The following is a 71,700-nucleotide window of genomic DNA, read 5'->3' on the forward strand; positions in this document are numbered from 1 at the left end:
GGGCTGAAGATCAATTGAATTATTCACTTAAAATCAAATTCTCAGTTTGCTTGATAGCATTTCTATCTTTTTCATCTCGCTTGCACAGAACTGTGACAAAGTAAAACTGGCATGAGGTATCTTATCAGATATTCTAAGATCTAATTAAAGCAAAATGATTTGCCGACAATATAATTGCTCAGGTCCAGAGCCCATAAACTCTTCCTCACATCTCACTGGATATTCATCACCGCCAGGGGATTTATCCATTTATCTACTAATAGATACCTCATTTTGGATGGAGAAAGGTGTGCTCACCTCAAAAACAGAGAAGGAGGGACGAGGCAGCTGCAAAGATCAGTGACTTTACTGAACACTAAAGACCTTAAGTGGAAAATGGTAAAAAGGAAGGAAACAAGCACAGTATGGCACTTGAGCACAGCAGTGTTACTGCCACAGTTACTGCCACAGTGAGGCAGTAGTCTGTTAAATTATAATCCAAGAATGAGATCTCCTTACAGGAAGCATTCACTGCATAACTCATCTAGGAAGAAATAGCATTGAGAAATAGTACAGTGCTAACATTTGCCGTTGAAGGATTAAAAAACCCTGAAAAAACAGTAATTATGGTTCAGCGGTCTCAAGAGTGCCCTCCGTTATTAATGCTGCACAAATCAATGTTTATGACCATTGTAAAAATCTGAAAACTAGAGAGCCCCCAAAGCCTGTTCTTTGCACAGCGTGTTCATCAGCTTTAGCTTTTCTATTTTAACCTGAAACCTGGTGAGTCTGTTAACTCATCATGTTTATTCCACAGGGGAGGAAAACTTAAACATCAGTATTGCTATCTTGGTTTGTTTATATTACCACAATATAGAATTGCAAATAAAAAAAAGAAGAAGAAGAAAGAAGCTATGGGATAATTTCTGTAACTTATTCTAAATTGTGTGGATTTCCATGTTACCACTATAAAAGGAAGTGCACCTATACAATAAAAAATAATATATATAAATAAAATAATACAGTATTTTTATGTTAATACTTTTATAGTAAATATGTTCCAAGATCAAAACAACAAAAGTCCTGATCACACAAAACATATTCAAACTCATATTCAACTTCATTCAAACCTTAATAGCACCATAATAACACTTAAATAACACTTTATTGGCATGTAAATGGTGGAAATGTGCTTAGAAAAACAAAAAATTGAAAGTTGTTATTTAAAGCTGAAATTATTGATACTTTTAGTGACACTTGCTTCAGTTTTTAGATGTTTTATATATTCCCAAATCATTTCTTTTTGTTAAGCCTGATGACTTCTTGATATCAGTATGATAAAACTGTTTTTTCTTTCCTTTTTTCCCCCTGTCATATACTTAAGTCAGCTGCCCCCAAAAAATATGTGGATAAATTCTTCATACTTAAAAAATATCACTATTCACTAAAAACGCTAATACAAACACAATGTTAGGCTATTTGAAGAAAAGGCAACTGAGAATGTAATGGGATACACACAGTTACTGAGGAAATGGTAAAGAAAGCATGGATTATTCATGTCTATTCCCACAGTGCAAACAGCTCCTTTTTGATGGATTTTGCCCGGGGCGCTCCTCCCTGCTCAATACCAACAGTCCCGCGCAGCTCTGCCTGATGCTGCACCGTGAAGCCGGCATGATGAGCTCCCCCAGAATCACAGACAGGGCCAGCGGCTCTCATCTCCTCTCTGCAGTCAGACATAATGATGGTGTGTGGTCTGAGGTGAGCCTAAATTTAAACTAGAGTTTCAGAAGGGGGGTAGTAGAGCAGACAGGTAGGGAGTGTAGCGGGAGAAAAGTGCTGATGGCGTTCAAGTGTAAGGGCCTGTCATACAAATCAGTTGGCAGTTGGAGGGGCAACGGGGTGACAAAAGGGATGCAAAAACATTGTCACCTTCTGAGCCGTGCAGTAATGCACTGAACTCTCGTTTTTTTCTTTTTGCCGTTTTGGTATGTTAACACTGACTTTGAATGGGTGAACTCACCTGGATCAGCTCCAAGCAGTAGGTGGAAAAGCTGTAGGGGTGTTAATGATGGAAGGAATGAAACTGCCATCTTCCATCATCACTGCAGAAATATAGATATATTTAAAATTAGATGCATGCTTCTATAATTCTATAGTTGTTTAACTCTCATTTGTGACATAACTGAACACTTTTTTATGGTAAGATTTATTTTCAACAAAAAATGATATTCTCACAGAGGCGTTTTTGAATTGTGGAAAAAACAAAACATTAATTTAACTACAGTTTACATAGACATGGACAGGAATATGTAACAAATTCAAATTATATAAGAAAATTAATAATTTGACTTTAATAAATACAATATTTTAGTTACTGCATGAAGACATAACTGTGTTTAAAGGGAGCTCCTCTGACTCCTGCCTTGAGTGATCTGCTCAGTCTGCAGTACTGAAATAGATTTTCCTCTACATGAGCTCTGAACTGAGGGTGAACCTGCGTTTTTATAAAGCTCCATTTCTAAAGAGGCCTATCTGCAGACAGCATGAATCTTTGCCAAATTTCTCTTGGCAGAGGATTTAACAGGCATTCAATATAAAGCAACACAATGCGGGTCAAGCCTCAGCAACAAATGTTGCCTGAAACCATCAACACCCCAGACAGTGACAGCGAAGACTGTCTGGTTCACTGATGAGAAACTGAGTAATGCTGAGATTTCACACTTTTAACACATCCCATGCCGTCATCGAGCATTCAGCAGGTGAAGATGGAGAGCAAATGGACTAGTAGAATGGTCAACTAACCATTCAAAACACCTTAGCAACAGTTAGAATCTATCACGCGGTGGTAATGATCGCCAACCCGTGACTTTGCTGTCCTCCAATGAGCTTGCTTCGCCGCAAAGGGGAGGGGGCAGCCATAGGCAAATAAAGGAGGGACTTGAACAAAGGAAAAGGGGTGTCAGGAACTGCTGGAACATCAGTATTCTCTCCACATTCACTGCTATCACTTCACACTCAATAAGAGCACTATTTAGTCTCATGTGTAATTATAACTGTCACTTGACAGTCAGAAACTATGCTCCATAAAAGAGAAGACCCATGCTTGACAATTGCAGTTATGTCTTTTTCTAAGCAGGTTGATTTAAAAATAATTTAAAAAAAATTTAATTATGGGAAATTTTGGTAGAAAATTGTATAAAGAACCTAATGTTTCAAATTTTTATGGCTTTTACATGAATAAGTGCAATTTTACAACCCTAAAATGAATAATTTTCCTCAGTGGCAGAGAGACTTCAGGACACATGAGTCTGATTGCAGTCAGTGCATTTCCTAAAGACAAATTTAAACACCTTAGATCTCTGTTTTTCAATGAGAGTCAGTGTTTGTGGGTAAAAGTGAAAAATAGCTCTACGCAACACATCATATATAAATACCTGAGCATGAAGTAGTATGGGCATTAGCTGGCCAGTGCTCTGCAAACAGGTGGGAGCTTTAGCACCTGTACATTTGCTATAATCTCAGTAAACCACTCAGTTAAAGATTGTGTCCATCACGATGTATCAGTCCTGTACCTACCGTATTTTTCGGACTTTAAGGCACACTTCAAATGCTTTAATTTTCTCAAAAATCAACAGTGCGCCTTATGTATTGATTCTGGTTGTGCTTACTGACCTTGAACCGATTTTATGTGCTACACGGCGCTCAACAATCTGTCAAAATGTGTTAGTATGACTTTGGTAAGCTACGGAGCCGCACCACTTGATGGATTGTCGGAGCATTACGGTTACCGTAGTCACGAGCCTTGCGGAGTGATATGTACTGTGCTTCAACATAATATTATTCTGTGTGTATAAGGGCCCCAAAATGGCACCTGTTAAGAGACATGCTTACGAAGTGGATTTCAAACTCAAAGCTATCAGTCAGGTTTTGTTTCACTTAATCTCGCCTTGTAATGCGGTGTGCCTTATAGTCCAAGACTATGTACTTTGCAACAGGTAGGTTTCCCAAAATTGCAACACACAGCATTTACAGCCACCAGATAAATGTTTAATTGGTCACTAATCCAAATATGAATTCAGCCAGTCACATGGCAGCAATTACACACAGTTAGGAATGTAGACATGGTCAAGACGACACATCAGAATGGGAAAGAAATGGGATTTAAGTGACTTTGAGCATGGAATGGTCTGAATATCTCAGAAACTGCTGATCTGCTGGAGTTTTTCTACACAACCATCTTCAGAGTTTAAAGAGAATAGGCTGTAAAAACTGCTGTAATCAAACCTATACTGAAAAAGGACAATCTTGACAAGACACAAATGAACAACTACAGGCCGATCTCAAATCTCCCGTTTTTAAGTAAGATCATTGAAAAAGCAGTTTCTCAACAGCTCAGTTACTTCTTAAAACAGAATAATTGCTACGATGCCTTCCAGTCAGGTTTTAGACAGAATCACAGCACTGAAACCGCTCTGACCAAAGTGTTCAATGACATATGTCTGAATACAGACAGTGGAAAAATGTCAGTCTTAGTTTTACTGGATCTCAGTGCAGCATTTGATACAGTTGACCACAACATATTACTCAAACGACTGGAGAACTGGACAGGTCTTTCAGGAACTGTACTAAACTGGTTCAAAACATACGTAGAAAACAGGAAATACTTTGTATCAATAGGTAACTTCACATCTGAGCAGACAAGTATCACATGTGGAGTTCCCCAAGGTTCCATCTTGGGACCCCTTCTGTTTAACATCTACATGCTCCCACTGGCACAGATTATAAACAACAACAAAATAAACTATCACAGCTATGCAGATGACACACAAATATATATCACAATGTCACCAGGAGACCGAGGCCCTGTACAGGCTCTTGGTAAATGCATTGAGGAAATCAATGACTGGTTGTGCCACAATTTTCTCCAGCTAAACAAAAACAAAACTGAGGTAATAGTCTTTGGCGCCAAAGAAAAACGATTACAGGTCACCAGAGAACTTCAATCTATACATCTAAAAACCACAAACCAGGCGAGAAATTTGGGTGTAGTGATGGATGCAGACCTAAACTTAGAAAAACACATTAAGACAATAACAAAGTCAGCTTACTATCACCTCAAGAATATATCAAGGATAAAAGATCTGATGTCTCAACAGGACCTGGAAAAACTAGTCCATGCATTCATCTTTAGTAGGCTTGATTACTGTAACAGCATCTTTACAGGTCTACCTAAAAAATCAGTCAGACAACTACAGCTCATTCAGAACTCTGCTGCTCGAGTCCTCACTAAGACCAAAAAAGTGGACCACATCAGTCCAGCTCTGAGGTCCTTACACTGGCTGCCTGTCCGTCAGAGGATAGACTTTAAAGTTCTGATGCTGGCCTATAAAGCTCTGAATGGTTTAGGACCAAAATACATCAATGACCTCCTGACCCAGTATGAACCATCCAGATCCCTCAGGTCATCTGGATCCGGTCTTTTATCAGTTCCCAGAGTCAGAACCAGACACGGAGAAGCTGCATTCAGCTTTTATGCTCCTTATATCTGGAACAAACTCCCAGAAAGCCTCAGATCAGCTGAAACACTCAGTTTATTTAAATCCAGGTTGAAGACTCACCTATTCTCAGCTGCATTTGAATAAAGCACCAAATCCACACTTTAAGCTTAAATTTCAAAACTTACATTTAACTACTGATTTTATCTGTTTTGATTTTATATACTGTTGTTTGTTTGTTTGTTTGTTAATTAGTTAGTTAGTTTATTTGCTTGTTTTAATCAATTTTAAATCATGCTTTTTATTTGTTCTTGTTTCTAATGTCTCTGTAAAGCACTTTGAATCACCTTGTTGTTGAATTGTGCTATACAAATAAACTTGCCTTGCCTTGCCTTGCCAAAAAAAGAAAAATATCCAGTGAGAAGCAGTTCTATGGGGCACAATACCTTGCTGATGTCAGACATCAAAGGGGAATGGCCAGAAGGCTTCGAGCTGATAGGAAGGCAACAGTTACTCAAATAATAAGTATGTACCGGTTGCCACTCCTTTTAGCTAAGAACAGGACACAGTTCACACAGACTCACTAAAGTTGAGCAGAAGATGATGTCTGGTCTGTTGAGTCTTGGTTTCTTGTGTAACACACAAAATTTGGTGTAAACGATATAAAAGCACTAAACCATTCTGCCGGGTATCAAGGTGGTGTTGTATGGTGTAACTGTTTCTTGCCACACTTTGGGTTTCTTAGTACTAACTATGATCTTAAATGCCACAGCCTACCTGAGTAAGAATGCCAGAGAATGTATAAATGCCACACATTTAAATTTAAATGGTGTTTACTAACAAGTCAGTTTAGTCTGACCCAGACAGATTGCAATCTGTGTTCTTAGCTCTTTGTACTCTAGTGTACAATCTAAAGCCAAGCCCACACGACATTACCCAATAGCTTTATCCCATTTGGTGGAGTTGTGCTCTTTGGCTTCTCATGCTCCCTGTAGGCCTGCAGCTCCATAGTGGGCCTCTCTCAGGATGGTGTGCGGGATGGGAGGGTGGAACAGGTCACATCCTGAGTCCTCCACCTACAGGATTCATTCACTTCACTTTTTCCATAAATGAACAGAAGCTAACATATTCCGTATGCTAAGGAGACAGAATTTACTGCCACTGTTCTGTTATACATTTTTTTAAAGAAGTGATTTTTTCCCCCCAGACAGAAAATTATGCAACTGACCTTTGTGACCTTGAAATGACCCTGTTATCTTTCATAAGACGTTGTTAAACACGTCCACAGAAACTAGAAATGCAGCTCAAAATGCCTTGCTAATTGCACAAACAGCTCTCCATTCTCACAAACAGGCTTGCTCCTTCTCTCTTCAGAGGCCTAATCCCTCTTAGCACGGATATAAGAAACGTGCCACCTGCCTCCAGTCATACCAGCTCGTGGCCTGACTGCCCTTGTGACACCACGCTGGCCATAATCTCATGAACAAATGCATAGCCTAGGATGCCACTGCTGGATCTAGACTTGGTGCTGCATACATATTTCCGTCCTCCCTTAGCAAATTCAAGCCTTTCATTGTCTACAGAAAAAATGGTCACCTAAGTGTTTGTTTAACTGTCATAGCTAGTATTAAACCTTTTCCTCAAATAATTTATTTCCAGCACAAGTGCCAATCAAGAAGAGGTTACTGCATATGATTTGGCCTTTGCCTGTGATTTAGAGGTGATATAACACTACCAGTTTGAAGTCATACATCTAAACCTTTAAGCAGAATATATGTAAATGCATCTACCGCCTTGGCTCTCAACTGTGAGAATAATATACTGCTATACTGTATATGTAGCACGTAGCCTAAGGAGCTTCAAACTGGGCTAAATTGTCTCGGCAGTCCAAAAGATGTATACTCTGAATGTAGAGCTGGGCGATATGAGATTTTTTCATATCACGATATGTTTTTTTCATTTCAGGCGATAACGATATCTATCACGATATAAGCCAAATAACTATATTTGTAAGATTTAAATGTGCCCTTGCTCACAAGTAAAATGTGAAATAATCAGCAGCTTGTTTTTAAATATTTATTTCCCATAATAAGTTCAACAGGGTAGATGTACTTAAGGAACATGAGACTTTTTCAGATAAATAAAGGCAAATATTGCAAACTACACAAAAGGCAGCCGCTAAAGCGTTTAAGTTTCAAAATAGAACAAATGAAACAGACTAAATTGTCAATTCCACTTAGAAACAAAATATTAATTCTAAAAATAAATCTTAGTTTGTTTTACAGAAGAACAGACAAAACTGACTAACTTTTGTCAATATCAAATAAACTGAGAACTAAAAGGAAATTCTCAATCTCTCCTTGTTGTATAGCTTAGCTTTTCAAAACAGTTTTAACAGTTACTTTAGTCTGACAAAAGCCGAATGACGAATTAGCGCTTCCAGTCAGAGACTGAGGCTACGTCCACACGTACACGGGTATTTTTGAAAACGGAGATTTTCCGTTTTTGTTTTAAAAAATAATCCCGTTCACACGTAAAGGCAGAAATGAAGGAAAACGCTGCTATGAACATGCCAAAGCAGCAGGTGGCGCTAGATTCCTAACCGTGCAGAAATGTTGGCCAATCAGAAGTCTAGAAGCCTCGGTGGGAAAAAGTAAACAAAGCTGCGGCATAGAAGCAGAACCGAGTCGTATGTGTGGAGGGACAGTAACTGTGTGTATATGTAAGCATTTAAACACTGCAGAGAGTAGAATTAACAGTAACAGTATTGTAGAAATTCATTTCACCGAAACAATAACGCGGCGCACAGTGTGACCAGTTTATTGTATTTCCAGACTTGCTTTCGGCACAATTTACAGTGCACGCTACTCTGTTTTTTGTCAGACTTGAAATAGCCGAAATACCTTCACACTACGGAACTTCTATGGCTCTTCCGTTCGACAATCTCTCCGGCATTGGAACCATCATCGGTTTTCTCTTCGGTCACGCTCGGTTGATTTTTCTAGTCGGCACACTCATTTCCTCCATTATGCGCTGGCTCCATTACCCGCTGGCTGCTTCCCAAACAAACACACGTGCGGCTTGGCACTTGTGCTGTACTTAGCAAGTCACGCGACGTGACTGCGGCTGTGATTGGTTCAGCTCTGCGCTACTGAATTTGGATCGGCTGACCTTTTTTTTTTTTTTTTTTTTTTTTTAAGAGGACAAGAGCGGCGAGGTCTATCGCGATAGCTTAATTTCTCTATCGAGTAAAAGTTATATCGCGATACATATCGTTATCGTTCTATCGCCCAGCTCTATCTGAATGCTATTCAAAAGTGAAAGAGTTAAAATGAGCTTTGTGTTGTGCTTAAAAGAGCACAGTGAAGTCGTCGTCTGCAAACTGCCTATATAATATTTTCAGGATCAAATCAGACCAGACCGGGACTGAAGTATACTGAAAGAGCCGTGTAGTATAATGTCTAGATGATTTTTCGCATTAAAGTTGACTTTAATCTGTTGTTTTAGTATCCCATTCAGTATACGATGGTCTGTTTAAACAAGGATGGAGATGTCAGGCTGCATTAGCATCCAGACAGCCGCTGCACCCAGAGGACTCTGCAGTGCTGAGAAACTCAGTCATTAAATTTGCAGTCGTTCTGCAGAGCTTCACTGTCTGCTTATTGGATGGGGGGCGGTCATGGATGATCCACCTCGCAGATAAAAACTAGACTGTTTCTTTTTTTAAATTTCTGAATTAAAAACAGAACTTGCCATATTTTAACTACAACATGTTGTAATTGAGATTCATTATTTACAATTTTAACTAAAAACAACTGTGCTAAAAATAGATAAGTGGCTTTAGTCCCTGTGCATTTATTTTTGCCATGCCTGAGATAAAGTATGACATAATATTGATGCGTTCAACATTTAAAAACAGGTTTCAAAGACAATTACTCTAAGAGTATAAAACAAACTATGTTCTGCTCCTCCATTTGTTATACAAAAGCATATAACGGCTAATGTACTGAAGGTACTGAAGGTTTTATGGATTCGTTTGCACTGTAAGGCACAAAATGATGAACACATGAAGGAAGTAAAGCAATAAATCATAAGATTTATTGAATGATGAAACGAATGAAAAATAAATTGCACTTTAGTAACCCCTTCAAGTTCGCCGCTGTGCCAGCCATAATTGTGACTAACAGTTATCACAAATGCAGCTCTGCCTTCATCTGTTTGATTGCTGTCGTGATTTCTGCCACGCTTGCTTGGCAGATTTTCTCGGTTATGGCAGCTAAACATTGACTTTTATTATTTACCGCTCTTTGTTCATCTGTTGTAAACAAAGGATTGTTGTTGTTTCTCATTTCAAGTGCCCTTCCCCCAGCTACCTTTTGTTTCTGAAAGCCTTGGTTTGTTGTTAGAAGCCTTGAATTGGAGCCTGCCAGGCCTGCCCCCTCTCCTGCCTCAAAGCTGGTTGTAGATGAAAAATTTATGACTGCTATGCCTATTTCATTTGAAGTGCTGCTGCTGTTCTTCTGATGCTGCCCCCACTGATGGTGACTGCATCTGCAGTTTTCATTCGACCGTTCCCCCTCACAGTGGGAGTGCAAATCAGGGAGAGAGGCTGGGACGGTGTCCATGGCTTTACTTCACTGGTATTCACTAATCAAGGATTTTTTTTTCTCCTTGCTGCTCGCGAGTAATTACAGGACATTGATTAGCTGCTTTTAGAAGCCACCCACACAACTCTCTTAGAACTATATCTGCATTATATTGTAGCTCTTACATTAAAACGTTTCACTCTTTCTATTGTTAATCTCAAGAAACACCTGTATAATTGCATCTGATATGGACACTGTGGGACTGCAAAGTAAACTATTTTTGACTGGCTACCCTTTTATGAAACACGCTCAGCTGATAAGTGCATTGAATGTACTTCAATTTTAACCTTAAATTCTTTGAAAAGTCAGAAAAATATGATGTTTATTTGCAATAATGTAATAGCAATATACATAATATGTAATAGCAGAAATTTATTACTGTAAATAATAACATTTTAAATGAAGCTCTTTTGTATCAATTTGTTTCCCCTGGATATTAATAATATTATTATTACTACTATTACTAAAATGATAATAATGATGTTCATGATCTGCTTCAGTGCCTTTAACTAAAGAAATTAAACAAATAAAAAAAAACTGGAATATTCATAAAATTAAAAAAAAAAAATCATTATTCACTCCCAGATGTTGCACACGCTGTTCAAATATGTTTATCATGTAAGGTTTCAGATGTGACGCTCACACCATTTGAAATAGCCGGGATGCAAATGATTAGCGTGGGAAGATTTAATCACTATGCATTGTGTTAATGACAACCTCTATGCCCGGGATGAACACGTGGGCGTCTTTTACCAAAACCTCTGCATCCAAAAAAATATGTTTTTACACATCCCTTTGAACCGTCGAAATGTAAATGTAAAACAGTATGCTAAGGAGTGAATGAGTAACACCTAGAACACTGAATAGGAAATTATCTTTCACAATTCTGTTCATGTTAGTAAAACAACAGATATAATGTGTTAGAGGCAGTTAGGAAAGGGTATGTCCTCAGTAGGATGAGAAGATAGTTTGTTTTTAAAGTTGAACAGAAAATTCTGCAGAAAAATTCTGTCGTTCAGAGACCTTGGTAAAGTCTTGATCATGCATGAAGTCACACTGGTTCCTAAGCAACAGGTAATTTCACAACACACGTGCAGCAGCAGCTTTTCATAGCAGGGCTTCGAGCCCATTTAAAGTCACATCAGATGGTAACCTTGAGCCGAACAATACTGCTCAAAGCTGTGGTCAAAGCTTGGGGGGAAATGTCACACTTGTTATGGGAATAATTACTCCAGCACAATGAAGCAGCATTCATCTTCAGCAGCAATGTCTTCTTTATTGCCATATGAATCAACATTCCCCTGCATAACCTGTGGTTTCCAGGCACAGTCTCAGGTTACTGAGTTTAAACAGATAAGACGAAAACCAACCCGTCACAAAAGCTCCTTCCGAGAAGACCCCATTAGCTTTTAGAGTTAAGAGAATATCAGCCAAAACAGCAGATCAGATCAGAATTGAGAAAGACGATGTCATCATATGTAAAGCTTATTCTGCTTGTCTAGTCAGAGTTTCCCAAATACATACAGAAGGGTGTGGCTCTCATACATGCATTTATATTTTTTGTTCCATCCAATGTGTCCTACACTGTTCTAATGTTATACAGACTACTGCATGAAATCCACACGTGTCCTCTTGTTTGAACATGTGCTAAAAACTGCAGTACCGACATGCATAAATAAGTGAACACACACACCAACACAATTCTCAGTATTGATTATCTACAGCTGTAATCCAGTAGTCTCAGGCTTGATAATACCTGCTATAAAAGAAGTAATGATGACTCAGATCATTCTTTTAAATTTCATTCATGCTGCAAGAAAGTAAAAGAATCATTTGATGCTAGGGAGACATCTCACTTTTATTTTGTTGGTCGACTCAGAAATACATTAAATACCGCAAATTAGAAGAATTCAGCTAGATCAAATGTTTCTGGAAAAAGGCCAGATGGTTCCCATTTCCATTTGCACTTATCTCAGAGACAAGCCAACAGCCTATTTTATGCGCTAGAAATTTTAACAATAAATCAAAATAGAGTATACGTCTGTAAACTGAAACACCACACACACACTCGTTTTCATATCTTAGTGAGGACTTCTAATTGACATAATGCTTTGCCTAGCCGCTTACCCTAACTATCGAAAAAGAATGACTGTTCTGTTGGTTTTTGTCTTTTGCCCTTCTCCCCTGTCCCTCTTCTCAGCTGTTTCTCTTTCCCTCTTTCTTTCTCCCCTTCTTTCCCCCAGTCAAGTCTGTCCCGTATTCAGTAAGTGAAAATAAAATAAACAATAAAAGGTGAATCAAATGGACCATTACGGCAAGGCTGGGATGGTCAGTTTGGTAAAGTAAATCCGTTGGGCATCTTTCTTTGCCTTTAGACAACAATTCTGATGGCAAAAGAGCCAAACGGGACAGGCAAAAAAAAAAAAAAAGAAAAAAAAAGAAAAAGAAAGAGAATGACTAATTCTAACCATGACCGAACTGTAACCCTGATACTAAAACTGCATTTTGAGCCTCAAAAATGCCTTCAAACTCATGGGGGTGGGCATTTTGTCCCCATAAGTAACTATTGGTCCCCACAAGTATGGTGACATGCCAATTTTCTGTCCTCACAAAGAGGTCTAAACATGTACGCATACACACTTTCTAGAAATGTGTCACAACAAGGACAAATACTCTGGTTTTGGCTTTTGTGCATTTCTCAGGTTTTAGGTGTCCTCCAAGGTAGCATGACTATCTCAGCTGTTTACCTAACTGCACATATGCAAGAAATATTTCACAACACTTTATCTGAACTGATAATTGTAAAAATCTGCAATCCATGCAAAAGTAGACTTTTTAAAACACAAACAAGCCAATCGATCAGGTACCAAGGATCAGAACAGAAAAGACCTCATTCAGACTTTGCTCCCAAGAAACACCTGATATCTCATAGTTACAAAAAGTAAAAAGGTGAGGTTACGTAAGACTGAAGGTATCTTTATGGTAATATCTGTTAAATGACTGCATGAAAATGCTGCATGCATTGTGCATGAACTGTAGCCTTACCATCTCCTCGGATTTACTTTTTTGAGCTTTAACAGAAATAAAGGCTCTCCTGCTGTCAGACAACAACACACCACCAGCTTAGTCTCACAGGACTGGAGACAAGTCAATAATTCAGCACAGGGACTAAAATTTTATAAGGAGGCAGAAAGATAGTGGACTGAAATAAGGGCGGAAAGGCAGAAAAGAGTAGATACAGGGGAATCTGGGGGCTAAATCCTGTTTGCTTGCTCCTGACCCAGAGCAATAACATGTCAGAAGAAGCTTTCAGGGATTCTACCTGTCAATCAACGTGGCCCCTCAGTGCAGGCGAACGGTCATTACGGAGAACTGGAACGGAGCTATTTTCCTTTTATTTTCCATGGCTAGGGTTTCACCAGAGAAATCTGTCTAATGTGAGATAAGGCATCTGATTGCTACAGCTACACCCAGCCAACACTTGTGTGAACAATAGAGCCATGGTGCATTGATCAGTGTCTGGAGCCCAGATGCAAATCACTGCGGAGAATATTTGAATGGGCGTAGTTAGCAGCCACTGACAGCATGAGCAATGATGTGTGATATTAAACTGGCCAGTAGCGTGTGTATAAATGACAACCACCATAACAAATTATAAAAGAGAATTTTGAATGTTTTTGCCACATCTAAAGGAGATTGGAACAAGATAAAGCATCATTCTCACAAAAAGAGGACATAATCTGATGAATTAAAGACACTATAATACTATAAGATGCTTACTTAAAAACACGAGTAAAGGCAAAGCTATAAAGTATGACTTGTCTTACATTTTATGAGTCACTCCCAGAATTAAAAAAAAAAAAAAATTACAACCTAGGACCACTGAATTGCTGTTGTGTCAAAGTAAGAACAAAGCTGTGTCTCTGCAGCACATGAGGCACTTTTACATTAAAGCAAACAGCCAAAGGCATACAATGTATAAATCCTGCTGCCTGCTAAATGAAAGGAGTCTTGCAGCGCTGTGCAGCTCTGTTCTCCAGAGTCGGAAATTCCCAGCAGGTTTGAAGTACATCTTTTGTCAGGAGTACAGGGCCCAGTTTGAAAAATAATGACGCTTTGTGGCGTTCCCTTTCCTGTTGTTCATGTGAAACGCGGCTAAATGGCAAAGTAAATGTTAATGGAGTGAAAAGAAAACCTCTCGAATTCTAAAATATAAATAACAGTACTTTAATTGCACCTAACTACACAAAAATGCTCCAGTCTTTCAGGATAATTTCATGTAGTGTTATAAGTTACAAAAACAAATTGAGAAATGAGTGTACCTTCAGGGTCTGTTAAGCAAACTGGCCCTGAAGTGCCGCTATCCTTCCCCCACATGTACCTCGCCTCCCATCTACTCACCGGGGCACGTACATGCAAATGACAATCTGTTGCCATGCTAATTAAGGTCTAGGTCACGTGAAAGAGAGCTGCGTGACTCCGCGAGCTCAAGAAGGGGTCTTACTATCGTCCAATCACACTTCAAGCATCCCACTGAGGAAGGTAAGGACTGTGATGTTATTAAAAGTGGTTTATAAAACCTGTTCGAAGAGGGATTTTAGAAGCTAGTATTGAAAATGGTGACAAACCAGAAGAGGTGTGATGTATTCTACCCTGCTCGTATGGGACCCACTGGGGTTTCCTTAATGGCCTATAGCCAAAACTCTCCGGGAAACATGATTCAGTTCCCCGTGACAGTCATGCAGGGAATCAATACCATGATGTCACCATGAGAGGAGGTGAATAGCAAAACCAATGGTGATAATACATCAGGGAAATCAGAATCACAAATGGAGTAACATAATACCACAACCCCACCAAGAACAAAAACCCCACCCCACACACTGCTGAAAAAAGATGGCAGAATTCTTCTTTCTTCAAATATAGCAAATACTGAACAGCACATTTAGCATACGAACACTGTAGCAGAATGTTGCAAAACTGCTGCTTTAACAATAAACTGTCTTTAAGAAGCGCCACCTTTTCCCGCCTCATCCATTTAGTCACAGATGGTTTTCAGATCTCAAAGAACTGCAGCAGTGCTCAAGCATTCACATCAAACAGCATTGTGAATAATGAATTACACAAGCTCTTTTCTTGTGTCAGACTGTGTTTACCAAACCCTTATTTATGAATGTTAGGATTCCTCCTTCTGTGACATGTGGAGAGGAATCTTTCTCAAAAGGAGTCCGGCCTGTCTGATCTTTGCAGGGGACACATGCTGTGTGATGGCGCTGCAGTCTGAAGTGGATTTACCGGCAGCTTCTGACAACAGCCAGATTCTCGGTCGTCTAACCATTTGTTCTAAAGTAACATTAACAAATCATCACCCTGACCTCTCCTAAGCCTTGAAAAACAACCACAGCTGCCAGCTGACAGCACAGAGGTCACAATTGTACTGTTTGAAATATTATCTGCTATTAAATCAAACTGCAGTGCAGCGATTTAAGTGCAGCATCCTGCTTTTCTCTTTTTGACCTTTATATATTTTTCCTCAAATAACAATCACTCCACATCAGAATCTTTCCACTGACAGAAGGCTGGATGGAAAGCAAAACTGATAAGAACTAACTTACATCAGTGAAAGGAAACTAGACATTATTACTTTTATAACCCAGTGAAAGCAACGTGATCCTCAGTATTGATTCTCTGAAGCTGTAATCCAGTAGTCTCAGGCTCAATAATAATTGCTATTGAAGGAATGATGATGACTCCCTGATTAAATTTCATTCATGCTGCAAGAAAAAAATAAATAAATCATATGATGCTGCGGAGATAAGATATTAACATCTCACAATTATTTTGCTGCTTGACTTGACAGTTGTATCCACGTTTTTTTTAAATTAGAATGTATCTCCTGTATAATATCAGTGAATTAACAAATAAAGGAATCATATACAAAAAGGCAAAATATGTCCTAAAAATTGTTATAGCATTTCTGTGACCCAGTAAAACTCATGAAACTAAAACGTATTCCATTATGCTATTTTGTTGCATCATACTTTGCATGTTTTAGTAATCCCGTGCATCCTTTATAATTTCAGTATACTGGTCCCATTAATGCAAATTCACAAAATCCATTCTCAGGATGGTTTTTGTGATGGAAACGAGCAGCACGTTAACCTGTGTGGCCAAAATGGATCGGTGTTCATGCAGTCACCTTCTAAAGCGCAAAAGCCAATATATGACCTGAGAAATACCCAAACATTGCATCAAATTCTTTGTCCTCTTTGTGCATGGGAGGATATTCCCCACATCTGCCGATAGCCGAGACAAGCTCTGGATTCAGCCTCATTCCAGCAGAGACATGTGAAAGTCAAGCCTCTCTGAACACACCGAGATGCGTCTGCAGACTATGAATACATTATTCATCAGAAAAATCTAACGCTTTTCAGGCCAGGAGGCTTCCTCTCTTATGAAAAGTGGTCAGAGGCAGTCCCTGTGGGACAAATGATGTTGTGCTGAAAGGCATTGCAACACATCCAGACATTAGATCCACAAGCTCAATTTTAGTTGTGAAAACACATGAAATACTGTGAATTAAAAAATCCAGCTGGTTCAAATGTTTCTAAAAGAAACGAAAAAGGCCAGATGGTTCCCATTTCCATTTGTATTTAAGTCAGAGGCAAGCCAACAGCCCAGTTTATGCGCTACAAAATTCATCTAAACAACAAATCAAAACAGAGTATACATCTGTAAACTGAAACACGCACACACTCACCCACACTGTGTGTGGAGAGACTCGATCCTTCTCTGCCTCGATTAATTCTTTTGGGTGAATTTGGCAAACGTCTCATTTTGATAGCAATTATGCTGGGCAGGCTGGGGTGATTTTTCTATTTTTCATTTCACTAACAAACCGCTGAGATGTGAGAAATGCAAATACTCTATCAGCTCGAGACTGTGCTGCCTTTGTAGATAATCCATATTTGTTGTATGTCTCCTGTAGCTAAAAATTGTGACACGGTCGCCAGTTTTGTTTTTGTTGTATGGGACATTCTGTTTTCTCAAGAAAGCTTGATTGACCTTTCGCCGAAATAAAATGAAAATTTAAAAAAAGAGCGTCTGATTCCAGGAAAAAAGGTTATGAAAATATGATAAGACTGAACTCTTCCACCCAGCAGTTTTAATGGTCATAAGTTAAGATTGCAACATCTGAAATACAATAAGACGCCAATAATCCACTGCTCACAGGACCCACAGAAGCACATCAGCAAAGCCTGTAAATTAATGCTTACAGAGACCACCCAACAACAACCCACACACACACACAGAATGACAAAACAGAGGCCAGGGCAAGGACATCATCTATCACACTGACATGCATAACACCCCAACTAAAACAGACATCAACCCCCACCCCCACCCCTCCCACCCCCCCTCTCTCTCTCTCTCACTCACACACACACCCACACACACACACACACACACAATCCCAGCCATACAGTACATACACACATAGTAATGGTGTACTTAATATACTGGTAAGTCAATTTAAGTGGATACATGCACAACTGTGATCTCATAATGGTATTTAAACATCTACTGTAAGCTGTCATTTAAGATAAACAGATTGTAAAACTGAAATCAAATTCTTGAGCGTTTGCCAAGGTGTTCTCCAAATGGTTATATAAAGAAGATTATTACGCGGTCGCTCAGACACGACCCTGCGTCCCTCCCATAAATTCACGGTGCTTGTCAGGCAATCGCAGCAGGAGCGTGACAGACCGAGCGCTGCAAACCGGCATCTGTGGCAAAGTGATCATGACCACTTTAATAACAATCAAGAAGATTTGTACTTGTCACGGGATGCTTAGCTAAAGCGTCACATTCGCAGCGCTCATAAAAGTGGAAATAAATCTTTCACCTTCCAGACTACCATAATCACAGCGATATATCATAACAGAAAAAAACCTCTATGATTAAAGTTGCCTTTTTTTTTCTTTCCTAATGATGGTTGAAGGTACATTACCTGGCAATAAGCTCATCTACAGTAAAACGGGACTATTAAAATCTATTACGTGGCTAAAAAGTGTTGTGGATCTTTTTCGAAAAACTAAAAAAGAAAACCGAATCTCACTGATCGCCACTGTCAAAGCTTAACTCAAAGTACAACTATATTTTATTAAATTATTAATGCAACATGGATATTCTTGATTGTTGTTTTGCTTTGTTTGGTCATAATTATAGCATTATCAAAGCAGAATTTTCTGACAATGTGACAATTTGTTTTCTTTGTTTCAGCCTTTTTTAACCACCAATGCTCACCTCAATTGCTCTTAGTCCCCGAGTCTCTTTAGCTCATAATAATAAAATAACTGTGGGCTAAGGCTCGGCTTCTACCCGGGCCTGGCTGCAGGGTATGAGCTCAGTAACCAAGGAAGGGTGCACTGGATCCTTAATTTATTATTCTGCATAGGGGTATCTGAATCGCTATACGTCTGACCCCTCACACAGGAACCAATTTTCCATTATAGCAGGGGCGGCTCTACTGTGGTGGCATGGGGTGGCATGTGCCACCCTAAAATAATCTCTTGCCATCCTGTAGTGCCACCCTAGTTTTGCATATGAAAATGTTCTTTATTAAAGTAAGTTAGCATTAACCCTTTAAAACCGGTCAGATCGAGCACGCTCCATTTTGCGTAACTATTTTTAAATCCTGGTAGCACTGCAACCACGTGAGCTAGCGCAATAATTTTTTTTGCATATGAAACCGGAGGAGTTGTACTTACATCTTATGCCATCAGCTTGTCCTAGGTCACAGTTTCCTTCCACATATAGTTTTGCAAAAACTGCATAAAAAGCACTTGCAGCAACAAAAACATAATATTCCAGAAACACGCTTTGCCGATCCGATCAGCTGTTCATAACACTTCCTACGTTGAAATAGACGTCAGTGCGAACTACGCCTGTCCACCATCACCTGGCCGAAACCGAAAGTGACATCATTTTCGCAGAAAATGTAGTTTTTTTTAACCTTAGGGGGCCTTATAAGCCTGTACTGGTGTTTTTAAAAGTCATGTTTGACTTGATGCTTTTCTGAATAGTTTCTGGGATGCTTAGAACTCAAATTGCACTGCTGAAAATAGTTTATTTTGATGCACATGCTGTTTTTTTTGCAAATTTGCATTATAATATTTATTTTTGTTTTTCCACCAGTAGATAAAAATTGGTGTATCTCAAAAATAAAACTATGAAGGCACTCAAAATAAATTTCCTGTTGTTAGAAACTATTTTATGCAACTTTTTTGTATTTACAGTTTTGAGGGACAAACCTCTTAAATTTCTCTAACTAGAAATATATGTAAAAAATCAAAAACAATTTTAAATTTTTTGTAGTTTATTGCTCTTTTTTGCAATTTATGTAGTTATTATAGACTTAATGCATACATATTATCAAAATTTGGGCTATAATGGTTATACTGATGTATAGCAACTTGAAATGCTCCAAAAATGGCACTACAGCATGTAAAAATATAAAGATAACTCTGGCGGACTTGGTTCAATGGTACACAGCAAATCCAGCATGTCCAAATTAACACTGTCGGATTTGATTTCAACACTATTAAAGTGTCTATATGGGTCCACACCAGAGAGTGTTAATTTAACTCTTTTTGGAGAGTTGGTACGTTAACTCTGATTTAGTGTTAAACACCAAATCTGTCTGGAGTTGATAATTTAACACTTGGTGTTAAGAGTTTATATATTAACTCTCAAAGAGTATTTTAGTTTAACTACGTAAGAGTTATCTTCTAATTCATTCTAAAAAGCGGGAATTTTACTGTTCTGAACTTCTAGAAATTTCTTTTGGAAATAAACATTTACTAAAAAGATGCAATGGTTTTTGAAAAACATTTATTCTGACTTGTGCACCACAATTTCAAAACATTTTCTGAAAGATGTAACAGTATACATGTTCTCACTTTCATTAGAATTTTGTTTATCAAAAGGTCTGACATAAATAACAGCATTCTCAACACTTATTTCTTCAGTACAATATGCATGTCCTTCATTCATCCCTTTGTGGAACTTCAACGCACTTCTGCTCTCCCCCATATTCCATCTTCACAAGCATATCCTGTGCAGAGATTGAATAAAAATTAGTTGACACTAATTAATGGCACAAATAATCCAGTAAACAATTGCAGCACAGTAAAAAAAAAAAAAAAGGAATCCTCTTTGAGCCATTACTTGTGTAAAGTATTTTCCCAAAAGACAAAGACACAGGCAACAGGTAATACTGAACTAAATGTAAAACCTCAACCTTTTTCATTTTTACCTAAACCGTGTGCACAAAACTCTGGAGGGATCTATGCTAACGTAGAATCCAGTCAGGACGTCAGCTACTGCTGTTTGCTCGCTTTTTTTTTTATGGGCGATCGTTTTCAGGCTTCAAGTAGCACCATTATACCAACATTTCACATTCTAGACATTGTTTTAGGTGTATTTGACCAAAAGTTTGACTGAAAATTCACATGCAAGCTTTTTTCAAGGCTGTGGTACAATACCTTTCAGCTAGCTAAAACAGAATATTATGCTATCACCGAGCAACATGGCTAATGCCTTTCACACAGCTTTGTCTCAACTCCAAAGAGCCACAGAAGTAAAAGCTCATAATAATAATTGAAACAATCTTTGAAAAAATGACTTACCAAGCATGGCAAACAACTCAAATATGTAGAGCAAAATGTTCTGAAACGGCTTCACTTCAGCTTCGATTGGAGCCTATGGTGCTGGGGGCGGAGTCTGTGAATTTACTCTATTGGTGTCATAGCCCCTCTAGGAGTTCAGAGTTAAGAGGTCAAGAGTTAATGTTTCCATTGTAACACCTCCAGATATGACAGAGAAACACTCATTTTTAACACTCGATTTTAACTACTATCATTTTACACCTCAGAGTTACATTAAAAGAATGTGACTCTGCTTAGAGTAAAATTAACTCTACTTTTGCAAGAAGACTATTAACACCAAAACATTTAACACTTTTGAATTTGCTGTGTAGGCCTTAAAGGGTTAATAATCCAGATTTCCATGCTACCCTAAGAAAATTTCTCTAGATCCACCCCTGCATGAGAGACCCTACCAAGGACAAGTTGCCACCAACAACATAGCTCTTGGGAATGCACAAACCCCTCCACCATAAGAAGGTGGCAATTTGAGAAATGGGAAATATTCCCTGTTTAACCAAAGGCCAAGTCTTCAGGTGATGACCAGTGGGTTTCCAGATTACTCCCAGATTAATAAGGACTTTCTATTATATTATTATATAATATTATATAATATGCTGTATTATCATTATAGCAGAATCCTCAAAAAAATTACCATTGGGGTTTATAATTAAAATTCTTATCCTAAAAAGAAGGTGAAGTTGGTATGGCAACATACATGCGTGGCTATGTACATTAGGTGAATGGGTGATGCTTTGAAGTCCAGTTGTTAGTATAATACATCCTAGGAATTATTCTAAAGTTAGCAAGCTAGGCTAACTATTGTCCAATGCCATACAAAAGCTAGGCAGCCTAGCTTAACAGCTTGAGGAGTGGAATATGAATTTCACAATGACTCCTCCAAACTATAAATCCTCTCAAACATTAAATATACAATATTTGAGGAATTACTTAAGATAAAAAGACGTGTATCTTCATTTGTATGCATCGGTGAAAACAGATGTGAGAAGAATTCAAAAATCAGAGTCACCCTAAATAATGCATTTTACTAATTCTAAACTGAGTAAATGACTTCAGTCTTTTGATCATCATATTAAACTTCATTGTGTATACATCAGTGTGAACATGAGTCTGACTAACTGAATCTGTATGTAGCCTATGTGGCTAAATTCAAGTATTTTGATGTAAATCCAAGTTGTTTGAACCAAGCCAAATAAAAGGGATGTGAGGACAGAGTGGGAGGGGACGTGTTGAAATATGCTTACGCCGACTTAATTTTTCAGAAATTTACAATTGGCCAACCCAATTCAGCTACATTGCAGCTGTCAACAGAGATAAGCAGTTCTTTCATGTCTCCTCAAATGTACATTTCTTTTCCCGCCTTGAACATGCACAAATCCAATTATGTCCTAATTGACTGTTACAAGGCTCATTGATTATGACAGAGGCAGTGAGGCAGACTGAGCGGAAGAAAAATATCCCCAGTAATTAGCCTCATGTACCCGCGAGGTTTCACTAGCCATGATTTAACACAGAGGCAATATTACTCAGTTTACTCAATATGAATTGATTTTGCCAACAATAACATTTTCATATTTATGGCACACATACAGTATTGCGGAGTAACCCTGAGCCAACATGTATTTTTTCATATGTTGCTAGGACAACAGGAAGTAGGTGCAGTGATTTGGTGAAACTGATTTTGTACAATTCTAACAAGCGTCCATATTTGTTATGACCACCTTTATTTTTCAACACAGCCTGAACTCTCGGCAAGGCAAGCTTTCTTGCCATTTCTTTGAGTAGTCTTTAGGAATAGTCTGATGGTACTTTTTCTGCATCTGTAATTCCAAGTTTGACAAGATCTCAACACAACTGACTGAAATGTGGCCCCAAATCTTGACAAAGCCTCCACCATGTTTTACAGATGGCTGTTGACACTCATTGTTGTCTCTCCTGACATCCTCTGTACATACTGACAATGAAATGAACAGAAAATTTCAAATGTGGATTTTTTTTCATGCAGTAAGATTTTCAGTCCAGTTCTTGTGTAGTTTGGCATACTGGCTCCTTGGCAGCTATCTTTCAGGGACTAGTACATGGATCAACTGAAGGGCTCAGGTCTTTGCTGGGTTTTTTTTTTAACCTTTTTTTTTTTTTTACAAACACAACTTTTATATCATATTTATTTGCTCTAGATAGTTTTTTAGGCTTGCCTCTTCACCAGTTGTCCTCCACTTGTCCAGTTTCCTCAAATGTTTTAAGAACACACTGGATAGCATGCTGAGATACGCCAACTAATAGCTATCTGGGAGGTCACATTGTTGGTGCAAAAATCATATTTTATGCCTGTCAAACTGTGTTTTTAATTTATTTACTGCATTTTTCATAGATTAGATTAACTAAAGAAATTAGAACATTGTGTTCTTGTGACATGCTGCAAGTAACAAAGTGGCCAAATGTTTATTATGTATAGACACAATACCAGTTCATCCCTTGAACCAATATGCCGTTTTATACTTGAACAGTCAGTGTTAAGTGTCTTAACAAACAAAGAAAAACAAATTACTCTGAAAATGATCAGGTACAAATACTGGACTAAAAATGAGTGAAAAAGCTGTTGATGTACAAAGAAAAGAGGCCTTAGAAAGCCTGGACAACTTTTACTTTGAAACTTAAATTGTGAAAAACTCCAGCTCCTTGGAAGCAAAATATGAAGAAATGTAGGGTGGCTCAAGACTTTTGCACATCACTGTAATAAAGAAGAGAAAACCCCCCCAGATATTTTTAAGGAAGATTAAGTTGTATTGAGTTACTTTCAACTGAGCTATTTCAAATTGAAACTAAACTGTTTTGGAAGGCCTCAAACAACCTCCAGCGCACAGCACTTACTTCAATGGAGTAAAACATACCAGCCGAATTCAGATTGACTTCTTATTATTTACTGTTTTTGAATGAGAACAGGATGACTGCTTACTCATTACTTCAGCTACAGGTTTTTTTCAGAAGAAACCTGAAGTCAGCAAGTTAATAATTATGATACCAAGCTCATCCTCATGATGTGATTACTGTGCTTCCTCAAGAGCTTGCTCAACAGTATTAGGAGGATGTATTCACTTGTATGGAAAGGCCAGAGGAAGGTCATCTGTGACGTGTATGTAGAAGAGCAACTCTGGGCTCTTAAAGTTGCACTTGAGATTTCTACTCCAGTATCACAAAACTAGACAAGGGAAGAATAGCATTTGTTTTACCCTAAGAGACTGCAGACATGAATTTTACTGCTCCCTGGTGTGAAAAAATAGCAAGTGAGGTATGTTGTGAGTGTTATCAAAATCCCGAGGTTAGTGTAGGCATAACTCCTCTTCTCCAGGAATAACAATGAACTCTCCTCCATGAAAAGGAGTTAATAATGACCTTCACAAAGCACCTAACTTAATAAACTCACTATACACCAGCTGCTCTTAGTAGATCACTCTGTCTCCAGGGAAAGAACTAAGTTGATAATTTTGCCCAGGAGTTCATCCCCATCTATGATGCTTTTACCTGGGTGAAAAACAAACAGAGCCTTAATTAGTAGAGAAAAAACATCAATAAAAAAAATTGAATCGTACACTGTCGGCTGACTCGTCTTGAATCTGAAGGACGTCTCTTCCCAGGTTGCACAGCTTGGGCAAAAACTAAATAAATCAGGTGAAATTCACAGTCATGGGATGACACAGTGGATGGGAATGGACCTCCCGTGCATTGTGACAGATGTTTCCCCAGTCTGACACATCTATGACAGGAACAATTCCCTCTTTGACCTGATATGTCAACAGTGCAAAAATCCCCAGCAGGATGTCAACAAAGGTCAGTAAGTAGGCTAAAAGCACCAATAAGGCTAAATAATGGCAGTTAACTAATAATGTATCACTTTAAATATTGATTCCAATCTATAGGCACGCCCATGTGACAAACGTTTTAGCACCAATTGCCTGTAACTGTAGTAATGGAAATATGCATCTATACCTACACACTAAAACTTGAACTTGGCCACATTAATCATTTCTTTATATTTCACAACAGTTTTTTTCTCTCTTTGCATGGAGCAGCACTTTTATGATGCTTTCATCACAACAAGATAGAGAGTACAAAGTCCCCACTTTACACTGCAAGAGCTGTTCAGAAAAAAACTAGTTGCACTTGAGAGTTATGTTTCTGTAATTAGTGAACTTCTCCAAGGGGTGTATGAAGCCTCAGTCCCTTCTCTAAAGACAGCACCAGGTCAGCAAAAGGTAAGGTACTAATTACAGGCTCCATAGTTTCGGTGAACTTTGTGAGCTAGTCCAGAGTGGTGTTTTACTGAAGCTGCCTATAGGTCAAGGTGATGCACAAAACCAACCTTGTTTAAATGTGCCTGATTTCGTGCTCTTGGCAATATTGGAAATGGGTAGATTTTAAGCAATTGATGATTTTCCATGCTTATCTGGTGCTGCAGCACACCCACATGTGGTTCTTTAAGTAGCTAGCTATTTAAAGATAATGAAATTAAGTTGCCACTGCAGATGGTGTAAAATACACTCACGTTATTGCTCTTCTAATCACCCTAGAAGGTGCAGGTTTAACTGCACAAAACACAAGCAAGGTTAGATTAGTCCATTGCACATGCGGGACAGTGGCACAGGTGGTTGAGTTACCTGCTGTCGCTCTCAAGCTGAAAGTGCCTTTGTTTGCAAGATCAAACTCCACTTCAAAGGCATGAAATTTCTCAGTGATGTTTGCAGGAAACCGAATCTAACCCGATCCCTGCAGCTGTCTTTCACATAAAACACGACAGTCATGTTCATCTGTGGGGATCTGATTTGCAACTACATTTTGGTTTGAACTGCGAAAAATGAAAAACATAAAAGGTGTGTGGAGTGTTTGATTATAAAGAGTTATGAAAATCACCTTCTCCACATGTAGCAGGTAATTTAAGATGCAATAAAGGTGGCGTCACCACAAAAATATATATGTATATAAAATTTTGGTGCAGTGAGTGATTGTGCTAACATCTTTTCAATGTCTGCTTTCCCAGATCTAACTAGTTTGTGAATGCCTGCCTTGTCTGTCTTTATGATGTCGGTGTTTACATTGTTAAGAAGGGATTAGTTAATCAGTATTTCAATTGTGTTTATTTTAAACACTCATGCTTAACATAGTTTCTTCCAAAAGGCTTTAGAGCTGACTTCCTAAACCTGATACAAGTGAACTGTCTGCCTCAATCAAACTGCCTCTCTGTGATGTAACTGTTCAAAGCATTCTTTGTTCACTGACCCCTTTATTTGTCGGGCTAGTTTTTCTTTGGGAGCACATTTGATTTGGTGGCTTACTAAGCTTGAGAAACCATGTTTTCTTAAGGGTGTTAGGGGGGAAAATTTTGTTGAGTTTTAAGGTTGTGTGCCTTTAATCTTGGAATAATGAGACATGGAAGCAATGTTGCAGAACTGACTTAGTCTCAGCCAGCTGCAGCTGAATGCTGGAAGAGATTTCTGCAGACATGCTGCACAGAATACATACAGTAGGATCTTTTGTGTATGTGGGGCAACATAGATATACAATTTCAAGTGTTTCTGTTTTTTTGTTGTTTTTTATTCAACTTGTTGCACAAAAGGAAATTAACAGGAGTTATAACGCTGACCTCTGACCTCTGTCACACATTCCTATGCTTTTGTCATACTTAAGGTAGCCATGTAGCCAACATCTAGTTAATAAGGTTAATTAGATGGGAGCAAGGATGAGCCTAACTTCAGAGAGATTAAGCTTCTGTTGATATTCTACATTCCTTATTGAAAGTAATGACAAATAAGAGAGACTGCTGTGATTATTGTTGATTATACTGCTTCTACTGAAGTACAGCAACACCACCTGAACCTGTGTTGTTGTGGTCACCTGTCATAGTATAGCCACATTTTGATATTTTGAGTAAACCTGCTTTGTACCTGGATTTAATGTTTACAGAAGAATTGTCTTGATTAGGGAGTCATGGCAACCTGCTTCCATGGGTTGAACTAGGTCATGTGAAACAGACAAAAACACAGGTATAAAACAATAAATATTATTATTTTAGGCCTTCAACCATAGACTATATTCATTCTTGATTTATTTGTTCTCATTTTTTAAAAGACCGATCAGCCACATGGTCCAAACTTGAAGGAAATGTGCAAAAGCAACCAATGCAATAACTTCTACTTATTTTTGTATCACTTGACCCATCCAAGAGTTTCAGTTTATAATGGAAAACCAAAAAGAAAAGAAGGAACTCATCACATATGAAAAGACTGAAACAGCAAATTGTCCGACATCCCTGCTCGACAAATAACTTACAGCTATTGGATAATAAATTATTAAAAATCAGTGATGGTTTCTGTTTGCCCAACAAATCAGGTATTCAGTTCTTTAGGAATAAGGGGAAGAAGGAGAAATGAAAGTCAGTCAGAAAGAAATTAATTTTTCTCGAACCTCTATCAAATAATTTAAAAAACAATATTAATAATGTGATAATTTAACTATGTGCAGTGGTAACTGAATTTAAAGATATGTGAAAGGCAATTAGTATTTATAATCTGAACTTTACTGTCCATTGTACATCCATACAAGAAACCCTTTTTTGTATATCATTCATCTGTCAAAGACACCATTGGTATGTTAAAAAAATAAAAAAGCTCAGATGAAATTTCTTTCCTCTGGGCACATTGACAGTAACTCATTCACCATCACATATACACATTTCCTCCTTTCTCATTATGTTTTGTGATCCTTATCAGGACGACTTGCAGCATTGTTTGGACATAACTTTCAAATATTTTAAAATAACTTGATATCAGCATGGAGGCTAAAGATGCACATATCTGGTTAAGAAACTTGTCGTCACATAAATATGTACTAGGACATGCTATCTTAAATTATGTGCAGAAGACAAAGTACTGAGGTAAATCAACCCCTCCTTGATCCTTATCATGCTGAAGGTGCAGAGTTATGCGAGGTGATGTGAGGATACACCTTAGTGACTGTATTGAAACCCTTCCATTCTGCTTTTCTTGTTCCATGTTGCAATGGTGGGTTTCCTGGATTTAGTTTGGGTAACCTTTAGCAAATGCACCTGAACCATGACTGAAAGGAACAACACCTGAATTTCCATGTTATCAACGTGGAACTCTGATTGCTCCGATAGAAAAGCCTCATAGCTCCCAGCTACCCACATAGTCCCAGCTGGAGTTTTATAACTCTGCACACCTGACCACTGCAGCCACCGGCCACAGGTCCAATAACACAACTCCAAAAGTAGATGTAATCCCTGTAAGCCACAGGTGGCCTTACAGATTGGCTACCCAGATCTCCACATTTTTCCCTTCTTTCACACCCTGCCCCCCTCTCGCTCTCTTCCCCAGGCTCTTGGTGCGGTGGTAACCCTGAGCTGAAATAGGGCCTTTGGAAGGTAGAGACAACGCGCTGCAGCCAGGACCTGTCACATTACTCTCAGCTACACAGTGGGACCAGGTCACCTGAATGCAGTGAAGGAGGGTAGCTGAGTCTGAGTGCAAGTAGACCAAACACAGGGAAACAAGGACACTTGCAGCAGCAACTGAGTCCAGTGTGGGATTTGGAAGACACTTTTGCCTTGGAGACAAGGTGATCACAGCTGTGTGCCACTTTGTGGTTAAAAGAACTCCAGATCTTTTGTAAGACGTGGGACTCTTTTGATAAAGAGAAGTCGCAATGGACTATGACTACCCAGAATTGGATCCACTGCCATCCAAAATTGAACCAGAGTAAGTAAAGTCTTAACATTTAAGTTGAATTCTTTCAAGTTAATGCTATTTTACTTTAATGCTTTTAAATCTTTGCTTAAAATTAGTCTGCACTTTGTTTGATGTTTATTAGTAGTTCTTAAAACTTTCTCTGAGGGTGAACAATGTCTCTGTGAGATTCTCCTCTCATTGAGATATTAGGTGACACTTGGCACACTTCTGCAGTGCCAGCGCCAGCGTCAGTGTGTGGTCTTCTTTCAGTTCTTATTATTTATCATGTCGAGGCTGTATCCTTTTCATCTTTTGAGGTTGTAGGTTGTCCTGGAAATGCCTGTGGAACTTATTGGAAAAACGTTAGACTTTTTAAACATTTGTCTGTACGTATATTTCACACCCAAAATGTTACCAAGTTGCACTTTATATGATACCGCTTAAAGATCCATGACGTATCCCACAGTGAAGCTTTTTCCTCTTAGCTCCTTTTGTCCAAATTGCTTTTCTATGTTGTTAAAATCCATTATGTTTTCATTGGTATGGGGTAGTTAATAAAAGAAATGATGCCTCCAGATGAACAACACAAATGAAGTATGGTGGAAGAAACTGCCATGTTTAGCTAAAAAGCCATTTTGCTGTTATAAAAAAATAATACTGTATTGAGTTGTAGCTAGTCTTGGGCCTCTAATATAGCTCCCTGTCAGTTTATGAAGCATAAACGGCTGCACCACTGAGAGCTGGCTATAATAAAATTTTTTCACATTGTTGTAAAATAGCAAGTTAGGAATTCACAGATTGTTTAGAAAGGTAGGAAATATTGAAACATCTATTCTGGAAGCTGCCATCTTTATGCTCACAGATGATAAAGTAAGTGGTTGATGTGTGAGGCCTTCTCTGAATTGTAATTACAACCCCATGACCAGGCATTCCTGCTCTTCTAGAGCACAGGAACATGAACATAGGCATTTGTTGTTTCCCTGTCACGCCGATACCAATCCGTTTAACATGCAAATCTGTGCTGCGGGATTTCAGCTGCAGAGTTTCCAACCACAAATGGCGCTGATAGGGAAAGTGTGAAAAGGTTAATGAGCTATACTGAAGGTCAACGCAGTGACTCAAAAGCCTTCAGTTATATTTTACTCACGTGAATGTTTTGCTCCATTTGTTTTAGAGTAATCCCTCCCTGTGACCCTACTGCTGACGACAGGCTCTATCATATATGCATCACTGTGATATCTGTAAGTCCGCAGTCTTCTTGGATTAATATGACACCACATTAAACTGTCCTGTATATTACATCCTGTTGTCAGGCGTGTACTGATGTGCCACACTGAGACATCAAGGTTTGCGTTTCTGTCGTTTCTAATTGCATTCAAGTTTTAAAAATGTACAAAAATGTTGGTTTGAAGGAAGTTTTGCGAGCCCTTTGGCAATGATCCCAGGAACAAATAATCCTGTTATGTGATCATATTAGATCATATTAGATCCATATTAGAAAATTGTTTTTGCCTAATGTTTTGCTGCTTATTAAACGCTGCACTTACAGGAATAATAAAAAGAAAGCTATTTGTAGCCCACATTCTGACTAAACTGAGATATAATTTTTCAAATTTAGAAGTTGTTAAGCACTACATTACAAAACATTTGTATAATCACTGAACACAGATTTGCCATTTTAGGTTTAATGATAAGTACATTTGTGTTTTCATGATGAAGCTCCTTCATTAACTGATTATGGATGGTCTTTGTAGTCGGTCCAGACTTATAGTCTAGCTTTTTTCCCCCCATTTCTGCTTTCTAAATGTGTCTCAGGTCATGACAGGTCATTGAACTTCATTCAAGCAACATTCTTGGGGAGCATTAGTCAGACGCTGGTGTTTGGCCTTTTGTATCACAGACACCCCATCATTTTTCCCTTTTTTTTTTTTGCCTGATGCAGAGTGAAGCATGAGCTGCATAGTGGGCTGTAGTGAGCTATGGTGGGCTAACTGAGGTCTATTCTCCTTTTAGCTTGTTGTCATGCTGATTCTGGCAGTGTTGGCAAGGCGCATGAAGGTCGGCGACAGACAGAAAGGACTCCCAGGTTTACTCAGGTGAGCCTCACTTTACTTTATCTTACAGTTTCACAGGTGAAATTGAAAATCCAGTTTTTACAGACGCGTCCTGTACCCTACTATTACTCTCACCCAGCTTTTCAGTCTACCTGTCTACTGGCTTCCATCTATTTAACAGTGACATGAAGCTTTATGTGCAGAAGCTATAGCAGAATCTATTGTAGGGATAATTTGGCATTTGGGGCGAGTTTTAAATGTAGCAGGTGCTAATTGTGTTTATTAGCTTTGGGTAAGACCTTAAATCAATTGGAAACATGGTTTAGTTTGTTTGTCACTTTATTTATTAATTAAATCTCAAGTCAAGATGACATTCAATTATCCCCCATTTCTGCTGTTCATTGGTCAGTGACTAAAACTATGGCAAAAACCTGAACTGGATTCAGGTGAGAACATTCAAGTGATCCGTTTGAAACTTTAGATTAAAACTTTAAAAATCAAAGCCTTATTTTCATGCTACATGAATTAGAAAATTCTCTTTCTCTATCTTCTCTAACTGAGCTGGCATTTTTTTTAAAGTTTTCTAGTGAAAACTTAAAAATGTTCCTTTTAAGTTTCATCATTTCTCACTTGATCAGTAACTGTTTTATCCAAATGTGAGGAGGATGTCAAGTGAGCTCTAAATACCTGCTGCTTTATTCACAGTCCGGTGAACTTCCTGGACCATACGCAGCACAAGGGCTTGGCAGTGGCTGTGTTTGGAGTGCTCTTGTGCAAACTGTGGGGCCTGCTCATATCGCCAAACCCTCTCCCCTTCACAACAGACACCGCTAACAAACGTGAGGTCGTCTTGATCATTCCAGCAAACAATTTTAACATTTGCTTGTCCCATAACTTTGTGAGTTATCTTAGCAGTTAAAACCAATAGGCTGACGTGTCCCCATACACAAAAATAGTGTTAAATGTCTGCCTTATATAACTGGATTATTTTGCTCCTATGTTATTTTAAACTCTGGAGTTTGATTGTAAGCTTGGCAAGAAGCTTTGTGTCTGAAATTACATAACAAAGGACAGCAGGCAGCTGGGCCCCTGCAACGTTACACAATCCCTAAACAGTAGAGGGTTCAGTAGAGTAAGAAATGCAGCCTAAATCAACCATAGTTTCAGCAAGAGTTTTGGTCTGTGGTATGGTACAATAAGAGTTGTAGCTCCTTCAAACTTGGTCTTCTCACATTTCTGTTGTATTTGCAGAGAACTGGGTGATTCTGGGAGTCTTCTTTTACCCCGCACTATACTACCCTCTCCTGGCATGTGGCACTTTACATAATAAAGTTGGCTATGTCCTCGGTAGCCTCTTGTCTTGGACACACTTTGGTGTTCTGGTCTGGCAGATAATTGACTGCCCAAAAACACCAGTGGTAAGCACAGATCACTTTCATTGTCATAATTAGCTCCAGTTCATTTATAAGTGGTTTATTTTGTTACAATAAATCTGCTCCAGGATTGAATCACTTTCTTTGTTGTCTGTCATCTGTCTCAATATAAAGGGTCATTTCAAAAATAAAGCTGGTTTGTTCTTGTCTGGAAACACACTGACTACCAAACAAAGCTGGTCTGTAGTATCTACAAAAGATGGGATTTCAATAGATGAATATTGGGGATTTGAGATAGATCCATGGATACAAGGTTGGGATTTTTAAAAGCTTACCCAATCCCAAATCTTGTGCCACGTCCAAGTTGTTAAGGTTTTCAGACCTATGAATGCCTGTGACTCAAAACAATTAGTTCCACTGTCTGCTGGTCTTAATCAAGAGGCTTTGTCACACTTAATCACTTTAGTGTGTCTCAGTAATATGTCACATCCAGAGAACACTGTGTGTGATGGCCTTCTTTAAAAAATATATTAGTGAGGTTTTGAGCTAAATCACATAAAAACAATAGAGTAAATTACACAGAATTACATATTCAGTAAGAAAATCTATCCACGTTTAGTTCATAGCCAGCTACTTTTCAAAATACATTTCAGTTGTCAAGTTAGATACGAGATGTGTGGTCAGTGGAGGTTTCAGATGTTTGTGTGGCAGGTGAGAATTGATTTGGCCAGCGTACAGACTTTCACCACAACAAACATAAAAAGCTATTTTTGCAAAATGTATTCCCAGCGCTTAATCCCCAAACTCCCAAATCAAGTCTCTAAGTGATTTAAAATCTTTTTCTTTTTACCTCTTTGCAGATACACAAACACTACTCTCTTTTCTCCAGCCTGCCCCAGATTGCTTGCTTGGCATTCCTTAGCTTTCAGTATCCCCTTCTTCTGTTCAAGGGCTTAAAGGGCACTGAAAAGAACAATGCTACAGAGGTGAGTATTGATCTGAGAGCAGTTTTTCTGACTTCATTGAGTCATTTTTGTTGAACAGCTCTTATGTCACTAATTGTTTGGGCTTCTTGCATAACATACTCGAAACAATTGTATGTATTAATAGTCTACATTTGTGTGAACCTGACCTTTAACAAAAAACTCTTACTGAGACTCGCATTTCCTTTGAATCTGTGGACATGAGAAACCTGTATAAGCTGCCTTGTAATCTACAGGCTGATTATGCTCATAAAGTCTAGGCTGAGGGGAAATGTGAAGTCCGACACGGCACATCTGTGACCTAATCATTTTAAGTAGATTTGACGTAATTGGTTTGCGTTATGTTCTTGATCGGTTTATGAAAAGGTTACCTTGTTTTTGCAATGAGGAGACACAATGCTGTGTTTATTTGATGCTAATCTTGGCATGGTGTGACAAAACTGGATGTCGGGATCGGCTGGTGTATGAGTCACACCCCCAATGTCCAGCACCATGAACCTTATTGCAAGGAGGCTTTTTTTTTTTTCATACTTTAGCAAATACATTTACATGTAGATAGAACTTAAAGACACAGATGTCCAAAGGTGTTTAGGTACATTAAAGCCTGACTCAATAATTTATGTCTCCTCAAATTTGGTTACTTATATGATTGCTCTTCTTTTAGGATCTGAGCAGCAGCTACTATAGAGACTATGTCAAGAAAATGCTCAATAAGAAAAAGTCGACCAAAATCAGGTGAGAATTGTTGCCTCTTATCAAAAACATTGATTTGCTGTGCTGTTACATAGCCATCTCTGTGTTCCTACAGTTCGAATGTAGTGAAGTAAACAGTTTGATTCAGCATAGCAGAGAGAGGCTCAGCAAAATAACAGCAGTGGTTTTCAAGAACTGACCATTTTAGGGATTTTAGAACAAACATGTTTTTTTTGCACCGTTGTGTCCAAGTTTTAACCATCGAGCTATTGATCTGAAGTGAAGCTGAAGAATTTAGGTAGAGGTGTGATGAAGGCCTTCATTATTCCGTCCACTTTGTACAGTGTACCAGTGCCACTGGCATCAGTGGTACTGCAACAAAGAGCCCAAAGTTGTAACCTAAGTATAAACAGATTTGAAAAAGAATGTGTTTAAAGTTGCTTCATTCATTTATATATATTTTGCCTTACCCCATGAGTTCCCTGAGGTTTAAAATGCTGTTTACATTTTTAATGTAACTTTCATTTTTTTTTCACCTTTCGCTTCAGCACGTCGAGCACAGACAAGCCCAAACTCCCCCAAAGAATAGCCGATGCTGTGAAATCTTACATTTATACACCAGAGGATGGTAAATATATTTGTCTGGGACCTGCTTAATACCATGTCATGCACATATTAGGTGTTAAAACTGGTCAAACTCTTCTTGGAATAATTATTGAATTGGTCATTTATACAGAAGGTGGTCACGTGAAGCAACTGCATGAATACACAATGTGTGCAGTACAAATATGCTTAGATTTGGAAAAGCAATATGTAATCCTGTTAACTTAATATTTCTACACCTTTACTGTTTTCATGCAGCTTTCCGTTTTCCGCTGAAGCTGGCTATATCTGGTGTTGTGTCTTTCATAACCCTGTATCAGGTAACTACCACAGCTACTATTAAACGCAATAATCCCTGTATATTTCATAAATGTTAACAAAACACACAAGGAGAGACATAATTGCATGGCTTGGTGTAGAAAGAGAGAGCAGAATCTCTCAAACGGTCTTATCCTAACTCAAGAACTTCAGCCAAGCTCCGAATATTATCATGATGTGTTTCATTTTATTTCCACATCCATAAAAGTTATTGCATTAGCATTCAAGAGTAGCTTCACTGGCTATTAATGAATGTCCTTTTTCCCTCTTAGATGGGTCTTCTGCTGATCTCAGCAGTCGTGCCGTCTCTCCAGACTGCTCGTTTGGGAGTCAATGAAGACGTTGCAAACCTTTTAGCTGGTTTCAGAATCATGCTGTCTCCAGACAAACATGAAGTGGTTCGGATAGTGGTTTATTACATGTGGTGTGTAGAGGGTAAGTGACACAAGACAACAAGAGAAGCCATTTAGAAATATGAGAGATGCACACGTACATAACGCTATGCCCTTTATTTTTGATGCATTTATTTTGTACAATTTTACTGTTCAAGCTTGACATCGTTCCACATTAAAAAACCTGAATGTCATGTGCCAATGTTTCTGCAGTGTGTTATATTTCAGCAATGACCCTGTCTGGATTGGTCAACCTGGCTATGCTCATGCGATCTATGGTTCTGCATCGGTAGGTTGTCTGTGATTGCACTTTTTCCCTTTTTTGTTGTTGTTTTGCATTGAATTTCCTTTGCATTCTGGCTACTTCATTATAATGCCATGGTTATTATAACATAATAGAGTACTAATCATGCAGACAGGGAAGCATTTAGTCTGTGTTAACTGCTGCTGCAATTGAAAATGGCTATTAAGAAGAAAAATGAAATACTGTGCCATTACCAGAAATGGCATCGCATTAAAATAAATGGATTTCCGAGTCAAGTATTGAATTGAGTATTCATTCTATCTCTTGCTAAATTGCTTCTTCAATTTACTATGTGATTTGTACAGTTGGGGCTGAACTAGTTTATGTATTCCATAGTGTCACATTGTTTTAATTGTGTTTTACCTTCCGTAGGTCAAATCTGAAAGGGCTGTACAGAGGAGATAGCTATAATGTTTACAACTGCCAGAGAAATATCAGAGCTTCCCGGCCTGCACTCGTCTGCTGGATGGGATACACCAGCTTCACATCAGCTCACATCTGCATTGGTACAGTTACTCTGAAAGATTGTTATTATTTAGATTTTCTATATATTGTTTCTACTTTAAATAAAACAAGTTAGAGACAAAACTTTGATGAATTTTCTGTATGTAAATCTATATTCAGGGAAGAGTTCAGCATGCCCGCTCATAGTTTTCTGTTGACTGTTCTAATTAGGGGTCAGCACAGTAGATCACTGATCATCTGTTCTTCATCTGTTCATCACAGAAATGCCCTGGATGTCCTCTCTCACCACATACATTAACTGCTCCTTTGGCCTTTCCTTTTTCCTCTTCCTTTGCTGCTCATTTTCACAATCCTTCCCTCAGTATACTCAGTATCTCTCCACCACACACTTCCACATCAACTCCCCAAACCTCTTTCACTTTTCTGTGAACTCTCCAACCTTAACTGTCCCTATGATTTATGCTTTCCAAGTCCTGTTCATCCTTTTTCACTCCAAACACAAACCTCAGCAATTTTTAACAACATCTTTACATCCTGTTTTTGACATAACTGTGCTCGCTACCAATTCTTGTATATCCAGTTTCCAAATTCTGTTAGATATTTGTATTATTTCTGTTCATGCTCCTTAAATATTGCCTAAAAGCAATTCTTTCAATCGGCCAGCTCGGGCAGAGACATATCAGAGTATTCGAGCTTTCTACAGTGGGGTGACCACTGTAGATCTGTTGGATGCTGGATAGTGTCTAAGTGCTAAGACTGTAACGCTCTGATCTCTCCCCCGCAGGCATGATCATCCAGACCATAGTGTTCTTCCTCTGCCTTCTGATTGCAGTCTTCCTTGTTATCATACCTGTCCTCCACAGACAGAATCTGATTCTCTTTCAGGTCCTGTGGAGCATGTGGTGAGTGATATAATTCTTGGTGTCTCTCAGCTTTCAGTTTTAGCTTATTTTAAGGTTGTGACCTTGTAAAAAATAAATAAATAAAAAAAGATACAAACACAAGTTGTCGTAAATCCAGACCTGAGAGTATCTGTGCAGTGGTGCTGCTAGGTTTGAAATTTGACACCTGGAGCGTTTTTCAATCAACAACATTCTCTGTGTATGTTGTACAATTTCCTGCCAGCTACCAATGTTTTTTGCGCTTTAATCACTGCTCCTTCTATGTGGGTTTCACCTTTTCAGGCCTTTCTGGCTCATGCTTCTCCTGGTTGTGTTGATTCAACACGTCACCGCCAGGTTTTGCTTCATCAAAAAGACAGGAGGCACACGAGATCTGGACAACAGGTGATTTACTGCATTTTCTACCTTACATTTTCCTGTACTTACATAATTTTACTGCCTGATTTTGATTTGATGCATTCTAATTTATCTCACAGGGGTAATCTGTTCCTGCTGACATACCTGATGTTTCCTGTTAACGTTTTGATCGGGGCAATACTGGGAATCTGGCGCATGATCATCACAGCCCTGTTCAACATTGTCCACATGGGACGTATGGATATCAGTCTTCTTAACCGCAATGTGGAGGCTTTTGACCCAGGTGAGCGAGATAACTGACGTGTATGCAGGTTAGAATCAGTATAGTGTCCATTTCTGTAATAGTGAACATGCTGTAATTATTAGAAGGATTGTAGCTTGGCTAAAAAACACTTTCTTCATCAATTATTGGCACTTTTTTTAGCATCCATCTATTGCTTAGAGAGGGCTAATAAATATTTAATAGTTCCCATTTTTTTCTCTTTGGACTCAGAAACAGGACGTTAACATATTAATAGGTAATAGCAACACGCTTTTATGTTTGTGGAAGCATTGTGGAAGCAATTTTCTATGAGAAAAAGCACTTCTTCTGATCCCACTTAGAGGTTAGAAATTTGCATCCTGCCCACTTTATCCTCCTGCCAGCTCACTGCAGCTCATATGATATCTGTATTCTGTGCAGGGCAGGGACTCTAATTGCATGGAAATGTCTGCAGATTTGCTGTCAGAAAAAGCAGGTGGTTAAAAAAAGAGAGAGAAAAAGTGTGATTGTATGGTCATTATGTGTGATTGCCTCAAAGCCAACATGGGGCGCAGTCCTGTGTGTTTATTGCTTTTGCCCAGTCAGAATGATTCACCCCTCCCTACGTCTGCCTGCAGCCTACCGCTGCTATGCTCATTATCTGAAGATCGAGGTGAGCCAGTCTCACCCTGTGATGAAGGCCTTCTGTGGGATGCTGCTGCAGTCTGTGGGCCAGGACACCAAAGCTGGACAGAGGTCACGAGATGCTGAAGAAGGTCTGTAGCACAAAACTCAATCCACACCACAGATTGTTCTCCATGTGTGGACAAAAAAAGCACATTGTGGTGTTTTTTGGGGTTTTTTAATGGCACAGAAGAGTGACCATTGCACACAGGTAGTCTTTGTTAATAGGATCAGCTCATTGTTTCAGTTGTTTCATGACATTAAGACATTTTCTCCAGATTATTCTTAAAGCTCAAAATAATCTTAATACCTGCATTAAAAGTGCTGTAGCATCTTTAATTTCTCTGGGGTGTTTAGAATTTAATAGCAGGTCACTGTAACACATAATCAGATCATCTCACTTTGCTGCACGTACAGTGAAAATGAAGGCAGCTCTGATTTAATAATATGCTAAGAGCAAATTGAGTCTCAGAGCAGAATAGCTTGGAGTCCGGCTGCCTGTCCTAATCATATCAGTCATAGACGAATAAACTGTCGTTATGACTCTGCATCCTGTAATATAGGTGCTATATTGTATCTTTTATATTAACAACTTGCGTTAATCCAAAGTGTAAACGGGTGCTTTAGGGTGGATCGCAGATCTGCAGCAACGCCACTGACACACAAAGGAAGAGACTGATGGTCGCTCACATATCATGACAGCAGGACATGCATTACACTGACAAATTAACAAGAAAATCCGCCAGGATTCAGCGGTTGTTGTGGAATTTAGACACAGCTGAGTCCAATTAGAAACGTGCCATGGAGATGTTGCTTGTTTGCATCTAGAAAACAATGTATTATCGGGAATAATCTATTGTATTACAGTGATTACTTCTCCAGTAGCTGATTACACAGATGAGCTACGCTAATTGCCTGTTACATATTCATTCAGCCCAAGGGGCTTTGGCTTTCAGCGTGTTAATGGAAAGCCCAGTATGCTCCCACCATGCTTAGAGGATTAAAATATGATTGCTTTCTATTATTACTCTATCTGCTGTATATAGGGTGTCTTTTGGGAGGCCCACAAATCACCCTTTTCCAATTTCAGTTTAAAATAGAAAAAGGGTTATCCTTAGATGTCATTACATAGGACTTATAGATGTCATACCTTTTGGTGCAATCATGATGTCTGAACGTCCTCAGGGATCCAGCTCGTCCAGCAGGATAAGAAGCAGAATAAAGTGTCCACTGCCAAGAGAGCCCGCAGGCACTGGCAGCTCCTCTACACCCTGGTCAACAACCCCTCCCTTGTGGGCACCAGGAAGCACTTCCAGCGTCAGACCACAGACAGCTTTCTGAATGGAAGCCTGAACCGCAGCACCAGGGAGGAGAGCAAAAAGGAGGCTACGACCAAGGAGGCAGAAGCCGCTGCCAGCAACTAATCAAAAATGCGATACTGATTATGTACTGGCTGCAGAGTCTCGTCCGGTTTGGGTCTGCATTTGTACTATTTGTCTGCATTTGGTGAAATACATGCATTATAGCTCAGTGCCTAGTGTAAAGATATTCACCAAGTCTTTCCTAAACGTCTGGAGATTCGGAGTCCCTCCTGTGCTTTTCATGTTCTCCTGTCTGTGAGGACCTCAGTCTCCAGTCTGATGGGAATGCTTGTGTGGCACTGATCACCTAGTAAACACACTTAAAAAAATAATTTTCTAAACATGTATGTGCTTATTTTGGGATAGAACTCATTTGCACTAATAGCCTTTAATCATGTATTATTTTCAGCATTCAATGCAGATAATGTAAGATGATGGTCATCCAACTAAAAACATGGATGCACAAGCCAATGAATCATCTCTTTGAATGGGAGTTCATATATAGAGTGACAGAGAAGGGCAGAAAGACAGAACATCTGACTATTTATGAATATAAATAATGAACCATTGTCATACTGTGGCCAATAAATTCTCTTTTCCCCCCATCTTTAGGCTACACGCATTGTGTGACTGATATTAACCTGTGGAATAAACTGTATATTTATTCTGTTTTAATTTGTAGACTTTTAAGTCAAAAACATCTTACTGTTTCCAGTATTTCCAGTTCTTGTCAAATAAACATCTTCTTGTTTCAAATGTTTCGTGATATTTCACCATTTGTCTGCGCATTTAAACTTTTAAATGAAAATATACACATCCGATTGTTTTTTCCCTGATAACTGTGAAAATAAAACGAAAAATACAGTTTTCTCCTGTTTTTTGGGGGGTTTTTTTAATCACTGATGGGAAATTTTGTTAAGCTATTGCTCAACTAATATATGCATGAGTGCACTTGCAACGGGAAAAGGGCTTTTGAAAAGGAAACTGACCTTCAAACTAACCGGAAGCCGAACAGCTGCGGTAGCAGAAATAAGACCACCGGTCTCAGCATGTCTTCATGGGAATTTCCATAGATGTAAGTGCTCGTAAAACTCAGGATGAACCCTGTATACTATAAATGAAACCTAGACACTGTAGGCTTTAGTCCTCCTCTGTACATTGCTGTACTCTGTAGGAGTCCTTGCTGCAAGTAAAATTGTTGAAACGTAATTCTAAGACTCTGGTAACTGCTTAAGTGTTTTGATAAACATTCTCCTATTATCATTTCACATTTTTATATAAGATATTAATTTTAATCCACTTGCGTAGTGTGATAATTTTCTGCCGAAAGAAGAGACCTGAACTGAACCATAAGCGAAAAATATAGACAAAGGGAGGCTTTGTGACTGATCGGAGCTCCAAAACGCAGCAGTGTTCAGGCTTCTCTGTTTTTAATCCCCTCTTTTTTAAAGAAAAGAAAAAAAGCCATGCCATAATAATCACTTTCCAAAAAAGGAAGGAGAATATCTTACATTTTTAAAGAAAAAATGATAATTTTTCGTAATCGAAATAATCATTTGGAACATAATTATTCGAAATGATATGGGGATTCTTTGTTTGTTTGTTTGTTTGCTTTTGTTGTTGTTTAATAAAATCGGAATGATAGTTAAATCCAGAAAAATCCACCAATTTGTATAGTTTCACATGTTTTATTAATTCCACTTACATAAAATTATATCAAAAAATCTTAAAAGGTCACGTTTTTTTGTTTTGTTTTACAACATAGTTCACAAAAAATCTCACTTTACATATCAAATTACAAGACAGTGAAGCCGACAGACGCTCACTGCGCCCATTTGTTAGGACTTCATTGGAAAATTGATTTAAAAAAAAAAAAAAGAAAATTCACGTGGCTTTACATCACAAGTAGACAGTCACATCTAAAAGTCCTATATAGACTACACTATTAGAAAACCGCACAAGGAGTGACATGCCATGGACACGTTCACCGTAAAAAGCGAGAGTACAGCAAGCACCCGTCGATTAAGAGGTTAAAGTCGCACATTTTTAAAGCCTTACGTTACACGTGGAACAACATGTTGTTGGTAAATAACCTGGAATTTCCCGTCAAGCACATCGTCACCTCTGAAAGCTCAGTTTCCCGTTTTTGGACGCACAGGACAGCGCGCAGGGCGCCGCTGTGCGCGCTGTCAGGTGCAACAGCGCCAAGCGCAAATATCATTTCATCAAACACATTAATCCCAATCTTTCTCTAGTTTCTTGGACAAGTTGAGTGGAGCCAGAGTGCCGACACCTGAGAAGATGTTAAATGGCCGTTATGAGATTTTAACAGCCTTGCACAGACACACGCGGCTCAGTGAGAGAATCTTGTCCCTGATGTCAGTTTATTTACAATGACTTCATAGAAAATCCTGTTTTTTGTTGTTTTTGCTTGTTTAAAACGCAGCGAAACGGTGGGTAAAATTTTGTGCACTTTTTTTCTCCTTTTTTTTTTTTGCTGCCTCGAATTACGCGCATTTCTCCAAGTCTCGCCTTCGCGAAATTTGCTCCCATATGCCCGTTCGCGTACGTCCCACAGATGGGGTAAACGTTGGTGCTTTCCCGTCGGTTTTGAGGTCCGATAAAAGATATAAATCTGTGCTCGGTTTGTAAACGTGAGTTACTCGTTTTAACCTTACGGAAACTACAAATGTCACATGAATTCAATCACAATCGCGGTGATTGAAGGAGTATTGAGGTAAAAAAGTTAATGATCCCTTTTTTTTAAAGACAAAAATCACACGGCATCGTTTTTTTCACGTGAAGTAATGATGTGTGTGTTACCTGCTTGAATATAGGCTACTTGAAAGCAAAATATTTTACAATATACTCGCAGACGTCAGCGGAGCTCAGCGGCTTGGCTGCTTGTAGTTGCCGTTGATTTCCTCGGAGATGTTGACGGCCTCTGCTCCCAGCGGTAACCTGTCACTGTACTCCGAGCCAACTTCAAACTCCTCCTGGTTGGTCTTGGATGATGATCCGGGGATGGACTCGGTCACCACGCTCCCCTCAGCCTCTTCCTCTCCTTCTCGTTCCTCTCCGTCAACCTCCCCCTCGCCTAACTCGCTGGTTTTCTCTGACTCCACGAAAGATGGCCTGTGATCAAAATCTTTTGTCATTTGCTTCTCCATCTGATCTGGATTCTGAGCTTTCATGATCAGCTTGTAGGTTTTTCCTTGATATTTGTATAGCAAATGACAGCAGGTGGCTCCCAGCAAGGGGACAGTGGCCAGACCCAATAGGAAAATGCTGACAACCACAATTATGAGCAGGGAGGGGATCTTCTTTCTAGTTGTGAAGACTACTTGGACTTGGCAGTCCTTCCCCCCATAGGTGAGACAAAGTGTGTAATTGGTGCCAGGCTGTAAATTATGGAAGCGGTAGGAATTAATTCCCTCCTCTATATTGGACCACTGAACCATGGAGTGTCCGTTTCCAGTATTTACACAGAGGTAGAGCATGTCCAGAGTGGTCTTGCTAGATGAGGACTGGTACAGACCCAAAGGTTCCTTATTCACTGTTTCCTGGTTTTCAGTTTGACTTAGATGAAGATTAGATTTGCTTTTGGCAAGCTGCAGTGGATTCAGCTGCACTTTGGCCTCCGTCTCTGACACTTCTAATGCAATAACACCAAAGTCAAAGGTGTACTGCTTCAGGTCTTCCAGGCTCATGTTGAAGGCATGGTTGGAGATGTATTCACTGCTTTCTCTAACACCGCACTTGCCTGTGAATGTGTGTGTCTTAGGAACAACACCGGTCTGCTCTGTTTCATCGTGTTTGTCTTTTGACGTTTCGGGACTTTCCTTTGTCTTCTCATCAAGCTTTGTCCAGTTGACCACATTATTTTTGGAGGGCTTGTTGGGGTCTGCAGGCTTTTTACCAGACGGACGGCTCTTGTCCACTGTTGAATCGATGACTGTGTTGCTGGCTTCCTTTTGGGTGCCTGCCAGAGCCACTTTAACGCTGCTCTCTGCTTTACCCAACTCGTTCACCGCAAAGCAGCTGTAATTCCCATCTTCCTTTTTACTCACACGGGGGATGATGAGAGTTCCATTTCTAAAAACAAGAAATCGATTGCTGGTTGTTTTATCATTAATTGGCACATCGTTTATTTCTCCAGTGGAGGGCAAGGGGAAAAGATAATTTTGATTTCCTGCAGTCACCTCCCAGGTGATCTGTGGCTTGGGGCTCCCTTTTGTCTCACAATTTAAGATCACCATAATACCTTCATACAGATCTGTGTTTTCTATGTTTGGCTGATATGTTATAGTGACAGCAGGGGGCTCACAGTCCAGTTTAGGAATGCTTGAAATCGTCGTACCCTTCAGATGTTCAGGGGCCTCGCACACAATTGAATTTGGCTCGGGGACAGAAATTTTAGTTGTCGTGATCCAGTCCCTCAGCCACTGCAGACGGCAGGAGCAACTGAAGGGATTGCTAAAGATCTGCAGGTGAGACATAGCAGTGAGGGCGCTGAAAGTCCCCTCGACAATGGTGGTAAACCTGTTGTTGTTAATTCGAAGCGACCTCAGGTCTTTGAGCGTGGAAAAGGCATCCTTTGGGAGGTTCACCATTTCATTGTTGTTCATTTTGAGAAGCTGCAGGGCTGTGAGACCGCGCAGATCTTCCCATGGAAAGTTCACAATTTTGTTGTGGCTGATGTCAAAGTTGCGTAGCTGAACCAAAGGGGCCAAGGTGCCTCTCTCTATGGTGACTATTTCATTGTGGGCGAGCCACAGAGAGGTGGCCTGAGTGATATTAACAAAGCTTTTGCTTTTCAGGATTTGGATTTTATTGGCAGAAAGGCTCACGGTGGTAACATTGGAAGGGAGACCAACAGGGACCTCCAGCAGGTCTTTGTAAGCACAGTCAGCAAACTGATGGGAAAATTTATCCTGGCAGCTGCACTGCTCTGGACACATCTGCACAATGCCAGTCATAACAGTCCACAAGGCAAGGAGCTGTAAGAACCTTCTTGCCATTTTCTGCACCTGCAAGCATCAATTAGCAGACATTAGCTACGATCAGACATTTATAAGAGCATTATCCATTAGAGCAATCACACCGACGGAAATGTACTGCGGATGCTTTTTTATCTCATATAGATTAAATGTGTTTCTCTGAATGCCTTAAAAACAGTTTCCTTTTATTTTCTTCGCTACACAGAACAACAATGTTTGACGAACAAGCGCACATATGCACATAAGTTGTGGGTCATATTTGATTTCAGATGCCCTCCTCTGAGCGCGTCTGCACAGGCAGGTCCGGGTAAACTGGCGCTGTCCGTGGTGATGAAACGGGCTCTCGTTAATGGGTTTTCTTTTAGTTATTCGAGAAGGTTTCACTCCCAAAAGCACTTAATGCTCAAATCAGATTTTTCCCGATCAATTTGCGGATTATTAAAGCATTCGTGCACAAACGCCTTTGTGACACAGACACAGAATTAATCCGCGGGTTGATTTCTAGACATTTTTGTATTTGTTTTAAAGTTTTGATCCGGATGCTGCTCCGTCTCTCTCTAATTTCATGCAGTAACTCCCGCATTAGCTTATTTTTCCGTCATCTTACCTGTCCAATGTTAACTTCAATTCCCGTGTCTTATAAATCACCCTCGGAGTTTACAGTCCACTTGAAACAAGTTTAATGTTTGAGAAAAGTCGAGTCCTCGGAGGTTTCGGATCCTTTCACATGCTTTGTGCAGACCTGAGCGCAGATGAAGGACGGTGGAGGGATCATTTTTCTCCCGGTGAGTCGCTGTTGCGGTCCGACGGCGCTTTTTTCTTCCTCTCCGGATAGTGTGGGAGCCTCTGCGCGTCCCCGCCGCTGCGGCGCGAGAAAATGAACGTGAACGCGCAGCCTCTCCCAGCCCCTCTCCGTGTCTATTAAAGATACAGAAGCTGCTCTTGGAGGGGTCCTCCGCCCTCCAAGAAAATCCATAATTTAGGATCCGATGTTTAATTTATTACTCCGACCTAAGCCCATCTTTGACCTCATTCGCTTCACCTTCAACCCTTTGTCTTTAACTAAAGGACACAGGTAAACACAAAAGTAACAGTTTGCACACGAAGTGAAACATTTAAAGTGTTCTTGTGATTAGGAAAAAACTGCAAAGGCACTTATATTATCTAGTATTATCTTTAATAACAATGACAAATAAGGCTGGAGAGAAGGTGAATTCTGAGGAGTCCAGTGTATGGACAGGCTCTGCATAGAGCCACAGGATACCCGGATCATTAGACTGCAGCTGCACCGCATCGTGAAACCTGCTTTAACTTTTTGTTTTTAATAAATATATCTGATTTAACGCAACAAATTTCGGGTAAATCTCAAATGAATTACTTTTAATTTTCGTAAACAAAAAAGCCAAATTCGTGCACATTTTATTTTGTTTGGCAGCTAGTCTCGTGTCTTATTTATAAGGCTTCTGTGCACTAGTGACTTTCAGCCTATCGCTGTGTAAATAAACATTACATTATATAATCATTATAAGCGTTTGAGTCTTGCAAATTGGTGGTTGCGTTTAAGGAGAAGGGTTTCCTGCTCAGATGCCGCCATCTTCTGGTGGACTTCAGAGGTGTCAGACGTAAATAAAGCAATGCCCCTTTTTATTTTCAGGTTTCAAAGGTTTCAAAGTAATCCAGGCCTTAAACCTCAGGTTTGTTCTCGCTAGTAATAGCAAATCCATAAAAATAAAGCTTTTATGATAAAACTGAATAAAATATCGCTTCCTTGTCCTTAAAGTTACAGTTTAGTAGTGAATTTTACATAAAATAAATTATACATATAGAAAGTGTCTTTGAATAACAGAGATGCAGAAACGTGTGCATAAGCACAGAGCCATGGCTCAGTGTCAGAGTGTCTAATGAGTCTCACAGGCCTGAATGTGCGCTTGAAACCGTTAATAATTCTTAATAAACAGCCACCAAACAGCTTAAACGACAGGTTTCGTCGTTTAAGTGAATTTTAAATTAAAATTCACAATTCACTGTCATGAATTTGTCTTACCTTCGGTGTCTTGCTTCCACTACGATAAAATCGCACTTCCTGCATAGCTCTTACCTTACAGCTGTGTGTGTGCTTACATAAAACTTATCTTTCCCCTACTTCCCCTTTTCTATATACCGGAAAAATTCAACTTTCACAAATTATTATGTTGGCCAAAGTCTTAGCCGTGTCTCTAATAAAACTTGTGTAAATTCTGTTGTTGTTGTTGTTTTACAACGACAGTTTTGGTAAATGAGCTTCCAGAACTTTATCTGCAACTTTATTTCTTACAATTTAAGTTGAAAGTGTCTTTCTGACAGATGTCTTTCTTTATCACAGAGGCTTTTTCGTCATCATATAGAAAAACCGTTAAACATCTAACTTCTTTACACTGACAGAAAGGGGAGTTTTACTCGTCTGTATGTGGCCTGCCATGTAAAATGATTCTGACACCTCTGGTCTAATGCACAGATTGCAAAGACATACTAAACATTTATTTAGCAATAAGAAGAATATGAATATGAAATAACAATGGTAAGGAGGTCTGTGTACAGAAATGGTTAGGATTCCTAAACAGTTCATGTAATGAATGTCTGCACTTCAATCACATCTTGCTTGTTTGATTTAAATTCCACTGCCATGGTGGACAAAAGCAAAATTACAGAAACTGTATCACTGTCCAAATATTTGCAAACTGGAGCTTATCTAAGGAGGCAGAGTACCCCCTCAACACATGTACGGGCAATTTAGAATCATCAATTAGTCCAACTGTGCATGTCTTTGGACTGTGAAAGGAAGCAACAAAGGGCAAAAGACAACCTGCACAAACTTCACAGGAAAAGCTCAGCCTGTACTGCTATGAGGCAGAAGTGCTAATCACCACAAAGAGTTTAAATTCCCCAAAACCTCTTTTTAAAAAACAGGTCTGGGTAGTGTTCATTTTCCTATCCAGGTAATCACCTGGAGATTTATATTCTTCCCTCGACCCTGTCACGATTTGTTTAATTGTCAAGTCTCAATATAACTTGTCTTTTGGGTATCAATTTACTTTTTTTTTTTTAATTTTAGGTTTTGTTTTGTGTCAGAAAGTAAAATAGATTCTGATACGGAACTAACGTACTCTCTCTTCCCTTTCCTCCTTCTTGGCTGCCTGCTCGGCTGCCGTACAATTTCCTGCTGTATTTGTGATTCAAGTCCCTGCGGTAAACCATCTAGATTTCTATCTTCCTTATTTTCCAGATGTCTTTTTAAATGCTTTAAACATTTACTTTAACTGTTAAAATCTCACCAGCTCTTTGCTCTGAACCTGCTTCTGCTCCCTCTCTTCACACCACATTTTGTTTCACACCTAATGGAGTACATCCCCAAAGTATTTCCAAACGTGTGCACACTGTAAATTTGTACAGCCTTTCAGATCATTTTCAAACGTCGTCCAGAGTATGTTTATTTAGAAACTTCACAACGCTGTGTTGAGACTTCTCAAACAAAAGGCTTTTGGAAACAATGTGATTTAACTCAGTGTCACAAATCCTAATGTGGCCCTGGAGAGGAGTGATCATTTTAAGTGATTTATTTTAAGATTTAATTAAACACAGCAGTGGAAAATGTCCAGTACAAGCACAGCTACAAACAACTTTTTAAATTATACAGAATATGTAAATAAATAAATAAATAAATAAACCCATCTACTTGTCCTACTAGGGATTAAGTTAGGAAACAAGAGGACACACAGATGTTCCTAGGTGTCACTACTACCCCCAGTGAGCATACTGGCTACCACCAATCCCATGAAGATGACAGAAGGACTAGGGTTCAAAATCACTAGGACAATATATTTAAAAAACAAAACAAAAATACAAACAAACCCTGGAGAACAAAAAATAAAAAAAATAATAAATTGAATGGTAATTTATTTTAAATTAAATTCAAGAAAAGTACAAACACTTAAAACATAAATGGATAATAATCTGCACTTGACTGGAATTTCAAAAGGAAAACAAAGAGCAATTCGAATCACTCACAGCATGAATATGCCTTCTCTTATACATAAACACACATGTCGAGTAGGCTAATTACCAAAACATTCAAGTACCCCACAGCTCAAGCAGCTACAGGTTTAGGATTTATGAGGAAGTACTGTACAAATAAAATCAAGCAATGGCTCATCTGGTACTTTGTTGTTTATCTTTTCCTGCTCTTTTTTTTAGGTTGTTTTGTCTTCTACTTCTACTTCTAAACCGCCACACCCAAGTTATCACGGAATCATCTGTCGTGACTCTCAGACCAAAAGAGAACGTTTTAATTTTCATGTAACACACCAGCACCTACTACAGCAAGTGCAAACAACTCAGAAGTGACAAAATCACAAACCATACCATAGTGCACATGCATACCTTGGAGGATTGCACTGAATCACCCTCCAAGGCCTATCACACCATGCATGTCGCATTTCATTTGTTACCCAAGGAATTCACGCTATTCTGAGTAATGTCGACTCCCCGGGGACCTTGGAATTGCCATACACTACACTCTGAGATAATCATTTTCAGGGTGAAATGGGCATGCGAGTATTATTCTAAGCCTTGGCTTGTAGGGTCAGGTTAGCCATGGATTTGTGTTCAGTTCAGGGTAGGCGTTGAAGCGTGAACCGATGTCGGGTCTGTTGGATAACAGCGACCTCTGCTGGCAACGGATTGCAGTTACAGACAGGCGTTGTAAATTCATGTCAGGCAAAGTATCGTGCGTGCTTAGAAACTTTAAACAACATGACGCACATGTGAAAAGCTACATTTATGACATTTGCTTTCAGTTCTAAGAATTTCCTTAATCGGAATTTGTGTTTGTTTTCCAATAATTTCCTTCCTGAAGTCTTCCTGTGAGAAGAAGGACAGGAAAACTTGGGAGCCGAGGTCCTGAATAAAGATTTACTCTTATCAGAACAGAACAGAAACCAAAAACATGTTTGTTAGTCACCATATCTGTGACCTCAGACACCAATGCGGCACCAGCTTAGTCCTGTGATACCGTAAGTGTTTCTTAACATAGTCCTAAAGTAAAGCCTATCAGTGATGCTTAGCTGTAAGTCCTCTATAACACCACTTGACACATTTCTACAACTTGATGAGTGACTCAGAAAAGAACCCAGACATAAACAAAACATGAGTGCATGCAGATGGTTTACCAAAGGACAAACCTAGTTGTTAGATCAGGGATTATGTAAATTCTGTCTTAAGCCACAGATTTAGTAAGCTTCATTATAATTATAGTAGCCTAAGACAGACAGAACAACATATGAACCATAAACAGTGGAAAGTACCATCTCCTTCTACAGTGTTAAATATTTGTGTAGACACTGCAGATCAAAACAGTTAAAACCATGTGGCTGTAAATCAGAGCCCACAACAACATAGTGTGTCAGTGGCTGAAAGGGCGTGTTTTCCTAGAATGAAACTGCAACAACAGGGTTTGGTCAGCAGAGTGTGGCCAAAAGACTGAGACCACTACTGTGAGAGCCAAGTTCAGAGTCAAGTGTTACACTATAATGGATGCTGTGTTATCTCATATTTGGAGACAGGATGAGAGAAGCATAAACAACACTAGGTTTCCATGGAGTTTCTGGACTTCAATTAGTTAATCTGAAAGAAAATCTTACAACCTTATCGGACTCCACCCAAATTCCCATTTGTTTTTGTCTATGCACATACACTGTAGTGCCCCCCTTCCCCCAAAAAAATCTCTTTACATAAGCAGGATGTACTCTGTGCAGTCATTAAGAACGCTGAGACTAGATCTAGGTAAAAGACAGCTTAAGCTCAAGATCCTTGCTTTGTCATCTGCCCTCTTGTCATGCTGAAAGTTATTTACTGAGTACTCTGGCTGATTAAAACACAGCCTGCTAAGATTAAATAATAATATCTTACCTAATAGGATGACTCCTAGTGAACAGTAAATTGTCACACTCTTTTTATGATGAAGAAATCATTACAAGACATTAGCAGGTTTTCTTATCTCTTTAAATATTTTGTGAATAATGAAATAAATAATACTTTTCATATAAAAAAAACTTTTTTTTTTAAACATTCGGGATTAAATAATTTAATACCGTACCAAAATACATGTGTGTAAGGCAACATGATGACACAAGCTGTAAAGAGACATTATGTTAAATTCATAGAATTAAAGCAACACAAGGCACAGCTTACTACATTCTGGTGTAAATAAAGTTTTAAGTGGTTTATTAGCTACATTATTGCTCTATAACACTCTTTATCAAGGGACTAAAGCAATAATTCAGGTAAGGAATCTGACTCCATCTCAGGCTACTGAGGCCAACTCTGTGTTCTTTAGAGGTTTTCTCTACAAGGTGATTGCAATAATTCATTTTAACAAAATATTATGTGCACAATATTATGGGGGCAGCAGCACTTGCTTAGGCTGCTGCCCCCGCGACCCGGCCTCGGATAAAGATGGATGGATTATGTGCACTATTTTATTTGTATTATAGTATAGGTCATGAAAAAAAGAAAAAAAGAAAAGTGCTATCAGTGCTATAATACTGTGTACAAAAATAAGATTTTTTTTTTTTCCCTTATGGAGGTACTCCATCTTTAACATCCTTTCCAGTATAATAATACGCCTCCTCTGCACTTCCCCAAACCGTCTCAGCCGAGCTGTCCATCTGATCGACTCATTTCTAATCCCAACAAAACAAAATCCCTACCACCTCCAGCTCGGCCTCCTGTCTTTTTTGTCACTGCCGCCGTCTTCAAACCGTACATCATAACAGGTCTCACTGCCATCTTGTAAACTTTCCCTTTCACTCTCGCTGTTATCCTTCTGTCACAAATCACCCCGACAATCGTTTCCATCCGCTCCACACTACATGCACTTGCTTCTTCTCCTCGTTTATGCATTACCCCTGCTGTGGATGAGCAATGCCAACTCATCCACCTTCACTATCCCTACTCTGCGCCGCGTCAGGAAAACACATACCCAATTTCAGTGAGTATGTGTTAAAAATTATAACACTACAAATAGGCCAACTTTTTGCATGTTTTGGAGTATTTTTGACATAACTGCTTTTAAATACTGAGAGAAGCCATTTCCCAATATGCAAAGCCAAATATTTTCATTGTGCATTTTTAAGATACCTTTCTGAGCACTGAGGCAAAAAGAAGGTGGAGACACATTCCTAAATTATCGGGTCAGCAGTGCAATGTCAAAACAGATAATTTACATTTTTTGGTTCTATATGGACCAGAGTGGAAAGAGCTCTCTTCCCTTCAGTTTGTATAAGACTTACAATTAAGCAGACTTACTGTTTAAAGATTGTCTGTGGCCCTTTGACTGGAAGCTTTCCCACTTACACTCATAGTTTAATAGTGTTGTTGACTTGAGATATACATTCATGTAAAGAGGAATTACCTCTGATTACTTTCTGTGCCTTCCATTTCATTGATTGTGTTAAAAGGAAGAAAGGTACTCAGCTAAAGTGTTTTATGTAAGATGCTCCGATGTTTTCAATCACCATTGGAGACCATTCAAGCTGTGCACTGCTGACCGGTTGTACTGCTTTCTTTTTTCTTTCTTTCCCCTTCCTGTTCAAGCCCCTCTTTGAAACAATAAAGGTTTTTCACAGCAGAAATGTTTCTGTGTTAGGTTCCGCTAAAGGCTTGACATGGATTTCCGTTAGTGCTGCATGAGTACAGAGGGCCTGACATTTTGACACTGCAAATTAAAAGTAGCGAGTAACAGAGAGTCAGTTCAAAAAGAAATTATTGCTACAAGCAGCGTGATCCATGTCATCTCTGGAATAAGAGCTGGTGCAGCGTTCCAGTTGTCAGGTGTATTGCTTTTTGAGCACTTTTTTGGGTCTTGGTTCTCTATGAGCTCGTATGTTCCCACCACTTTGATGTAGTCTTTCTCTTCTGAAATACATCTGTACGTGCCATACTTCTCCTGTGACATGGAAGGAATGAGGTGCAGACAGTTGGTAAGCATCTGCAAACAAGGACTCTTTTGGCCTTTTTGCTCCCATGTATACTCAGCGTGGTAGGAGTCTATGGGACAGGACAGATAGAAAGGCACACCCTGGGGGACTGAATGAACTGTCCTCAAATGCACTGATGATAGTGGAGGTATCTCACGTTTGGTCCGGTTTCTTGGCTCTTGGAGAAAAGAAAGAAAGGGGGGAAAAGGGAAAGAGAGCGATCAGAGAGATCAGACTAAATTTGTTCCTGGAGTCTACAGCAAGATGAATAAATGTCTCATCATTACCTTTAACTGTTAAACTGCATACGTTTGTTTTCCCATCCACGATATTCTGAATGCTCCTGCTGCAAAGACGAATAAAACACGTTTCAGTGAGTGATGTTTCTGCAAGATTTTTTCCCTCTTTGATTATCTGATTCATTTCTACAGCTGTTTCAGGTATTGTGCAAAACATAATAAAATGTGCCAGAGGGTCTTGGTAAGACTGCTGCTCGCACTTACGGGACAGTCGAGGTGCATCCATCGTTAGTCCAGGCACAGTATGGATCCCGGGCCAGAACACATTCTTCGCAAGACTTGCTGTACTCCTGACAACTCTGAAGGTTCACTGCAGTTATTCTCTCAGCAGACCCCACAATTAATGTTTTCTGAGCAAAGGAAGACAAAAATCTAAATTTACTTTAAACCTGAATGAAAAGATTTTCTTTTTGGGGAAATTGTAGACTCTATAGCCTGCTTATTGATAGATTTGGCTTTTCCTGGCGCAAGACAACTAATGCACACGAGGTGTTTGTCAGCTGAAAATAGCTGCATGTGAAGCACAAAAGCAATGACCTGACAGATAAAATGCGACGCTCTGCAAAAAGAAATAGCAACATCATGTTTCACTGAAGGTGGGCGCAGCTGAGAGAAACACTGATGCCAGAACGGCAAAGCACAGTGCTCTGCACTTAGTATGGCATTTTAAATGAACCCTACCTTTTTAGAGTCAAGCTTCATTGACTGTATGATTGAAGAGTTGGAGAGCTGCGTTTCAGATATGATAAAAGGTTCTGACCCAGACTCCAAGACTTTATGGATCTTCCCGGAATCTGTTGGAACAGGAATTTGATATTGTGTTATTTTTTGCAAGTGATATATCTGGCTAGGTATTTTTAGCTTATTGTTCCTAACAGATATTACAGACAATGCATTCTTAAAATGTAAGACAATTGAAAGGCAGCGAAGGCACTAATGACAAAACAAGATCCCAAGGACCCTGTGCTGTTGAACAATGACATACCAGTAGCTAGAAGCAGAATGTTATAAAATCTTTGGTCTGCAGCCTGAACTCTGTCCACGACTATCTTGGTGTAGTTGTTGGTGCTTATATAAAAAGGATCTGAGTCAACCCAGTCGGCCATTTCTGAGTGATCCTTCACAATATTGACTGTGTGACGTGGCAAAGCCTTGCTGTTCGTGGAACACTGAAAAATAAATGCAAAAATAGTCTGTATACTGCATGAAAGGCAAAAAAAAAAATAGTCCAAAAACAAAGCACAGACAAACTTTTCCACATCGTAAATTACAGGGGTGGTTTTATTTACAAAATATAGCAACATGAACAGAGAAAGGACCGCGGTCGGTGTCAGCCCCTTTTTGAAACTTGCATTATGGTTGTGCCACAATGAGGGGAAACTGCAAATACAAAGGGCCTTCATTTGTTCCATTTAATCTCAGTGGATGTCAAATAAATAACCACAGTCTCTATGATGGAAACAATGAATGTGATGAAACAGTCCATGCACACAGCTGTTTCCATGTCTTTTTTTTTTTTTTTTTTAAAACCACAGGTCGTACTCATGCACATGATATAGAATAAACTGCTTAGACTGCATGTGAGCAAAACGAAAGTAGAAATGTAAAAATAAAACAATTTAGAGGAAGTTGTCTGTAAATTCTGTTTCTGTAAAGTAACATAGCAACATAATAAAGTTCTTACCGTTCCTGGCCTTGGTGTGGGAAGGTTGTCGTTGTAGCCCTTGAATTTGGAGTTCTCAAATATATTTTCAATCATTTTTATTGTATAGATGCAGACTGCTGTAGAATTCCTAGAGTGGATATAAGAAAGAAAGATTGCCAGAGCGTTCATCATAGGTTTAAATCATCTGTGAATTTGTTATTGCCTCAGCTCATGGGAGTGGAAGAAGGGCAACTCCCTTGAAAATGAGGACAAACAGTTGACCAACAGTCTAACATCATGTGTTTTTGGAGCTACAGTCCTAAGATACAAGGAATGGAAAGTCATGTTGCTAAAGCAATACTACCCATCTTGATGTTTTGCTTTTGATTGTGGTGTCACTGTCATGTTTGCATGTTGCTTAGATATTAAAAATGAAGCATCTAACCAGTTGCTCGTGAAGAGGGCATAGACCCTGGTGTCTTGCCAGTTGTCTGCGTGCATCACATAAACATCTTGGAGGCGGTTAAAATACAGCGACTCCTTTGGAATTCCACACACAAGACGGGCCTTGAGAAAAGATGTCCACATGTTCTGGAAGAATCGTTTTGATCCACCTTCATCCACCTGAAATATGATACCGACAGGAGGAAACTCATTAATTCTGCTTCGGCTGAAGGTTATTCGATACAGTTTCCATTACGTTGAGCTGTATTAGAAATGTGAAACGAGAACACCTGAACACTTTTAGGGCAAGTCTCGTTTTGCACAGATGTCAAGCGAGGATCCCGAAAACAACATTTTAGCAAAATGAAAGCTTTTCGCGCTGGTTAATGTAAAGTAGATGAAGTCCAATTTTTTGGTATTGGTGGTGGGTCAAAGGTTTGTTTGCTTTTGCTTTGTTGTGCAAATGAATATTTTCTTGTGATGGTTTTAAACTAACATGACTAATGCAACATCCTGATATAAGAGGAAATACTGGGTGAGCATAACTACTGCTTCCATAAAAACATAAAGCCTAACATCAACATCAAGCACCTCTGAGCTGACAGACTTTAGTATCTTGTTTCCTCTTTATGGAAAATTATGCAGATTATTACGGTAAAGAAACATGGCAAACCATCACAAAACAATATTAGAATTATTCACAATTGCTGCCTTTAATTTAGATTCAGTACAGCAGGCGGTGGTAAGCTGAGTTTTTAAGCTCATCTCACAGGTTTTGTGTTTTTTTTAAGCTGTGTCATTTTAGGCAACTGTACTGTTGATGTGTCCAAAAAAACAAAAAAAAAAACTGAACTGACTGACTCAACCTTCCCTGTGCTGTGCTATTATCACACCCTCTCACACATACTGAGCCAATAATGCCTCTCCTTTATTTTAATGGGCATGATCACATTTTGCCATTCATTATGAATATTGTTGTTCTAAAGCTTACAACATTATTACAACATTTTCCAACTGTGTGGCAAGTGAACTGAAACCCACTTCAAATTTGCTTCAAGTACTTTGGTATTGGACATACTCTGTCAGTGGCAGAGCCTTGTACTCATGCCAAACGCATTCGCAAAACTTTATCCAATTGTAGATCAAATTAGACTGAAGGCCAAGTTCAAAGGTGGGTGTGGTCCATCCTATGAGGACTGGGCACAAAGGGTCCCAGAATGAAGGGGCACAATCCACCTTCCAAAATGCTTGAAAAAGGTTTGCTTATGTAGTCACAGCAAGACTTTTGATTGTTCCTAATTCTTGAAAGTGAGATGAAGATGTTTTAGAGAATTTATCTGTACGCAAAGTTGAGTTTCATCGATGTTAGCTCAGCTTTTTTCACCATACCTTACAAACTCTGGCAATCCTAGATATCAGTGGGTCAGCCTCTCGGTTGTGGTCTGAGTTCTTCTCACGGAAAAAGACATAAATTTTCTCATTGTCTGGGTCGTCCTTCCGCTGCACCCATGACGCAGAGACGAATGTGGGCTCTGTGAAAACATGATAAAAAGATTTAAAAAAAAAAAAAAAAAAAAAGTGTTTACAGTGTAGCGCGAACTGAAAAACCCCCAAAACAAAACAGAAAGCCTGCCACATCAAACTTGAACCAAAGCATAATTACCCTACAATGAGGTGAGGAGTGAACAAGACAAACTTTTAAGTCAAACATATTCTGATTATACGACACCAATGTATTAAATTACAGTAGTTTTCCTCCATTATAAAATAAGAGCAGGTATTTATTTACCTGAGACCCAGCTGTCATACATCCAGACATTAGTCCTGTGGCCAGCTTGTCTTCTGAACTGCAATGTACTTCCATCAGCATCCAAAGGTGCTGCTGCATACAGATCCCCTTCTAAAAATAGCCGATACACCAAATTGACAGGGGCAAAAATGTTGAATTTTTGAATAATCAGTTACATTAATCTGCACACTGATAATTAAAACCTTGAAAACATGGTAACTACAAAAGCGGCGCGTAACATACCTACTGTGAGCGATAGGGAGTTCTGTGTGTAGATAAATGGAGAGATTCCTGTCCCGTCACGACTATCGAATATTTCAAGAGACTGATTGTTCACTGAAGGGCGCTGCAGGGTCACAGAGAGTCAACAGAACACAGTGATATTACTTCAAGAGAACTGTGATGGGAAACCACAAAACACCAGACACCCAGCACCTAGCACCTTCATTAAATTATAGAGGGCGCCCAATTAAAGTTTAACAAGAAGCACCAGAGCTCCACTCCTTAATTGGCTTTTCTCTGCTGCTAGTTTATGGAAACTAGTTTAGTTTCCATTAACTTGTCACAGAAGTGCAGAAAGTCACACACTTTTAGTCTACGGTTTAACACATTTAACACTTTTTAGAATCACTCACAAGTTGCCAGCACTCTGGTTTCTGTCCGTTCGTCCCGCAGACAAACAGGTTGTTCTGAAACTTCTCAATGACAGTGATAACATTTTCACAGGGGTCCTATGACACAGAGAGAACTTTGTTATGGAAACCGATTCTATATTTCATTTTCACAATGCATTTATTAGCACATCTCTGATCATTCTGTAATCACCGACCTCTTGGCATTCCTCTTGCCCCGTTGCATTCAGATGAAATTTCTGTCAACACATTGATTGTAGACAGATTAGCCATAACTTTAGCAACATTTCAAAAACATAAGAAGCATCTGAAACAATCACTAAGAAACTAATTACAACACTGTCTACTGAAATAGCTGTCTGATAGATTAATAAAAGGATAGACTAAAACCAGTTCCCTTAATTCAAATGTCTTCTTGATTCCCTTCAGCTTCTCTTCCCACAGCACGACATCCATTAGTGATATCAATGATAAGACCCATTTCTTCTCTTATGGTCAAGAATCATTTACTTATTAAAAATTTAACATTAAGATTAAAAAAAAAAAAGTCATACTGAAATTTCTGGTTTATTACATGTTCTATTCTTAATGATTCTGTCGGTGCCATGAGCTCAGCACCTGGACCTCTTAATGAGCACTTTGAGGCTACAGTACAAGGTCTTGTATGGCAGACAGACGCTTATTAGGACTGTCACAACCATCTGTTGGTTTTAATGGCTACTGCTTAACCCCACAGGAATTGAGGAAAAAAAGAAACACCATCAACAACATAATAAGAAAACATAAATAAAGAACATCGTTAGTTTACGATTTGTTGCTCCAACCCACCTCTATGACGTGGAAGTCGTCCACATTGAGTTTCAATATAAAATCATTGCCTCCCAGGTACAGTTCATCTGAGCCCTCCTCATAGAACAACACACTGTGGTTCTGATTAATTTGGTATTCAAGCCCAACGCTTATATCTGGAGGGTGAAAAAGCATCTCATAATCACGCTTTAATCAGGAATTACGGCATTCTGCACTTACATCAAAACACGAGAAGATGAATCGGATTTGTCCTTGCAGTGTTTTTGACTAAAGTGAATAGGAAACACACACTAGAGCTTTCGTAATGTAATACTGCCACTGCGTCGATGTTAACGCAACCTACCTTTGCTTAGAAGTCGAGGAGTATTTTTGGACCCGAGAGTCGGTGTATCCTTCAAACCAGCAGAAAGAGCTGGCTGTAAATGCCCGACAAGCCAAAATAAAGAGAAAAGAAAACGCTTCATATTGCGCCTTAGCTGCTGAGCTGCACTACAATCCCTTTGCACCCTCAAAATCAATCTGCTCTACTCGCTCCATCCTCTTGACTATAAAAGCCTCGTGGGCGTGGCATGCTGTTCTGCCTTATATAAAACACAAGTCTTAGAAATATATGGATTGTTTCTTGTGTTAATTTAATATAAACATTTCTTCTTTATTCGTGGGGTTTGCGTCACCTATCATATTAAAAACCTCGTATAGATGACGTTATTTATTGCACTGGGCTGAGCCTGTAGCCCGAAAAAAAAAGTCGATTGGATAGTGATAGTCTTATACTGCAAGATCAGACTGACTGTAATCCTTTTAACACCGACTGCTTCACTATTAAATCCTTTCGTAAATCGACCTTACTGGAAGCGAAATTCTGGACACCCTTTAGGTCCATTGTTTTAAATGAACCTTCTTCCTCGTTACAAGATAAATAATGTCGAGGAAAAAATCTATCACCAAAAGTCATTTATTTATATCACGTTTGAATGAAGTTTCTACGAGGATTACAGGTCTGTGGCATTGTAAATGCTGTTCAGGTAGTTTACCTGCAAGCAGCTCCCCTGCTTTGAAGCACAGTCAGCTACGCGGGTCTAATGGCGTTCTCACGAGATCAAGATGTGAGATATGTTAACAACTTCTTTTTTATGGAGAAAGGAGAAAAATTGCCACAAACAGAACACCAATGCGTTCCCAGGCCAGCCGAGAGATATAATATGGAACACCTCACCAAGGAGGCGCCCAGGAGTCCTTGTCCCTTGTCAGATGCTCAAACCATCTCAACTGGCTCCTTTTGATGTGATGGAGCAGCGGCTGTAGTCTGAGCCCCTCCCGGATGGCAGGGGATCTCTAATGCTGGGCTTACACTGTTTTGAGCCGATTTTTGAGTTGTGCGACCGTTTTGGTGATCGGCCCAATTTTGGCCTTCATCGTGCAGTATACGTGGGGTAACGAGAAGCGATTAACACCTCACGACCAGCTCCCGATCATCAATCGCTTGGTCGTGAGGATTTCAAACACGACCGTCGTGAGGGTGTCGCCGCAGCCGCTCACACTGCGCACGCGCAAACACATAAACGTCGGTGAAAAAGTGCAGTGCAGCGTGTGAACTGGACACAAGCGATGGAGGCACAACTTGTAGAACTTTGGCAAGCTCATCCGAGCCTTTTTTTGATGTGGCCTCACAAAATCATCACGACCACAACAACCGTGAAAATAGTTTTATTTACATTGCTGCTCAATCACAGCTGCCTGATCAATGTTTTTCATTAGCAATTTATCAAAGGTGATGATGGTGGTGTGTGTGTGTCTGTGTGAGAGAAAGAGTGAATGAATAGTGGCATTGTAAAGCACTTTGGGTGCTTTGAAAAGCGCTATATAAATCCAATCCATTATTATTATTATTATTAAAGACAGAGAGGGAGAGCGAGCGACAGAATTTCTGTTATAACCTTCATTTTATGGACGCACAGTGTGAGCAATCGGGTCGCATCAGAGCATCGGACCGTGTAGTGTGAGACCCTGAATCGTGACCTACGAACTTCTAACCTCTGCGAGTCAATCGTTTGAGCAGGAGCTGCAAAAATCACACCCCTGTGCGATTTTTTCAGTCGCGCGATTCAGCTCCTGCTCAAACTGTACGATTGACTCGCAGGGGTTAGAAGTTCATAGGTCACGATGCAGGGTCTCACACTACATGGCCCGATGCTCTGATGCGACCCGATTGCTCACACTGTGCGTCCATAAAATGAAGGTTATAACAGAAATTCTGTCGCTCGCTCTCCCTCTCTGTCTTTCACTCACACAGACACGCACACCACCACCATCAACTTTGCTAAATTGCTAATGAAAAACATTGATCAGGCAGCTGTGATTGAGCAGTAGTGTAAATCCAACTATTTTCACGGTTGTTGTGGTCGTGATAATTTTGTGAGGCCACACCGAAAAGGCTCGGATGAGCTTTCCAAAGTTCTACTAATTGTGCCTCCATCGCTTGTGTCCAGATCACACGCTACACTGCTGTGCTGCGCCGTCTTTTTCGCTGACATTTGTGTTTGCGCGTGCGCAGTGTGAGCGGCTGCGGTGACACCGAGGTGTTAATCGCCTCTCGTTACCCCACGTATACTACACGATGCACGACGCACGATGAAGGCCAAAATCGGGCCGATCGCCAAAACGGTCGCACGACTCAAAAATCGGCTCAAAATGGGCCAAAAATCGCACAGTGAGGCCAGCCACCCTTTGGAGGAAGCCCATTTCCAGCGCTTTTATCCGCGATCTCGTTCTTTCGGTCACTACCCAAATATAAATAGTAAAGACATCAGGATAGATAGCAAAAATAAAAGATATACAGTCTAGAGGAACATATACAAACTAAAGTAATATATACAAAACAACCACTTTGCTTACAAGCAAAGTGGTTGGAAGCACTTCAAAGGGACTTATGCGAGTGGCCTGAGTGATGAGGGTTACTCAGACCAGATTGGTGAGGTGGGCAGCGGTGGGTGTGGGGAGTGTTTGTTTATAGTCACAATGGCCCACCGGGAAAAGCTGTTAGTCAGTCTGGAGGTGTGGAATCTGAGTGACCTGAGGCGGTGACCAGAGGGCAGCGGGTCACACAGGTGGTATGCAGGGTGCAAGGGGTACCCTGTGATGGGTCTGGTTTTTCTGAGACAGGTGGAAATGATAATGGCCTATAGGGGTCGCAGAGGGCAGCCAATAATTTTTTTGGGTGGTGTTGACTACCCTCTGTGCAGGCTTCCTGTAAGCAGTAGTGGCCCCTGCATACCAAACACCCAGGCAGTAGGAGAACACTACTCCTTATATTTTAATGTTAAATCAAATACTTGCTGGGACCAACAGAGGTAGTAGATAGTGCAGTGGTAAGCAAGGTTTTATACGGAAACTGATTGGTTGATGTTCACTTTTTAGAGGTACATTTTAAAAAGTTTTTTCTGCCTTTGCAAACTACACCTCTACCACCATCTCTGCAGAATTACCCCACACATTTTAATTAGGTGGTCCTTTTTGGAGTCTCTGGGTGGGTTTGCTCTCACTGGTTCCACAGACTAAAAACCAGCAATTAACTTGGAAATGCAAAGGGGAAAGCAAAATATCCTTTTAGAGTTCTTTAAAGTGTAAAAATAAGAAACAATGTAGAAAAATATCAAGAAAAACAAAAGTTACATCTGGCAGATCCTTTGAAACAGGAGAAAGGGCGCAGCAGCATGAAGTTATTTTGGATTAGCCTGTTCATTCCAGTAAAAAACAGAGATAAATTTTTATATACAGTGAAACATGGAAGTACCCTAAATAGTTATTTTTGTATTTAATGTGGCCTAAAAGCTGTTTAAAGAATCATGTGTTTAAGTGTCAGGCAGGTTTTCCAGCTGTGGTATTTCTATATTTGCTTTTCAAGATGACCATGTGTCTTTTTCCAACATAACAACTTGAAGCTGCAGTTTTTTTTCGTTCTATCATTGTGGCTTTTTTTCTGTACCGGAACACAAACAAGATGCTTTATTGCATATGAACACATCCTTTTTTACATTTTCCAAATAAACTTATTTGTCTGAAATTGTAAATCTAACTTGTGGTTCCCTGAAGGGTGTCTCACAATAAAGCCCTGTGTTCAAAATGTCACCAACTCACTCATAGTTTTATTATATTCATATGCACAGAAAGAGGAGTTAGAGATTACACAGAGCATTGAGCTTAACAAGCAACAACATTTATGCCCCTTTCTGCAACGAAGCTCAGTTTTTAATCAGGTGGACAAACCGCACAGAGATCACAACGAGGGCACTGGGAAAACCTTCCACATTTCACTAATATTCACATTTCAGTTACACCCTGAACATTTTTCTCTTTTGTTTTACTGCTGCTTATTGTGTGCATTCATGACTATGTAAATATTTTGCTCAAGTCCTCTTAGCTCTGTAGAGGTTGTCCACAAATGCTGGAGTCTGTGTGATATAAACTGGTCATGCTTGCCGAATGTAGTTACCTTTTTCCTGTTGGTCATTGCAGTCTGGATAATCCACATAATTGTTGCTATAAGCCATTAAGGGACTGCCACACAATTCCTTAGTTGGCCCCATGTGTTCAACACATCAATAGCAAACACATATACACCTTCCAAAGCAACAAACCTGTTCTTTATTGATAATCTCTTACATTTATAATATTTATTTAATAATATTTCTTTAAGAGGAACCACACACAGCCCATAGAGACCTGCATTCACTCAAGGAGGCGTGTCCTGATTAAAATAAAAGAATGGTAAACCAATAAATGTTAATGAACTGGATTTACTGTCATCACAACCCTCCTGTTTCTACTGGATAACCTCTGATGATTGCACCTCTACAGGTTCAGCACCTTAGATTTTAATTACTGATCATCACGCAGGTCACTTCAATATCCCTTAGACCAGGGGTCCCCAATCCCAGTCGACGAGGGCCGGTGTCCCTGCAGGTTTTAGATGTGTCCTTGATCCATCACAGCTGATTTAAATGGATAAATTACCTTCTCAACATGTCTTGAAGTTCTCCAGGGGCCTGGTAATGAACTAATCATGTGATTCAGGTGTGTTAACCCAGGGTGAGATCTAAAACCTGCAGGGACACCGGCCCTCGTGGACTGAGATTGGGGACCCCTGCCTTAGATTGATACCCTGCTATACCATATAAATAAGTTACTCAAATCTAACTTAATCAAACATTTTTTCACTGTATTACATAAAAAATAAAGTAAAAAAATACAGGTTGTAAGGTATGTTTGTGTCTCATAAATGATATATTTGCCGTCTTCTTCGCGTCACAGCACATGACACTGGAACGTTCCGCATAGTTTTTCATACTTTTTAACAGACATATGACTATGAGGTGGCTGAGGTCTAGTGGTTTGTATTTTATTTTTAAAAACAAGACCATAAAAACTGGCATGAATCCCTGTGTGACCGGGGAGTTTTGGTTTAAAGTATTTAAATGAAACATTAAGAAAATGGATTTACTCAGATTTTGGATGCACAATTTACTGCAAATGTGTGTGAATTTGGCACTGAGAACACATTTTGTGCTAAATGTGGCTCTGCTGTGTTCTGTTAGAAGTGTTCATGTTTGGAATTGGGTGGGGCAGATGTTATCAGTAAGTAATCCAGGAGTGTACAACTCCAGGCTTCAAGGCCGGTGTCCTGCAGGTTTTAGACATCACCCTGGGTAAACACACCTGAATCAAATGATTAGTTCATCACCAGGCCTCTGAAGAACTTCAAGACATGTTGAGGAGGTAATTTGGCCATTTAAATCAGCTGTGTTGGATCAAGGACCCTTGAGGCCTGGAGTTGGACACTGTGACAAAGTGGAGAAGCAGTTGTAATTCTCTCCATTTGTCCCATATGTGTTTACCTTTTTTTTGCACATTGTACACATTATTCTGTTTCTATGTATTTGCTATGATTTGCTATTTGTCAAGTAACATTGCTTCACTCACTATCCCGGGTTTGTTTGTGTAAGCGTTTTGTTGCCGGCAAATCAAACATTCTGCAAATTAAGACAAATACTAAGTTATGTTTCTTTATACTTTATTATGTTACAGATTAAGTCATTTGTTCATACTTACTCTGTTTGTCTTTTCAGTCATCATGAGTGTCAGGTGTGGGGAAACGCCCGCTTGGCATTTCCTCATTTTAAAGTCCTGATCATGTCACACATGACATCATCAGGTCAAACCATGTGGAGGGGTTTCTTTTTCCAGAGAGATGCTTCCTTTTGTTTGTGTTAATGTTTAAAGGGATTTGTTGAATGTTTTTCCTTTTGTTAATACTGCCATTTAGTTGTGTAAATGTGCATATTAGAAGTGTGTAGAGGTTTTGTGTTTTTAGATAACCTGAGTAGAGTTTTAGATCCCTCAGTTGAGTGAGTGGTACTGGCTGGGCAATTGGAGGGAAATTGATGGCCCTATTTAAAGCCAGTCTCTACCAGATGCAGGAGAGGGGAGAGGTGAGCTGTGTCACCAGAGCCATGTTATGGTGAGTTTTGTTAAATGAATTGATTTGGGGAAAGTTTTGTTAAGTTATACATTAAATTAAGTTCACTGCAAATAAATTGCTCACCTTGGAAACCCAAAATGTCTGCATAGTCTGCTTCCCTACCACCTTCCTTGACGTTCGAGTGTGACTACTTCACAGACACCCCTGGAATTTTCCAATAAGCCCCGTCCATTGGCCCTTCAATGCGGTAAAGACATCTTCTTTTTTTATTATCTGTTTCTCCTGCTCCTCCTCATCTTTCTCCTTCACCACTGCTTTCTCAACTCAAGATTCATCTGATGAACTGACATCACGGCTCTAACACAAGACAATGTGCATAGATATGCTAATTTTTCCAGATATTGCCGTAATTACTTATTGTCAGCAGATTAGACATGTGATCCTCCCATCTACGGACAGCTGACAATCAGCCGGCTAAACCACAACAACAGCTGGTTAAGCTAACATTATGCAAGCTATAATGTTAGGCTCAAGTGTCCTAAAAGTCACACTTTCCCTATACATAAAAGTTACCCTCTGACAAGCAGTTTGATTACATTCTCACATTGTATGAGAGAACATCACAGAACTGGTTCTAAGAGAGTGTGTTGGAGAACTCACTATGACGTTGACATCTCTCTTTCCCAAGCTGTGTTGCCTGTCTGTTTGTAAGAGGTCCATTATTTCCCCTGTGCCTAGAGACTCAGCTGTGAAAGGCATTACCAAGAATGGCTGATTTTATCCCACATTAAGGATTCTGTTGACATTATGTGGATCCACAACAGTATGAGTACACGAAGAGTTTTTTCTGATGCACTATCAGCTGTTATCAACCCTGCTCTAACTCATTTCCAAGAAGTACTGTTGGCAGAGAATCATGGGCTTATTTGTCTGATTAGAAACATAAAACATACTGCACAGGAAAAACTCCCTTTTAACAGGAAGAAACCTCCGGCAGAACCAGGCTCAGGGAGGGGCGGCCATCTGCTGTGATCACTTGGGGTGAGATAGGGAAGACAGGATAAAGACATGCTGTGGAAGAGAGACAGAGATTAATAACAAGTATGATTCAATGCAGAGAGGTCTGTTAACACATAGTGAGTGAGAAAGGTGACAGAAAAGTCTGGGCTCGGGAGAACCCGAGTGCCCTGGAGGGACTTTCCCTGCCGGATACACGATGGATGGGTGGCAGAGGATCGTGTGCCTGGCGGGACTGTCGATCGAGGACGCTGAAGATATCTACCTATTCGGAACCATGATGATCGGAGCTGGCTTGGCCCTGGCTTATCGGAGAATTAAGAGAGCGGAACCGGCTGTTCAAACCCCCACAAGGCTGCCCGCTGGGATTGGAACGACAGGTGCGACTTCTCAGAAAGGGCTCACTGAAGGCAGCATGGTTAAGAGCTTGGAGGCGCTTACGACTGCAGTGAATGCTCAGAATAACACCTTTGAGCGTATGTATGTTGGATTACATCAGGAAAGAATCAACTCAGAACAACATCTCTGGGCGGAAGCTGGATTACACCTCGGATCAGTTGGCTGCGGTCGTGAGGTCTCAGAATCTGCTATGTGAGCAAAAAAGAGTGACAAGACCACAGAATCGACAGCTAATAACATCACGGAGAAGCTCGCAGCTATTAACGGGAGATTGAGAGACCAGTGTCGGAGTGTTAAAAACAGCTTGAAATTCTCAATTACCATCATAATGCGGCTACCCCTTTGGTGCCAGCTGTGGGCTCAAGGCCGGAGCTCAAGGCTGGAGCTGAACAAAAACTCTCTGATAACGACTGTGTTGAGTCTGTTCCTTCCCATTCCCCTACAAGGCCACCTGGGTTGGCTGGAAGACTGTTTACTTAGCCTGGCAGGGCGAAGGACACTGTCTCAGCTGAACTATGGACACGCACACACATACATATACTGATACTGATAAGCACTCACCAACGCATCACCCTCCCTACCCCGGATCCAACGCCACCTCCAACGCTTACCTCCCCCCATGATGTGGACATCGGGTCAGCTGGAGGCGCAGTCGAAAGATTGCAGCGGTCCCAGATCAGATGTACACACTGGAACTCTTTCCCATGTTGCTTGTCTGTGTTTATTGTGTTATGGTGTGTTGATACCTGTGCATTCCTGTATTATCCTTTTGTGTTGCACATTTCAATGTTTTTTTTTCCTCGCTACCTGGCCTGACCTGTCTCCCCAATGTGATGTTTGTATTGTATGTACGGTCGGCAAGGTCTGTCATCTCGGTTGTGGGCAAAAGACCTGCAACTGACAAATAAAGGCTATCTCATCTCATCTCAAAAGGAAAAACTCAAAGCATCATGGGAGTCCCCCAGCAGCCTATGCCTATTGCAGCATAACTAAGGGAGGATTCAGGGTCACCTGATCCAGCCCTAACTATATGCTTTAGCAAAAAGGAAGGTTTTAAGCCTAATCTTAAAGGTAGAGATAGTGACTGTCTCATGAATCCAAACGGAAGACTGATTCCACAGAAGAGGGGCCTGAAAACTGAAAGCTCTGATTCCCATTCTGCTTTCAAATACTCTAAGAACAACAAGTAAGCCTGCAGTGCGAGAGCAAAGTGCTCTAATGGGGTGATATGGTACTACAAGGTCATTAAGATAAGATGGGGCCTGATTATTTAAGACCTTATGTGAGGAGCAGGATTTTGAATTCATCGATTTTTAGGACTTCCTGATAATAATGAATTACAGTAGTCCAGCCTAGAAGTAATAAATGCGTGAACTAGTTTTTCAGCATCACTCTGAGACAGGATATTTCTAATTTCAGGAAGTTTGCAGATGACACAGCTGTTGCTTATCTTATCTCCAACAAGTCTAGAATAGAATAGAATAGAATAGTCCTTTAATTGTCCCACAAGGGGAAATTTGGCTGCAACAGCAGCAAAAAACCACATATACAAACAGAACAGGACACGGAACCAAAACACACATAGTTTTCACAGAAATAATTTTTTTATATCATTATATCATGGACAATAGTAACAAAAACAAAGTACTGTACAGAGTCTATCTAAAGGAGAGAGATGGAAGAACTTGTTCTTGATCAGTGGGGTGAAGATGAAAGAGATGGTGGTAAATTTTAGGACGGGCTCACATGCCTCATTCCCTCCTTAGAGCAGAAGCTGTGGAGTTGGTGACCACAGTCAACTACCTGTGTACACATATGTCCAACAATTACTCACAAATACAGACAATATTATTAAGCTCACCAATGCTGGTGAGGCTGAAGCAGGATGTCATCGGTGCAGCTCTACTTTCTTTGTCGGATTGTGTGGTTGAAAGCATCCTAAACTCCTCTATGGTTAGAAACTGCGTAAGCCAATAAGAAAGTGCTGCAAAGAGTGGTTTAATCTGCCCCCCCCCCAAAAGAAGGCTGCGTAGCCTCACACCTCTACAACAAGGCTGAGGTGCAGCTTTTTCCATGAGGCTGTGAGGTTAATGAACTTGGAACTAAAAAGAAAGACAGAGAGGGAGAAGAACTCTGCTGATGAAGATGTTCAGACAGGTAGAGATGAACATGAAGGTGTGCGTCATAACTTTATGAGGGTGGCATAGAAATCAAATAGGGTGGCAAAATCAAAGCCTTTTTAAACACATGTGCAGGTGTTACATATGGTTAAATTGATTCAAATGCAGTAAGTATAAACATGTTTCATATAAATATAGTCTGTAAGTTAATTATTTTCTGTAGCCCACATAATTAAACTTTTCAGTTACACTATACATTTTGATTTTCTGTAATGTACAACCTCCATAATAAATACAAACAGCATATCTGTCTGTCTGTCTGTTTACGTACCTATACGTACATATACGTATATGTATGTGTACCTATATGTATGTATACGTGTGTAGATATATGTATAGATATATGTATAGAGATAGATAGATATCATGATTCCGAATTTACTGGCCTGTCATTAAAATTTTCAAACCTTGAAGTCCACTCAACACAAGCTGAAATACAGAATCAACGGGGCTGCAGCTTGTTGCTATGTCAGCTTAATCGCATGCTGGTCATGTGATTTGGAGGTGTGGCACACAGAGTGATAATGACACTCACCTTCATTCCATCTTCAAACTGTTAATGCTATTTTATCTTAATAAATGGCACCATCATATGCAAAATTAGGGTGCCACGTGCCACCCCATTCCACCCCTCTAAATACGCCCCTGGTAATATCTGAATATGTGATCAGTTATAGCTGACTAATTTATGTTAACTGTGCACGCTTACGTGCTCTACCATGCGCATGCACGTGCATAAGCGTCACCTGCGTGTACTTTATGATATAGTACTAAACCTCTGATTAAATGAAAAAATAAATACGGACCTTACATCTAACCCACACTAAACTGTCTAACTCAGAAAGAGAGAGAATGGGAGAGTGAGAACAACCTGCAAAAAAAGGAGGAACAAGGGTGCTGCAGCCAGACCGTCACGTGACCTAAGACGTCGTCCAATTAGATGCAAAGAAAAAAAACTCGTCTTCCGGTTGTCTTCCTTCTTCAACAACCATGGTAAGCTCGTTCGCTCTTTATCTCATTATTTAATGCTGTCTAATTCATTGATAATTCTGTGAAATTGTCCGATTATATAGTCGCTTTACGTATTAACGCAATGACGGATAATTTACCTCAAAGGCGTCGAGGTTTAGTGCTGCTGCTAGTTAGCAAGCAGGCTAAGCCAGTAGCCCATTTTTTGAGCCTTCTGTGACTGTAAATACTGTAGTTTTTGCACAGTGTATGAACTTATGAGTGACCCTCTTTGTCCTAGCGGTTCCGTTTCTGTGGAGACTTAGACTGCCCAGATTGGGTACTTGCCGAAATCAGCACGTTAGCAAAAATTGTGAGTAAAAGAAACCATAAGAGATAAAGTTGTTACTGGCACCAGTTTATTGATTTTATTATTTTTTTTATAACGAATATATTTTCTATTCCATTAATGTAACAGTCAAGTGTCAAGATGAAGCTACTTTGTGCTCAAGTGCTGAAGGATTTGCTTGGAGAGGGCATTGATGTAAGTTGTTGGACATTTCTACAGGCTCGTCATATGTAGACTGTAGTTTTGAAACACACACACATCTGTGGTGTCTTCTCTCTTGCTTCATTTACAGTATGAAAAAGTCGGAAAGCTTACTGCAGATGCAAAGTTTGGTAAGTGTCTCTTGTGTTGTTTCTCTGAGAGAGATGCAACAATTACATTTCAAGGCGCTTAACATTTCTGTCTGCAGACATATGACTGGCTCTTTCTATTTAGATTTAAGATTCTAGAAGTTCCAACTTTATATTTTTATAATATTTGATCTTCGTGCATTTGATCAATCATAACATCTGCCTATCCTAACTGACCAGTAACCCTCCCTGTGGGAATACAAGTATTTGTTCACTTTATTCATTATTGTTGTTATTATTATTATTATTATTATTATTATTATTATTTATATTTATGTATTAACTGTAAAGATGTGTAATTACTATGTAAGATAATGTACTTAAAATGTGAAAATATGTACTTAAAGTATGAAAATATATAAAAAAAGATATGTATATAAAATCTCCAAACTATGGATCACAACATTTTTAGGCAAATCTGGCATGATCGATCAGAAAATGTTACATGTATTTGATGATTTGAGATGGAAATTATTTATTTATTTATTTTTGTTAATGACGCAACATTTAACTGTTGTGGTAGTTAGGGGGGAATGATGGCTGGGGGTGGAGCTGGTTTGATTGCAGAGGCCAACCAAATGGCCTCTGCAGTTACTATGTAAGTTAATCTCTCATTTGAATCAGTTAGCTTGTTGAGTTCTATTATTTTGTTAAAGGCAAGGCAAGGCAAGGCAAGTTTATTTGTATAGCACAATTCAACAACAAGGTGATTCAAAGTGCTTTACAGAGACATTAGAAACAAGAACAAATAAAAAGCATGATTTAAAATTGATTAAAACAAGCAAATAAACTAACTAACTAATTAACAAACAAACAAACAAACAAACAAACAAACAAACAAACAACAGTATATAAAATCAAAACAGATAAAATCAGAACAGTAGATAAAATCAGTAGTTAAATGTAAGTTTTGAAATTTAAGCTTAAAGTGTGGATTTGGTGCTTTATTCAAATGCAGCTGAGAACAGGTGAGTCTTCAACCTGGATTTAAATAAACTGAGTGTTTCAGCTGATCTGAGGCTTTCTGGGAGTTTGTTCCAGATATAAGGAGCATAAAAGCTGAATGCAGCTTCTCCGTGTCTGGTTCTGACTCTGGGAACTGATAAAAGACCGGATCCAGATGACCTGAGGGATCTGGATGGTTCATACTGGGTCAGGAGGTCATTGATGTATTTTGGTCCTAAACCATTCAGAGCTTTATAGGCCAGCATCAGAACTTTAAAGTCTATCCTCTGACGGACAGGCAGCCAGTGTAAGGACCTCAGAGCTGGACTGATGTGGTCCACTTTTTTGGTCTTAGTGAGGACTCGAGCAGCAGAGTTCTGAATGAGCTGTAGTTGTCTGACTGATTTTTTAGGTAGACCTGTAAAGATGCTGTTACAGTAATCAAGCCTACTAAAGATGAATGCATGGACTAGTTTTTCCAGGTCCTGTTGAGACATCAGATCTTTTATCCTTGAAATATTCTTGAGGTGATAGTAAGCTGACTTTGTTATTGTCTTAATGTGTTTTTCTAAGTTTAGGTCTGCATCCATCACTACACCCAAATTTCTCGCCTGGTTTGTGGTTTTTAGATGTATAGATTGAAGTTCTCTGGTGACCTGTAATCGTTTTTCTTTGGCGCCAAAGACTATTACCTCAGTTTTGTTTTTGTTTAGCTGGAGAAAATTGTGGCACAACCAGTCATTGATTTCCTCAATGCATTTACCAAGAGCCTGTACAGGGCCTCGGTCTCCTGGTGACATTGTGATATATATTTGTGTGTCATCTGCATAGCTGTGATAGTTTATTTTGTTGTTCTTTATAATCTGTGCCAGTGGGAGCATGTAGATGTTAAACAGAAGGGGTCCCAAGATGGAACCTTGGGGAACTCCACATGTGATACTTGTCTGCTCAGATGTGAAGTTACCTATTGATACAAAGTATTTCCTGTTTTCTACGTATGTTTTGAACCAGTTTAGTACAGTTCCTGAAAGACCTGTCCAGTTCTCCAGTCGTTTGAGTAATATGTTGTGGTCAACTGTATCAA

At 39.5% G+C, this 71,700-nt stretch overlaps 4 protein-coding genes and 1 long non-coding RNA gene across 5 annotated transcripts in view; 2 read left to right on the plus strand and 3 right to left on the minus strand.

Moving 5' to 3' along the window:
* Nucleotides 1–1,065: 1,065 nt before the first annotated feature.
* LOC308392067 lies at nucleotides 1,066–8,599 on the minus strand. The gene is made up of 3 exons (XR_013970756.1): nucleotides 8,381–8,599; nucleotides 2,003–2,084; nucleotides 1,066–1,705 (listed from the first exon to the last, which is right to left on the minus strand). It is a non-coding gene; the product is annotated as an uncharacterized lncRNA (long non-coding RNA).
* Nucleotides 8,600–28,206: 19,607 nt separating this feature from the next.
* Nucleotides 28,207–40,167, plus strand: stra6 (signaling receptor and transporter of retinol STRA6). The gene is made up of 17 exons (XM_080869318.1): nucleotides 28,207–28,619; nucleotides 29,764–29,830; nucleotides 30,603–30,685; nucleotides 31,349–31,482; nucleotides 31,895–32,061; nucleotides 32,877–33,002; nucleotides 33,664–33,734; nucleotides 34,241–34,320; nucleotides 34,554–34,615; nucleotides 34,886–35,048; nucleotides 35,219–35,294; nucleotides 35,682–35,815; nucleotides 36,559–36,676; nucleotides 36,959–37,060; nucleotides 37,153–37,316; nucleotides 37,913–38,050; nucleotides 39,144–40,167. The coding sequence occupies exons 1-17, from the start codon at nucleotides 28,567–28,569 to the stop codon at nucleotides 39,380–39,382; spliced, it is 1,977 nt and encodes a 658-aa protein (XP_080725444.1). The 5' UTR covers nucleotides 28,207–28,566; the 3' UTR covers nucleotides 39,383–40,167.
* A 1,018-nt stretch (nucleotides 40,168–41,185) lies between these two features.
* On the minus strand, nucleotides 41,186–45,232 carry islr2 (immunoglobulin superfamily containing leucine-rich repeat 2). Its single transcript, XM_080864761.1, has 2 exons — nucleotides 44,927–45,232; nucleotides 41,186–44,349 (listed from the first exon to the last, which is right to left on the minus strand). The coding sequence occupies exon 2, from the start codon at nucleotides 44,338–44,340 to the stop codon at nucleotides 42,208–42,210; it is 2,133 nt and encodes a 710-aa protein (XP_080720887.1). The 5' UTR covers nucleotides 44,341–44,349; nucleotides 44,927–45,232; the 3' UTR covers nucleotides 41,186–42,207.
* Nucleotides 45,233–50,805: 5,573 nt separating this feature from the next.
* sema7a (semaphorin 7A (JohnMiltonHagen blood group)) lies at nucleotides 50,806–58,974 on the minus strand. Its single transcript, XM_080869195.1, has 14 exons — nucleotides 58,294–58,974; nucleotides 57,969–58,105; nucleotides 57,338–57,379; nucleotides 57,144–57,239; nucleotides 56,752–56,854; nucleotides 56,509–56,619; nucleotides 56,109–56,251; nucleotides 54,721–54,899; nucleotides 54,315–54,423; nucleotides 53,616–53,799; nucleotides 53,312–53,424; nucleotides 52,835–52,980; nucleotides 52,619–52,677; nucleotides 50,806–52,509 (listed from the first exon to the last, which is right to left on the minus strand). Exons 1-14 carry the CDS (start codon nucleotides 58,412–58,414, stop codon nucleotides 52,106–52,108), a joined length of 1,947 nt encoding a protein of 648 aa, XP_080725321.1. The 5' UTR covers nucleotides 58,415–58,974; the 3' UTR covers nucleotides 50,806–52,105.
* A 9,961-nt stretch (nucleotides 58,975–68,935) lies between these two features.
* Nucleotides 68,936–71,700, plus strand: part of commd4 (COMM domain containing 4) — a 6,839-nt gene continuing 4,074 nt past the window's right edge. Inside the window, exons 1-4 of the mRNA XM_080861182.1 lie at nucleotides 68,936–69,017; nucleotides 69,274–69,345; nucleotides 69,451–69,516; nucleotides 69,614–69,653. Coding sequence (XP_080717308.1) covers nucleotides 69,015–69,017; nucleotides 69,274–69,345; nucleotides 69,451–69,516; nucleotides 69,614–69,653 — 181 coding nt within the window. The 5' untranslated portion in view covers nucleotides 68,936–69,014. The remainder of the gene's footprint in view (nucleotides 69,018–69,273; nucleotides 69,346–69,450; nucleotides 69,517–69,613; nucleotides 69,654–71,700) is intronic.

Source organism: Rhamphochromis sp. 'chilingali', assembly GCF_963969265.1.
Source record: "Rhamphochromis sp. 'chilingali' genome assembly, chromosome: 2".
NCBI lineage: Eukaryota > Metazoa > Chordata > Actinopteri > Cichliformes > Cichlidae > Rhamphochromis > Rhamphochromis sp. 'chilingali'.

What these genes read in the sequence shown, in the direction of transcription:
- islr2 (XM_080864761.1), bottom strand. Translation starts at nt 44,340, where the DNA reads ATGGCAAGAAGGTTCTTACAGCTCCTTGCCTTGTGGACTGTTATGACT.
- stra6 (XM_080869318.1), top strand. Translation starts at nt 28,567, where the DNA reads ATGGACTATGACTACCCAGAATTGGATCCACTGCCATCCAAAATTGAA. An exon ending in AAAAAGTCGACCAAAATCAG is followed by an intron (nt 33,735 to 34,240) that starts GTGAGAATTGTT and finishes CTTTCGCTTCAG; the next exon opens with CACGTCGAGCACAGACAAGC. An exon ending in GTCACGAGATGCTGAAGAAG is followed by an intron (nt 38,051 to 39,143) that starts GTCTGTAGCACA and finishes GAACGTCCTCAG; the next exon opens with GGATCCAGCTCGTCCAGCAG.
- sema7a (XM_080869195.1), bottom strand. Translation starts at nt 58,414, where the DNA reads ATGAAGCGTTTTCTTTTCTCTTTATTTTGGCTTGTCGGGCATTTACAG. An exon ending in TCCTCGACTTCTAAGCAAAG is followed by an intron (nt 58,106 to 58,293) that starts GTAGGTTGCGTT and finishes TTCACCCTCCAG; the next exon opens with ATATAAGCGTTGGGCTTGAA. An exon ending in AACCAGAGTGCTGGCAACTT is followed by an intron (nt 56,855 to 57,143) that starts GTGAGTGATTCT and finishes GTGACCCTGCAG; the next exon opens with CGCCCTTCAGTGAACAATCA.